This window comes from Paramisgurnus dabryanus, chromosome 7, assembly GCF_030506205.2.
Source record: "Paramisgurnus dabryanus chromosome 7, PD_genome_1.1, whole genome shotgun sequence".
NCBI lineage: Eukaryota > Metazoa > Chordata > Actinopteri > Cypriniformes > Cobitidae > Paramisgurnus > Paramisgurnus dabryanus.
The window spans coordinates 14,580,396-14,652,484 of record NC_133343.1 but is presented as its reverse complement, the minus strand read 5'-3'; the positions used below and the strand labels follow the sequence as shown (position 1 = coordinate 14,652,484).

Here is a 72,089-nt window from a genome sequence, read left to right as displayed (position 1 = left end):
GCTTGCAGCTATATTTATAATTATTATTATTAGTTATTCTTCTTCCGCCATTGCGGTCTATGGCAGCCCATAGAACCGTACGTAGGAAAGTTATGAAATTTGGCACACTGATAAAGGACAGTCCAATGTGTCCCCACAGCAAATTTGGAGTCTCTATCTCTAACCCGCTAGCGCCACCAACAGTCCAAAGTTGAACTTATGTTTTTGCTTATAACTTCTGATCCGTAAGTCCTAGAAACGAAATTCTTGTTTCCTCTGATTCCTTGGCTCAAGGCGATTCGATTGGACCCTATGACGTCATTTTCCGTCATGAAAATTTTTCCGCCATTTTGAATTATTCGTAAAACCTACTTTTGTGATCTCGTCCTAGAGTTTTTACCCGATTGCCGCGAAATTTGGTATGTAGCATCTAGAAACCCTCACGGCAAAATGTTATTAAAAGAATTTTGATAAACCAATCCGTTGTCATATAGTACGTCAACAAATTTTACGTAGAGCGCAAAAAAACAGATTTTAGGCTGTAACTTCGTCAAACTTAGGCCTATTGACACGACACTTGGTACTTGTGATGTCAGTCAGGAACTGAGTGTGCATGCACAGTTTCGTCGCAGCACCACCTAGTGGCCAGACAGATGTTTTATACACCTATAACTTTGGCTGCGATCAACGTATTTTGACGGGACTTGATTTTTAGGAGTCCTGAGTAGACGCCGAGTCCAACGATACCAAACATGCCAGATTTCGCCTTACGGTTAGCCCTGCGCAGCAAAACAGCACTTAAAAAACATGCGCGAATATCTCCGCGAGCGTTATTCCGATCGACTCGAAAACACCATAGGAAGAACATTGCATTACCTTCTGAACAAAAAGTTCTATTGGCGTTATATTAAAATTTTCATCAGAAATGGCCGAAAATTGCAAAAAACGAAAAATTACCTTTAAATTTTGTGTTTTTTACACATAAATGGTTATAACTTCGCAACGAAAAGAGATTTTTTCACCAGATTTGATACGCTGATGTATGAGCAGAGTCTGAGGCCACACAAATAAATTGGTATGCCTGAACCACTAGGTGGCCCTATAATTGAACAAAATCTTTCATATCAAGCAAGCCCTATGGTCATACAACTACTTCTTTGCTGAACTAAAGTGTATAGTCATGAAACTAGCTAGATGTAATGCAGTCATGCTCTGAGGATGCATGCACGATTCTGTCATAGCGCCACCTAGTGGCTTGGAGATAGAAAATAACAATTTTTGCCTAAAACTACTGCAACAACACATCTAAAATCATAAGTCATCATGGATTCTTCATTTCATGGCTTGGACTATTATCACTGGTGGATGTGAATTTACTCTCTAGCAACCAATTAGAATACCTAATCAACTGTTTTTGAAAGAGCTTTTTCTCTGCATCAGAACATCGTAGAGACATGGGGATGGTCTCTTTTGACTGATTTAACTTGTTGTAACATGTTGTGACCCATGTTATGCCACTGCATACATCACTCACATGTCCGTCAGTGCTCTAATGTTCCATGATTGTCAATAACAGAAGGACGATTGCATTAGACAAGAACATAGATTATTTTTGTTGATTACTTTTGAGTTTTTTTCATTTGAAATCATGAGTTTTACCTAGGTTCTTCAGTATTCTTATCCAAACTCAACTTTACACCCTTCTGTGCCCTTTTCGGCTTGACCCCGGTATTGCTGCTTGCAGCTATATTTATTAGTTATTCTTCTTCCGCCATTGCGGTCTATGGCAGCCCATAGAACCGTACGTAATAAAGTTATGAAATTTGGCACACTGATAAAGGACAGTCAAATGTGTCCCCACAGCAAATTTGGAGTCTCTATCTCTAACCCCCTAGCACCACCAACAGTCCAAAGTTGCACTTACGTTTTTGCTTATAACTTCTGATCCGTAAGTCCTAGAAATGAAATTCTTATTTCCTCTGATTCCTTGGCTCAAGCCGATTCGATTATACCCTATGACGTCATTTTCCGTCATGAAATTTTTTCCGCCATTTTGAATTATTCGTAAAACCTACTTTTGCGAACTCGTCCTAGAGTTTTTACCCGATTGCCGCGAAAATTGGTATGTAGCATCTAGAGACCCTTACGGCAAAAAGTTATCAAAAGAATTTCGATAAACCAATCCGTTGTCGTATAGCGCGTCAACAAAATTTTCGTAGAGCGCAAAAAAACAGATTTTAGGCTGTATCTTCGTCAAACTTAGGCCTATTGACACGACACTTGGTACTTGTGATGCCAGTCAGGAACTGAGTGTGCATGCACAGTTTCGTCGCAGCGCCACCTAGTGGCCAGACAGATGTTTTTTACACCTATAACTTTGGCTGTGATCAACGTATTTTGACGGGACTTGATTTTTAGGAGTCCTGAATAGTCGCCGAGTCCAACGATACCAAACATGCCAGATTTCGCCTTACGGTTAGCTCTGCGCAGCAAAACAGCACTTAAAAAACACGCGCGAATATCTCCGCGAGCGTAATTCTGATCGACTCGAAAACATCATAGGAAGAATATTGCATTACCTTCTGAACAAAAAGTTCTATTGGCACTATATTAAAATTTTCATCAGAAATGGCCGAAAATTGCAAAAAACGAAAAATTACCTTTACATTTTGTGTTTTTACACATAAATGGTTATAACTTCGTAACGCAAAGAGATTTTTTCACCATATTTGATACGCTGATGTACGACCACAGTCTGAGGCTACACAAAAAAAATTGTATGCTTGCACCACTAGTTGGCCTTATAATTGAACAAAACCTTTGAAATCAAGCCACCCTATGGTCATACAACTGTTTCTTCACTAAACTAAAGTGTATAGTCATAAAACTAGCTAGATGTAACACATTTATGACCTGAGGTTGCATGCACGAATTTTGTCATTGCGCCACCTACTGGTTTTGAGATAGAATATGGCATTTTTTGCCTAAAACTACTGCAACAACACATCTAAAACCATGAGTCATCATGGATTATTCCTTTCATGGCTTTGACTATAATCACTAGAGGATGTCCATTTACTCTCTAGCAACCAATGAGAATACGTTATCAACTGTTTTTGCAAGAGCTTTTTCTCTGTATCAGAACATCACAGAGACATGGGGATGGTCTCTTTTGACTCTTTTAACTTGTTGTAACATGTTGTGACCCATGTTTGCCCACTGTAAGCATCACATACATGTCCTTCAGTGCTCTAATGTTCCATGATTGTCAATAACCGAAGGACAGTTGCAGTAGACAAGAATATAGATTATTTTTGTTGATTACCTTTGCATTTTTTCATCTGAAATCATTAGGTTTACCTAGGTTCTTCAGTCTGCTTATCCAAACGCAACTTTACATCCTTCTGTGCCCTTTTCGGCTTGACCCCGGTATTGCTGCTTGCAGCTATAGTTAGGGGTCAAGCCCAGAATGGGCGAAGACCCCTATTGTATCTGTTAGTTTTCTTTTTAGGGGTCAAGCCCCGAAGGGGCGAAGACCCCTATTGTATCCGTTAGTTTTCTTTTTTAGGGGTCAAGCCACGAAGTGGCGTAGACACCTATTGTTATTGTTAGTTTTCTTATTATTATTCATCCTAGTTCTTCCGCCATTGAAGTCAATGGCAGCCCATAGAACCGTACGTAGGAAAGTTATGTAATTTGGCACACATGTAGAGGACAGTCTTAGAAGTTACTATAGCAACATTGGTGTGTCTAACTCAAACCCTCTAGCGCCACCAACAGTCCAAAAATCCACTTATGTTCATGCTCATAACTTCTGACCCGTGAGTCCTAGACAATAAATTCTTGTTTCCTCTGAATCCTTGGCTCATGATGATTCAATTGCACACATTGATGTCATTTGTGTCATGCACATCTTTCCGCCATTTTGAATTTTCCGTAAAACCTACTTTTTCGAACTCCTCCTAGAGCGTTTGTCCGATTTGCATGTCATTTGGTATGTAGCATCTAGAGACACCCCAGACAAAAAGTTATCAAAAGCTTTTTGATAGACCAATGCGTTCTCGTATACAGTGACAACATATAAGGCGGCGAGCACGCCAAAACGGACGTGAGGCCGTATCTTCGCAAAACTTTTGTGTATCGACACGAAACTTGGTATATGTCATTACAGTCATGACCTGAGGGTGCGTGCAACGTTTCGTCTCAGCGCCACCTAGTGGTCACGAGATTCGAAAAATGCTTATTTTTGCTTATAACTACTTCAAACTTGAGTCTAAAATCATGAAGGTGGTTTTGTTAGATTCCTTGAGGCATGCCGAGTCAAACGATAACAAACGGTTTTCGGTCGGCCATTTTGGGTGTCGGCCATTTTGAATTTTCTCATTAAGTTCAGTATTTCACAAACAAAATGGCGTATCGCTACGAAATTTGGCATGGTTCATCAGTGACATGTTCTGAGCGCACCTATAAATCTATAGGACGGCGCCACCTAGTGGTCAGGATATGTAAAAAATTTTTTTGAAATCTTTATATCATTTGATTAAATTGCCACTATGACATAAGACTTCAATCTATTGATTTCTTGGCTCATGCTGAGTCCGACTGTACCAAATATGTCTGAGTCAAACCTACTTCCTGTCGGCCATTTTGAATTATATTGAACACCTACTTTTTCGAACTCCTCCTAGAGCGCTCGTGTGATTGGCTTGATTTTTGGTATGGATAATCTAGAGACACTCTAGACAAAAAGTTATCAAAAGATTTTCGGTAGACCTATCCGTTGTCGTATAACGCATCAAAGAATGCGAGGGCGAGCACGCCAAAATGTGTTTGAGCCTGTATCTTCGCAAAACTTTTGTGTATTAATATGATACTTGGTATATGTCATAACAGTGATGACCTGAGGGTGCATGCACCATTTCGTCACACTGCCCCCTACTGGTCACGAGATATAAAAAATGTCTATTTTCGCTTATAACTACTGCAAATTTGAATGTAAAATTATGAGACTGGTCTTGTTAGATTTCATGAGGCATGCCGAGTCAAACGATACCAAATGGTTTTTGGTCGGCCATTTTGTGTGTCGGCCATTTTGAATTTTTCTTTAAGTTCAAGTATTTCAGAAACGCAATTGCGTATTGTTATGAAACTTGGTGTGGTTCTTCAGCAACATGTTCTGGGAGAACTTGTAAACTTTTCGGTGCCCCCTAGTGGTCAAGAGATTTGAAGCTATATCTCTGCATCTCTTTATCGTATTTACACCAAATTTGGTGGGTGTCATCACAATCAAGACCTGAGTCACAATTTATTTTTTGGTCAGTGCCCCCTAGTGGTCAAGTCATTTAAGGCTATATCTCTGCATCTCTTTATTGTATTCACACCAAATTTGGTGGGTGTCATCACAATCAAGACCTGAGTCACAATTTATTTTTTGGTCAGTGCCCCCTAGTGGGCAAGTCATTTAAGGCTATATCTCCGTATCGCTTTATTGTATTTACACTAAATTTGGTATGTGTCATCACAGTCATGACCTGAGGCACCATCTATTCTTTCGGCACAGTGCCACCTAGTGGTCTCAAGATACGAATAAATTGCTTTTTTTCATAAAACTAATGCAAACTTAGATGTTAAATCATGGCAGTCATCACGTATGAATCATTTTTTGCCATGTTTGGCTTGACCCCGGTATCGCTGCTGGCAGCTATATTTATAATAATTATTATTATTATTAGTTATTCTTCTTCCGCCATTGCGGTCTATGGCAGCCCATAGAACCGTACGTAGGAAAGTTATGAAATTTGGCACACTGATAAAGGACACTCCAATGTGTCCCCACAGCAAATTTGGAGTCTCTATGTCAAACCCGCTAGCGCCACCAACAGTCCAAAATTGCACTTATGTTTTTGCTTATAACTTCTGATCCGTAAGTCCTAGAAACAAAATTCTTGCTTCCTCTGATTCCTTGGCTCAAGACGATTCGATTACACTCTATGAAGTCATTTTCCGTCATAAAAATTTTCCCGCCATTTTGAATTATTCGAAAAACCTACTTTTGCGAACTCGTCCTAGAGCTTTTGTCCGATTGCCACGAAAATTGGTATGTATCATCTTGAGACACTCACGGCAAAAAGTTATCAAAAGAATTTCGATACAGCAATCCGTTGTCAAATACCACCTTAACGAATTTTACGTAGAGCGCAAAAAAACTGATTTTAGACTGTATCTTCGTCAAACTTAGGCCTATTGACACGACACTTGGTTCTTGAGATGCCAGTCAGGAACTGAGGGTGCATGCACAGTTTCGTCGCAGCGCCACCTACTGGCCAGACGAATGTTTTATACGCCTATAACTTTGGCTGTGATAAACGTATTTTGACGGGACTTGATTTTTAGGAGTCCTGGGTAGTCTCCGAGTCCAAGGATACCAAACATGCCAGATTTCGCCTTACGGTTAGCCCTGCGCAGCAAAACAGCACTTAAAAAACAAGCGCGAATATCTTCGCAAGCGTTATTCTGATCGACTCGAAAACACCATAGGAAGAATACTGCATTACCTTCTGAACAAAAAGTTCTATTGGCGTTATATTAAAATTTTCATCAGAAATGGCCGAAAATTGCAAAAAACGAAAAATTACCTTTGAATTTTGTGTTTTTTACATATAAATGGTTATAACTTCGCAACGAAAAGAGATTTTTTCACCAGGTTTGATACGCTGATGTACGAGCAGAGTCTGAGGCCACACAAAAAAATTGGTATGCCTGAACCACTAGGTGGCCCTATAATTGAACAAAATCTTTCATATCAAGCAAGCCCTATGGTCATACAACTATTTCTTTGCTGAACTAAAGTGTATAGTCATAAAACTAGCTAGATGTAAGGCAGATATGACCCGAGGTTGCATGCACAATTCTGTCATAGCGCGACCTAGTGGTTTAGAGATAGAAAATAGCTATATTTGCCTAAAACTACTGCAACAACACATCTAAAACCATGAGTCATCATGGATTCTTCATTTCATATGGCTTGGTCTATAATTACTGGTGGATGTGAATTTACTCTCTAGCAACCAATGAGAATACCTTATCAACCGTTTTTGAAAGAGCTTTTTCTCTGCATCAGAACATCGTAGAGACATGGGGATGGTCTCTTTTGACTGATTTAACTTGTTGTAACATGTTGTGACCCATGTTATGCCACTGCAAACATCACTCACATATCCTTCTGTGCTCTAATGTTCCATGACTGTCAATAACAGAAGGACGATTGCAGTGGATTAGAACAAGTTATGAAATTTGGCACACTGATAAAGGACAGTCCAATGTGTCCCCACAGCAAATTTGGAGTCTCTATATCTAACCCTCTAGCGCCACCAACAGTCCAAAGTTGAACTTATGTTTTTGCTTATAACTTCTTATCCGTAAGTCCTAGAAACTAAATTCTTGTTTCCTCTGATTCCTTGGCTCAAGACGATTCGACTGGACCCTATGACGTCATTTTCCGTCATGAAAATTTTTCCGCCATTTTGAATTATTCGTAAAACCTACTTTTTCGAACTCGTCCTAGAGCTTTTGCCCGATTGCCGCGAAAATTGGTATGTAGCATCTAGAGACCCTCACGGCAAAAAGTTATCAAAAGAATTTCGATAAACCAATCCGTTGTCGTATAGCGCGTCAACAAATGTTACGTAGAGCACAAAAAACAGATTTTAGGCTGTATCTTCGTCAAACTTAGGCCTATTGACACGACACTTGGTACTTGTGATGTCAGTCAGGAACTGAGTGTGCATGCACAGATTCGTCGCAGCGCCACCTAGTGGCCAGACAGATGATTTTTACACCTATAACTTTGGCTGTGATCAACGTATTTTGACGGGACTTGATTTTTAGGAGTCCTGAATAGTCGCCGAGTCCAACGATACCAAACATGCCAGATTTCGCCTTACGGTTAGCCCTGCGCAGCAAAACAGCACTTAAAAAACATGCGCGAATATCTCCGCGAGCGTTATTCCGATCGACTCGAAAACACCATAGGAAGAACATTGCATTACCTTCTGAACAAAAAGTTCTATTGGCGTTATATTAAAATTTTCATCAGAAATGGCTGAAAATTGCAAAAAACGAAAAATTACCTTTTACAATTCGTGTTTTTATACATAAATGGTTATAACTTCGCAACGAAAAGTAATTTTTTCACCAGATTTGATACGCTGATGTATGAGCAGAGTCTGAGGCCACAAAAAAAAATTGGTATGCCTGAACCACTAGGTGGCCCTATAATTGAACAAAATATTTCATATCAAGCAAGCCCTATGGTCATACAGCTATTTCTTTGCCGAACTAAAGTGTATAGTCATGAAACTAGCTAGATGTAACGCAGTCATGAGGTTGCATGCACGATTCTGTCATAGCGCCCCCTAGTGGTTTGGAGATAGAAAATAGCTTTTTTTGCCTAAATCTACTGCAACAGCACATCTAAAACCATGAGTCATCATGGATTATTCCTTTCATGGCTTTGACTATAATCACTGGTGGTTGCCAATTCACTCCCTAGCAACCAATGAGAATACCTTATCAACCGTTTTGCAAGAGCTATAACTCTGCGTCAGAACATCGTAGAGACACGGGGGTGGGCTCTTTTGACTCATTAACAACACTGTAACATTTTGAGAGCGGAGTATTGCCACTGCAAGCACCACTCATTTTTACGTCAGTGTTCTAGTTATCAATGCTCGTCGAAAGAGAGGGAGAGATTTCACTAAATGAGAACACAGCTTTTTTGCTGATAACTGTTATATTGTTTTGTCTGAAATCAAGAGATTTTCCTAGGTACTTAAAACTGCTCATCCGAAGTCAACTTTACTTTCTGCTGTGCCCTTTTTGGCTTGACCCCGGTGATTGCTGCTTGCAGCTATATTTAGGGGTCAAGCCCCGAAGGGGCGAAGACCCCTATTGTATTTGTTAGTTTTCTTATTATTATTATTATTATAATAATTATTCTGCTTCTTCTTCTTCTTCTTCTTCCGCCATTGCGGTCTATGGCAGCCCATAGAACCGTACGTAGGAAAGTTATGAAATTTGGCACACTGATAAAGGACAGTCCAATGTGTCCCCACAGCAAATTTGGAGTCTCTATCTCAAACCCGCTAGCGCCACCAACAGTCCAAAGTTGCACTTATGTTTTTGCTTATAACTTCTGATCCGTAAGTCCTAGAAACAAAATTCTTGTTTCCTCTGATTCCTTGGCTCACGACAATTCGATTAGACCCTATGACGTCATTTTCCGTCATGAAAATTTTTCCGCCATTTTGAATTATTTGTAAAACCTACTTTTGCGAACTCGTCCTAGAGTTTTTACCCGATTGCCGCGAAAATTGGTATGTAGCATCTAGAGACCCTCACGGCAAAAAGTTATTAAAAGAATTTTGATAAACCAATCCGTTGTCGTATAGCGCGTCAACAAATGTTACGTAGAGCACAAAAAAACTGATTTTAGGCTGTATCTTCGTCAAACTTAGGCCTATTGACACGACACTTGGTACTTGTGATGCCAGTCAGGAACTGAGTGTGCATGCACAGTTTCGTCGCAGCGCCACCTAGTGGCCAGACAGATGTTTTATACACCTATAACTTTGGCTGCGATCAACGTATTTTTACGGGACTTGATTTTTAGGAGTCCTGAGTAGACGCCGAGTCCAACGATACCAAACATGCCAGATTTCGCCTTACGATTAGCCCTGCGCAGCAAAACAGCACTTAAAAAACATGCGCGAATAACTCCGCGAGCGTTATTCCGATCGACTCGAAAACACCATAGGAAGAACATCGCATTACCTTCTGAACAAAAAGTTCTATTGGCGTTATATTAAAATTTTCATCAGAAATGGCCGAAAATTGCAAAAAACGAAAAATTACCTTTTACAATTTGTGTTTTTATACATAAATTGTTATAACTTCGCAACGAAAAGAAATTTTTTCACCAGATTTGATACGCTGATATATGAGCAGAGTCTGAGGCCACACAAAAAAATTGGTATGCCTGAACCACTAGGTGGCCCTATAATTGAACAAAATCTTTCATATCAAGCAAGCCCTATACAACTATTTCTTCATTAAACTAAAGTGTATAGTCATAAAACTAGCTAGATGTAACACAGTTATGAACTAAGGTTGCATGCACAACTTTGTCATTGCGCCACCTAGTGGTTTTGAGATAGAAATATGGTATTTTTGCCTAAAACTACTCCAACAGTACATCTAAAATCTTGGGTCATCGTGTATTATTCCTTTCATGGCTTGGAGATCATTGGTGCATGCCAATTAACTCCTTAGCAACCAATTAGGATACCTTATCAATCCTTTTTACAAGAGCTATATCTCTGCATCAGAACATCGTAGAGACATGGGGGTGATCTCTTTTGACTCATTAACACCACTGTAACATTTTGTGAGCTGAGAATTGCCACTGCAAGCACCACTCACATTTTCTTCAGTGTTCTAGTTGTCAATGCTCCTCGAGAAGAGAGGGAGAGATGACACTGAATGAAAACACAGCTTTTTTGCTGATAACTGTTATATTATTTAGTCTGAAATCAAGAGATTTTCCCAGGTTCTTTAAACTGCTCATCCGAATTCAACTTTACTTTCTTATGTGCCCTTTTTGGCTTGACCCCGGCATTGCTGCTTGCAGCTATATTTAGGGGTCAAGCCCCGAAGGGGCGAAGACCCCTATTGTATTTGTTAGTTTTCTTATTAGGGGTCAAGCCCCGAAGGGGCGAAGACCCCTATTGTATCCGTTAGTTTTCTTTTTATTATTATTATTCTTCTTCCGCCATTGCGGTCTATGGCAGCCCATAGAACCGTACGTAGGAAAGTTATGAAATTTGGCACACTGATAAAGGACAGTCCAATGTGTCCCCACAGCAAATTTGGAGTCTCTATCTCTAACCCGCTAGCGCCACCAACAGTCCAAAGTTGAACTTATGTTTTTGCTTATAACTTCTGATCCGTAAGTCCTAGAAACGAAATTCTTGTTTCCTCTGATTCCTTGGCTCAAGACGATTCGATTTGACCCTATGACGTCATTTTCCGTCATGGAAATTTTTCCGCCATTTTGAATTATTTGTAAAACCTACTTTTGCGAACTCGTCCTAGAGCTTTTGCCCAATTTTAACGAAAATCGGTATGTAGCATCTACAGACCCTCACGGCAAAAAGTTATCAAAAGAATTTCGATAAACCAATCCGTTGTCGTATAGCGCATCAACAAATTTTACGTAGAGCGCAAAAAAACAGATTTTAGGCTGTATCTTCGTCAAACTTTGGCCTATTGACACGACACTTGGTACTTGTGATGCCAGTCAGGAACTGAGTGTGCATGCACAGTTTCGTCGCAGCGCCACCTAGTGGCCAGACAGATGTTTTTTACACCTATAACTTTGGCTGTGATCAACGTATTTTGACGGGACTTGATTTTTAGGAGTCCTGATTAGTCGCCGAGTCCAACGATACCAAACATGCCAGATTTCGCCTTACGGTTAGCCCTGCGCAGCAAAACAGCACTTAAAAAACATGCGCGAATATCTCCGCGAGCGTTATTCCGATCGACTCGAAAACACCATAGGAAGAACATTGCATTACCTTCTGAACAAAAAGTTCTATTGGCGTTATATTAAAATTTTCATCAGAAATGGCCGAAAATTGCAAAAAACGAAAAATTACCTTTAGATTTTGTGTTTTTTACACATAAATGGTTATAACTTCGCAACGAAAAGAGATTTTTTCACCAGATTTGATACGCTGATGTATGAGCAGAGTCTGAGGCCACACAAAAAAATTGGTATGCCTGAACCACTAGTTGGCCCTATAATTGAACAAAATCTTTCATATCAAGCAAGCCCTATGGTCATACAACTATTTCTTCACTAAACTAAAGTGTATAGTCATAAAACTAGCTAGATGTAACACAGTTATGAACTGAGGTTGCATGCACAACTTTGTCATTGCGCCACCTAGTGGTTTTGAGATAGAAATATGGTATTTTTGCCTAAAACTACTCCAACAGTACATCTAAAATCTTGGGTCATCATGTATTATTCCTTTCATGGCTTGGAGATCATTGGTGCATGCCAATTCACTCCTTAGCAACCAATAAGGATACCTTATCAATCCTTTTTACAAGAGCTATATCTCTGCATCAGAACATCGTAGACATGGGGGTGGTCTTTTTTGACTCATTAACACCACTGTAACATTTTGTGAGCTGAGAATTGCCACTGCAAGCACCACTCACATTTTCTTCAGTGTTCTAGTTGTCAATGCTCCTCGAGAAGAGAGGGAGAGATGACACTGAATGAAAACACAGCTTTTTTGCTGATAACTGTTATATTATTTAGTCTGAAATCAAGAGATTTTCCCAGGTTCTTTAACCTGTTCATCCGAATTCAACTTTACTTTCTTATGTGCCCTTTTTGGCTTGACCCCGGCATTGCTGCTTGCAGCTATATTTAGGGGTCAAGCCCAGAATGGGCGAAGACCCCTATTGTTTCTGTTAGTTTTCTTTTTCTTTTTCTTTTTCTTTTTCTTTTTCTTCCTCCGCCATTGCGGTCTATGGCAGCCTATAGAACCGTACGTAGGAAAGTTATGAAATTTGGCACACTGATAGAGGACTGTCCAAAAAGTCTCCACAGCAAATTTGAAGTCTGTATCTCTAACCCGCTAGCGCCACCAACAGTCCAAATTTGCACTTATGTATTTGCCTATAACTTCTGACCCGTAAGTCCTAGACACTAAATTCTTGTATCCTCTGATTCCTTGGCTCAAGACGATTCGATTGGACCCTATGACGTCATTTTCCGTCATGAAAAATTTTCCGCCATTTTGATTTATTCATAAAACCTACTTTTGCGAACTTGTCCTAGAGCTTTTGCCCAATTGCCACGAAAAATGGTATGTAGCATCTAGAGACACTCAGGGCAAAAAGTTATTAAAAGAATTTTGATAAACCATTCCGTTTTCGTATAGCGCGTCAACAAATTTTACGTAGAGCCCAAAAAACAGGTTTTAGTGTGTATCTTCGCCAATCTTATGTCTATTGACGCCACACTTGGTAGTTGTGATGCCAGTGAGGATCTGAGGGGGCATGCAGAGTTTCGTCACAGCACCACCTAGTGGTCATACGAATGTTGTGCATGCTTATAACTTTGGCTCTGATCTGTGTTTTTTCACGGGACTTGTTTCGCTGAAGTCCAGAATAGTTGCCGAGTCCAACCTTACCAAACATGCCAGATTTCGCCTTACGGTTAGCCCTGCGCAGCAAAACAGCACTTAAAAAACACGCGCGAATATCTCCGCTAGCGTAATTCTGATTGACTCGAAAACATCATAGGAAGAATATTGCATTACCTTCTGAACAAAAAGTTCTATTGGCGTTGTATTAAAATTTTCATCAGAAATGGCCGAAAATTGCAAAAAACGAAAAATTATCTTTAAATTTTCTGTTTTTACACATAAATGGTTATAACTTCGTAACGCAAAGAGATTTTTTCACCATATTTGATACGCTGATGTACGACCACAGTCTGAGGCTACACAAAAAAAATTGTATGCTTGCACCAGTAGTTGGCCTTATAATTGAATAAAACCTTTGAAATCAAGCCACCCTATGGTCATACAACTGTTTCTTCACTAAACTAAAGTGTATAGTCATAAAACTAGCAAGATGTAACACAGTTATGACCTGAGGTTGCATGCACGAATTTTGTCATTGCGCCACCTACTGGTTTTGAGACAGAATATGGCATTTTTTTGGCCTAAAACTACTGCAACAACACATCTAAAACCATGAGTCATCATGGATTATTCCTTTCATGGCTTTGACTATAATCACTAGTGGATGTCCATTTACTCTCTAGCAACCAATGAGAATACCTTATCAACTGTTCTTGCAAGAGTTTTTTCTCTGCATCAGAACATCGCAGAGACATGGGGATGGTCTCTTTTGACTCTTTTAACTTGTTGTAACATGTTGTGACCCATGTTTGCCCACTGTAAGCATCACATACATGTCCTTCAGTGCTCTAATGTCCCATGATTGTCAATAACCGAAGGACAGTTGCAGTAGACAAGAACATAGATTATTTTTGTTGATTACTTTGCATTTTTTCATCTGAAATCATTAGGTTTACCTAAGTTCTTCAGTCTGCTTATCCAAACGCAACTTTACATCCTTCTGTGCCCTTTTCGGCTTGACCCCGGTGATTGCTGCTTGCAGCTATATTTATTATTATTATTCTGCTTCTTCTTCTTCTTCTTCTTCCGCCATTGCGGTCTATGGCAGCCCATAGAACCGTACGTAGGAAAGTTATGAAATTTGGCACACTGATAAAGGACAGTCCAATGTGTCCCCATAGCAAATTTGGAGTCTCTATCTCAAACCTGCTAGCGCCACCAACAGTCCAAAGTTTCACTTACGTTTTTGCTTATAACTTCTGATCCGTAAGTCCTAGAAACGAAATTCTTGTATCCTCTGATTCCTTGGCTCAGGACGATTCGATTAGACCCTAGGACGTCATTTTCCGTCATGAAAATTTTTCCGCCATTTTGAATTATTCGTGAAACCTACTTTTGCGAACTCGTCCTAGAGTTTTTACCCGATTGCCGCGAAAATTGGTATGTAGCATCTAGAGACCCTCCCGGCAAAAAGTTATTAAAAGAATTTCGATAAACCAATCCGTTCTCGTATAGCGCGTCAACGAATTTTACATAGAGCGCAAAAAAACTGATTTTAGGCTGTATCTTCGCCAAACTTAGGCCTATTGACACGACACTTGGTACTCGAGATGCCAGTCAGGAACTGAGGGTGCATGCACAGTTTCGTTGCAGCGCCACCTAGTGGTCAGACGAATGTTCTATACGCCTATAACTTTGGCTGCGATAAAAGTATTTTCACGGGACTTGATTTTTTGGAGTCCTGACTAGTCGCCGAGTCCAACGATACCAAACATGCCAGGATTCGCCTTACGGTTAGCCCTGTGCATCAAAATAGCACTTAAAAAACACGCGCGAATAACTCCGCGAGCGTTATTCCGATCGACACGAAAACACCATAGGAAGAATACTGCATTACCTTCTGAACAAAAAGTTCTATTGGCGTTATATTAAAATTTTCATCAGAAATGGCCGAAAAATGCAAAAAACGAAAAATTACCTTTAAATTTTGCATTTTTTACACATAAATGGTTATAACTTCGCAACGAAAAGAGATTTTTTCACCAGATTTGATACGCTGTTGTACGACCACAGTCTGAGGCTACACAAATTTTTTTTTATGTTTGCACCACTAGTTGGCCTTATAATTGAACAAAACCTTTGAAATCAAGCCACCCTATGGTCATACAACTGTTTCTTCTCTAAACTAAAGTGTATAGTCATGGAACTAGCTAGATGTAACACAGTTATGACCTGAGGTTGCATGCACAATTTTGTCATTGCGCCACCTACTGGTTTTGAGATAGAAATATGGCATTTTTTGCCTAAAACGACTGCAACAACACATCTAAAACCATGAGTCATCATGGATTATTCCTTTCATGGCTTTGACTATAATCACTGGTGGTTGCCAATTCACTCCCTAGCAACCAATGAGAATACCTTATCAACCGTTTTTTGCAAGAGATATATCTCTGCGTCAGAACATCGTAGAGACACGGGGGTGGGCTCTTTTGACTCATTAACACCACTGTAACATTTTGTGAGCTGAGTATTGCCACTGCAAGCACCACTCATTTTTACTTCAGTGTTCTAGCTCTCAATGCTCGTCGAAAGAAAGGGAGAGATTTCACTAAATGAGAATACAGCTTTTTTGCTGATAACTGTTATATTGTTTTGTCTGAAATCAAGAGATTTTCCTAGGTTCTTTAAACTGCTCATCCGAAGTCAACTTTACTTTCTGCTGTGCCCTTTTTGGCTTGACCCCGGTGATTGCTGCTTGCAGCTATATTTAGGGGTCAAGCCCAGAATGGGCGAAGACCCCTATTGTTTCTGTTAGTTTTCTTTTTCTTTTTCTTTTTCTTTTTCTTCCTCCGCCATTGCGGTCTATGGCAGCCTATAGAACCGTACGTAGGAAAGTTATGAAATTTGGCACACTGATAGAAGACTGTCCAAAAAGTCTCCACAGCAAATTTGAAGTCTGTATCTCTAACCCGCTAGCGCCACCAACAGTCCAAATTTGCACTTATGTATTTGCCTATAACTTCTGACCTGTAAGTCCTAGACACTAAATTCTTGTATCCTCTGATTCCTTGGCTCAAGACGATTCGATTGGACCCTATGACGTCATTTTCCGTCATGAAAAATTTTCCGCCATTTTGATTTATTCATAAAACCTACTTTTGCGAACTTGTCCTAGAGCTTTTGCCCAATTGCCACGAAAAATGGTATGTAGCATCTAGAGACACTCAGGGCAAAAAGTTATTAAAAGAATTTTGATAAACCATTCCGTTTTTGTATAGCGCATCAACAAATTTTACGTAGAGCCCAAAAAACAGGTTTTAGTGTGTATCTTCGCCAATCTTATGTCTATTGACGCCACACTTGGTAGTTGTGATGCCAGTGAGGATCTGAGGGGGCATGCAGAGTTTCGTCACAGCACCACCTAGTGGTCATACGAATGTTGTGCATGCTTATAACTTTGGCTCTGATCTGTGTTTTTTCACGGGACTTGTTTCGCTGAAGTCCAGAATAGTTGCCGAGTCCAACCTTACCAAACATGCCAGATTTCGCCTTACGGTTAGCCCTGCGCAGCAAAACAGCACTTAAAAAACACGCGCGAATATCTCCGCGAGCGTAATTCTGATCGACTCGAAAACATCATAGGAAGAATATTGCATTACCTTCTGAACAAAAAGTTCTATTGGCGTTGTATTAAAATTTTCATCAGAAATGGCCGAAAATTGCAAAAAACGAAAAATTACCTTTAAATTTTCTGTTTTTACACATAAATGGTTATAACTTCGTAACGCAAAGAGATTTTTTCACCATATTTGATACGCTGATGTACGACCACAGTCTGAGGCTACACAAAAAAAATTGTATGCTTGCACCACTAGTTGGCCTTATAATTGAATAAAACCTTTGAAATCAAGCCACCCTATGGTCATACAACTGTTTCTTCACTAAACTAAAGTGTATAGTCATAAAACTAGCAAGATGTAACACAGTTATGACCTGCGGTTGCATGCACGAATTTTGTCATTGCGCCACCTACTGGTTTTGAGACAGAATATGGCATTTTTTTGGCCTAAAACTACTGCAACAACACATCTAAAACCATGAGTCATCATGGATTATTCCTTTCATGGCTTTGACTATAATCACTAGTGGATGTCCATTTACTCTCTAGCAACCAATGAGAATACCTTATCAACTGTTTTTGCAAGAGTTTTTTCTCTGCATCAGAACATCGCAGAGACATGGGGATGGTCTCTTTTGACTCTTTTAACTTGTTGTTACATGTTGTGACCCATGTTTGCCCACTGTAAGCATCACATACATGTCCTTCAGTGCTCTAATGTCCCATGATTGTCAATAACCGAAGGACAGTTGCAGTAGACAAGAACATAGATTATTTTTGTTGATTACTTTGCATTTTTTCATCTGAAATCATTAGGTTTACCTAAGTTCTTCAGTCTGCTTATCCAAACGCAACTTTACATCCTTCTGTGCCCTTTTCGGCTTGACCCCGGTGATTGCTGCTTGCAGCTATATTGGCAATTGTTTCTGTTAGTAAATTTTTCTTCTTCCGCCATTGCGGTCTATGGCAGCCCATAGAACCGTACGTAGGAAAGTTATGAAATTTGGCACACTGATAGAGGACAGTCCAAATAATATCCACAGCAAATTTGGAGTCTCTATCTCAAGCCCACTAGCGCCACCAACAGTCCAAAGCTGCACTTACGTTTTGTCTTATAACTTCTGAACCGTAAGTCCCAGAAATGAAATTCTTGTTTCCTCTGATTCCTTGGCTCAAGACGATTCGATAGGACCCTATGACGTCATTTTCCGTCATGAAAATTTTTCCACCATTTTGAATTATTCGTTAAACCTACTTTTGCGAACTCGTCCTAGAGTTTTTGCCCGTTTGCCTCAAAAATCGGTATGCAGCATCTAGAGACACTCAAGGCAAAAAGTTATTAAAAGAATTTCGATAAACCAATCCGTTGTCGTATAGCGCGTCAACGAATTTTAGGTAGAGCGCACAATAACAGATTTTTGGCTGTATCATCGCCAAACTTAGGCCTATTGACACGACACTTGGTACTTGAGATACCAGTTAGGAACTGAGGGAGCATGCACAGTTTCGTTGCAGCGCCACCTAGTGGCCAGACGAATGTTCTTTACGCCTATAACTTTGGCTGCGATAAAAGTATTTTCACGGGACTTGATTTTTTGGAGTCCTGAGTAGTCGTCGAGTCCAACGATACCAAACATGCCAGGTTTCGTCATACGGTTAGCCCTGTGCAGCAAAATAGCACTTAAAAAACACGCGCAAATATCTCTGCGAGCGGTATTCCGATCGACTCGAAAACACCATAGGAAGAACATTGCATTACCTTCTGAACAAAAAGTTCTATTGGCGTTATATTAAAATTTTCATCAGAAATGGCCGAAAATTGCAAAAAACGAAAAATTACCTTTTACATTTTGTGTTTTTTACACATAAATGGTTATAACTTCGCAACGATAGATTAATTTTGTAGATTACTTTTGCGGTCTTTTCATCTAAAAACATGAGGTTTACCTAGGTTCTTTAGTATTCTTATCCAAACTCAACTTTATACCCTTCTGTGCCCTTTTCGGCTTGACCCCGGTATTGCTGCTTGCAGCTATATTGGTAATTGTTTCTGTTAGTACATTTTTCTTCTTCCGCCATTGCGGTCTATGGCAGCCCATAGAACCGTACGTAGGAAAGTTATGAAATTTGGCACACTGATAGAGGACAGTCCAATGTGTTCCCACAGCAAATTTGGAGTCTCTATCTCTAACCCGCTAGCGCCACCAACAGTCCAAAGTTGCACTTATGTTTTTGCTTATAACTTCTGATACATAAGTCCTAGAAACAAAAATCTTGTTTCCTCTGATTCCTTGGCTCAAGACGATTCGATTGGACCCTATGAAGTCATTTTCCGTCATGAAAATTTTTTCACAATTTTGAATTATTCGTAAAACCTACTTTTTCAAAATCCTCCTAGAGCTTTTGTCCGATTGCCACGAAAATTGGTATGTATCATCTAGAGACAGTCATGGCAAAAAGTTATTAAAAGAATTTCGATACAGCAATCCGTTGTAGTATACCGCCTTAACGAATTTTACGTATAGCGCATAAAAACAGATTTTAGGCTGTATCTTCGTCAAACTTAGGCCTATTGACACGACACTTGGTACTTGTGATGCCAGTCAGGAACTGAGGGTGCATGCACAGTTTCGTCGCAGCGCTACCTAGTGTCCAGACAATTGATTTATACACCTATAATTTTGGCTGCGATCAACATATTTTGACGGGACTTGATTTTTAGGAGTCCTGAATAGTCGCCGAGTACAACGATACCAAACATGCCAGATTTTGCCTTACGGTTAGCCCTGCGCAGTAAAACAGCACTTAAAAAACACACGCAAATATCTCCGCGAGCGTTATTCCGATCGACTCGAAAACACCATAGGAAGAACATTGCATTACCTTCTGAACAAAAAGTTCTATTGGTATTATATTAAAAATTTCATCAGAAATGGCCGAAAATTGCAAAAAAATAAAAATTACCTTTAAATTTGGTGTTTTTTATACATAAATGGTTATAACTTCGTAACGCAAAGAGATTTTTTCACCATATTTGATACGCTGATGTACGGCCACACAGGCTACACAAAAAATTGTATGCTTGCACCACTAGTTGGCCTTATAATTGAACACAACCTTTGAAATCAAGCCACCCTATGGTCATACAACTGTTTCTTCAATAAACTAAAGTTTATAGTCATAAAACTAGCTAGATGTAACACAGTTATGTCCTGAGGTTGCATGCACAACTTTGTCATTGCGCCACCTAGTGGTTTTGAGATAGAAATATGGTATTTTTGCCTAAAACTACTCCAACAGTACATCTAAAATCTTGGGTCATCATGTATTATTCCTTTCATGGCTTGGAGATCATTGGTGCATGTCAATTAACTCCTTAGCAACCAATTAGGATACCTTATCAACCGTTTTTGCAAGAGCTATATCTCTGCGTCAGAACATCGTAGAGACATGGGGGTGGTCTCTTTTGACTCATTAACACCACTGTAACATTTTGTGAGCTGAGTATTGCCACTGCAAGCACCACTCACATTTTCTTCAGTGTTTTAGTTGTCAATGCTCCTCGAGAAGAGAGGGAGAGATTACACTGAATGAAAACACAGCTTTTTTGCTGATAACTGTTATATTGTTTTGTCTGAAATCAAGAGATTTTCCTAGGTTTTTTAAACTGCTCATCCGAATTCAACTTTACTTTCTTCTGTGCCCTTTTTGGCTTGACCCCGGCATTGCTGCTTGCAGCTATATTTATTATTATTATTATTATATATTATTAGGGGTCAAGCCACGAAGTGGCGTAGACACCTATTGTTATTGTTAGTTTTCTTATTATTATTCATCCTAGTTCTTCCGCCATTGAAGTCAATGGCAGCCCATAGAACCGTACGTAGGAAAGTTATGTAATTTGGCACACATGTAGAGGACAGTCTTAGAAGTTACTATAGCAACATTGGTGTGTCTAACTCAAACCCTCTAGCGCCACCAACAGTCCAAAAATCCACTTATGTTCATGCTCATAACTTCTGACCCGTGAGTCCTAGACAATAAATTCTTGTTTCCTCTGAATCCTTGGCTCATGATGATTCAATTGCACACATTGATGTCATTTGTGTCATGCACATCTTTCCGCCATTTTGAATTTTCCGTAAAACCTACTTTTTCGAACTCCTCCTAGAGCGTTTGTCCGATTTGCATGTCATTTGGTATGTAGCATCTAGAGACACCCCAGACAAAAAGTTATCAAAAGCTTTTTGATAGACCAATGCGTTCTCGTATACAGTGACAACATATAAGGCGGCGAGCACGCCAAAACGGACGTGAGGCCGTATCTTCGCAAAACTTTTGTGTATCGACACGAAACTTGGTATATGTCATTACAGTCATGACCTGAGGGTGCCTGCAACGTTTCGTCTCAGCGCCACCTAGTGGTCACGAGATTCGAAAAATGCTTATTTTTGCTTATAACTACTTCAAACTTGAGTCTAAAATCATGAAGGTGGTTTTGTTAGATTCCTTGAGGCATGCCGAGTCTAACGATAACAAACGGTTTTCGGTCGGCCATTTTGGGTGTCGGCCATTTTGAATTTTCTCATTAAGTTCAGTATTTCACAAACAAAATTGCGTATCGCTACGAAATTTGGCATGGTTCATCAGTGACATGTTCTGAGCGCACCTATAAATCTTTAGGACAGCGCCACCTAGTGGTCAGGATATGTAAAGAAATTGTTTAAAATCTTTATAGCATTTGATTCATTTGCCACACTGACATGAGACTTCACTCTATTGATTCCTTGGCTCTTGCTAAGTCCGACGGTACCAAATATGTCTGAGTCAAACCTACTTCCTGTCGGCCATTTTGAATTATATTGAACACCTACTTTTTCGAACTCCTCCTAGAGCGCTTGTTTGATTGGCTTGATTTTTGGTACACATCATCTAGAGACACTCTAGACAAAAAGTTATCAAAAGCTTTTCGGTAGACCTATCCGTTGTCGTATTACACATCAAAGAATGCGAGGGCGAGCACGCCAAAATGTGTTTGAGCCTGTATCTTCGCAAAACTTTTGCGTATTGATATGAGACCTGGTATATGTCATAACAGTGATGACGTAAGGGTGCATGCACCGTTTCGTCACAGCGCCCCCTAGTGGTCACGAGATATAAAAATTTCTATTTTTGCTTATAACTACTGCAAACTTAAATGTAAAATTATGAGAGTAGTCTTGTTAGATTTCGTGAGGCATGCCGAGTCAAACGATACCAAATGGTTTTTGGTCGGCCATTTTGTGTGTCGGCCATTTTGAGTTTTTTTTAAGTTCAAGCATTTCAGAAACGCAATTGCGTATTGTTATGAAACTTGGTATGGTTCATCAGCAACATGTTCTGAGAGGGCTTGTAAACTTTTTGGCGCCCCCTAGTGGTCAAGAGATTTGAAGCTATATCTCTGCATCTCTTTATCGTATTTACACCAAATTTGGTGGGTGTCATCACAATCATGACCTGAGTCACCATCTATTGTTTTGGTCAGTGCCCCCTAGTGGTCAAGTCATTTAAGGCTATATCTCCGTATCGCTTTATCGTATTTACACTCAATTTGGTATGTGTCATCACAGTCATGGCCTGAGGCACCATCTATTGTTTCGGCACAGTGCCACCTAGTGGTCTCAAGATACAAAAAATTGCAATTTTTTCCCTAAAACTAATGCAAACTTAGATCTTGAATCATGACCGTCATCACGTATGAATCATTTTTGCCATGTTTGGCTTGACCCCGGTATCGCTGCTTGCAGCTATATTTCTTCTTCTTGTTCTTCCGCCATTGAAGTCAATGGCAGCCCATAGAACCGTACATAGGAAAGTTTTGAAATTTGGCACACATGTAGAGGACGGTCTTAGAAGTTACTATAGCAACATTGGTGTGTCTGACTCAAACTCTCTAGCGCCACCAACAGTCCAAAAATCCACTTATGTTCATGCTCATAACTTCTGACCCGTGAGTCCTAGAAACTAAATTCTTGTTTCCTTTGAATCCTTGGCTCATGATGATTCAAATGCACACATTGATGTCATTTGTGTCATGCACATCTTTCCGCCATTTTGAATTTTTCATAAAACCTACTTTTTCGAACTCCTCCTAGACCGTTTGTCCGATTTGCATGTCCTTTGGTATGTAGCATCTAGAGACACCCAAGACAAAAAGTTATCAAAAGCTTTTTGATAGACCAATGCGTTCTCATATAAATTGACAACATATATGGCGGCGAGCACGCCAAAACGGACGTGAGGCTTTATTTTCGCAAAACTTTATTGTATCGACACGAAACTTGGTATATGTCATTACAGTCATGACCTGAGGATGCCTGCAACGTTTCATCACAGCGCCACCTAGTGGTCACGAGACTCGAAAAATGCCTATTTTCGCTTATAACTACTTCAAACTTGAGTCTAAAATCATGAAGGTGGTCTTGTTAGATTCCTTGAGGTATGCCGAGTCAAACGATACCAAACGGTTTTCGGTCGGCCATTTTGGGTGTCGGCCATTTTGAATTTTCTCATTAAGTTCAGTATTTCACAAACAGAATGGCGTATCGCTACGAAATTTGGCATGGTTCATCAGTGACATATTCTGAGCGCACCTATAAATCTTTAGACATTTTTTTTTAAAAATCTTTATGTAATTTGATTAAATTGCCACTATGACATAAGACTTCACTCTATTGATTCCTTGGCTCATGCTGAGTCCGACTGTACCAAATATGTCTGAGTCAAACCTACTTCCTGTCGGCCATTTTGAATTATATTGAACACCTACTTTTTCGAACTCCTACTAGAGCGCTTGTGTGATTGGCTTGATTTTTGGTATGCATCATCTAGAGACACTCCAGACAAAAAGTTATCAAAAGATTTTCGTTAGACCTATCAGTTCTCGTATAACGCATCAAAGAATGCAAGGGCGAGCACGCCAAAATGTGTTTGAGCCTGTATCTTCGCAAAACTTTTGCGTATTGATATGAGACTTGATGTATGTCATAACAGTGATGACCTTAGGGTGCATGCACCGTTTCATCACACTGCCCCCTACTGGTCATGAGATATAAAAAATGTCTATTTTTGCTTATAACTACTTCAAACTTGAATGTAAAATTATGAGATTAGTCTTGTTAGATTACGTTAGGCATGCCGAGTCAAATGATACCAAATGGTTTTCGGTCGGCCATTTTGTGTGTCGGCCATTTTGAATTTTTTTTTAAGTTCAAGTATTTCAAAAACGCAACTGCGTATTGTTATGAAACTTGGTATGGTTCATCAGCAACATGTTCTGGGAGGACTTGTAAACTTTTTGGCACCCCCTAGTGGTCAAGAGATTTGAAGCTATATCTCTGCATCTCTTTATCGCATTTACACCAAATTTGGTGGGTGTCATCACAATCATGACCTGAGTCACCATTTATTGTTTTGGTCAGTGCCCCCTAGTGGTCAAGTCATTTAAGGCTATATCTCCGTATCGCTTTATCGTATTTACACTAAATTTGGTATGTGTCATCACAATCATGACCTGAGTCACCATCTATTGTTTTGGTCAGTGCCCCCTAGTGGTTAAGTCATTTAAGGCTATATCTCCGTATCGCTTTATCGTATTTACACTAAATTTGGTATGTGTCATCACAGTCATGGCCTGAGGCACCATCTCTTGTTTCAGCACAGTGCCTCCTAGTGGTCACAAGATACAAAAAATTGCAATTTTTTCCTAAAACTAATGCAAACTTAGATCTTAAATCATGACAGTCATCACGTATGAATCATTTTTTGCCATGTTCGGCTTGACCCCGGTATCGCTGCTTGCAGCTATATTTTGGGGTCAAGCCCCGAAGGGGCGAAGACCCCTATTGTATTTGTTAGTTTTCTTATTATTATTATTAGGGGTCAAGCCCCGAAGGGGCGAAGACCCCTATTGTATTTGTTAGTTTTCTTATTATTATTAGTTATTCTTCTTCCGTTTCTTCTTCCGCCATTGCGGTCTATGGCAGCCCATAGAACCGTACGTAGGAAAGTTATGAAATTTGGCACACTGATAGATAACAGTCCAATGTGTCTCCATAGCAAATTTGGAGTCTCTATCTCTAACCCGCTAGCGCCACCAACAGTCCAAAGTTGCACTTATGTTTTTGCTTATAACTTCTGATTCGTAAGTCCTAGAAACAAAATTCTTGCTTCCTATGATTCCTTGGCTCAAGACGATTCGATTGGACCATATGACGTCATTTTCCGTCATAAAAATTTTTCCGCCATTTAGATTTATTCGTAAAACCTACTTTTGCGAACTCGTCCTAGAGCTTTTGCCCGATTTCCACGAAAATCGGTATGTAGCATCTACAGACCCTCACGGCAAAAAGTTATGGAATTCATGTCAATTCGTCAATTTGTTTTCGTAAACCGCGTCAACAATATTTACGTAGAGCGCAAAAAAACGGATTTGAGGCTGTATCTTCGGCAAACTTAAGCCTATTGACACAATACTTGGTACTTGTGATTCCAGTCAGGAACTACGAGTGCATGCAGAGTTTCGTCACAGTGCCACCTAGTGGTCAGACTTATGCTTTACACCCCTATAACTTTGGCTCCGATTGACATATTTTCACGGTACTTGTTTCTTTGGAGTTCTGAATAGTTGCCGAGTCCAACGATACCAAACATGCCAGAATTGGCCTTACGGTTAACCCTGCGCGGCAAAATAGCACTTAAAAAACATGCGCGAATATCTCCGCGAGCGTTATTCCGATCGACTCGAAAATGCCATAGGAAGAACATTGCATTACCTTCTGAACAAAAAACTCTATTGGCGTTATATTAAAATTTTCATCAGAAATGGCCGAAAATTGCAAAAAACGAAAAATTACCTTTACATTTTGTGTTTTTTACACATAAATGGTTATAACTTCGTAACGAAAAGAGATTTTTTCACCAGATTAGATACGCTGATGTATGAGCAGAGTCTGAGGCCACACAAAAAAATTGGTATGCCTGAACCACTAGGTGGCCCTATAATTGAACAAAATCTTTCATATCAAGCAAGCCCTATGGTCATACAACTATTTCTTTGCTGAACTAAAGTGTATAGTCATGAAACTAGCTAGATGTAAGGCAGATATGACCCGAGGTTGCATGCACGATTCTGTCATAGCGCGACCTAGTGGTTTGGAGATAGAAAATAGCTATGTTTGCCTAAAACTACTGCAACAACACATCTAAAACCATGAGTCATCATGGATTCTTCATTTCATATGGCTTGGTCTATAATTACTGGTGGATGTGAATTTACTCTCTAGCAACCAATGAGAATACCTTATCAACCGTTTTTGAAAGAGCTTTTTCTCTGCATCAGAACATCGTAGAGACATGGGGATGGTCTCTTTTGACTGATTTAACTTGTTGTAACATGTTGTGACCCATGTTATGCCACTGCAAACATCACTCACATATCCTTCTGTGCTCTAATGTTCCATGACTGTCAATAACAGAAGGACGATTGCAGTGGATTAGAACATAGATTATTTTTGTTGATTACTTTTGCGTTTTTTCATCTGAAATCATTAGGTTTACCTAGGTTCTTTGGTCTGCTTATCCAAACTCAACTTTACACCCTTCTGTGCCCTTTTCGGCTAACTCCTTAGCAACCAATTAGGATACCTTATCAACCGTTTTTGCAAGAGCTATATCTCTGCGTCAGAACATTGTAGAGACATGGGGGTGGTCTCTTTTGACTCATTAACACCACTGTAACATTTTGTGAGCTGAGTATTGCCACTGCAAGCACCACTCACATTTTCTTCAGTGTTCTAGATGTCAATGCTCCTCGAGAAGAGATGGAGAGATTACACTGAATGAAAACACAGCTTTTTTGCTGATAACTGTTATATTATTTAGTCTGATATCAAGAGATTTTCTCAGGTTCTTTAAACTGCTCATCCGAATTCAACTTTACTTTCTTATGTGCCCTTTTTGGCTTGACCCCGGCATTGCTGCTTGCAGCTATATTTATTATTCTGCTTCTTCTTCTTCTTCCGCCATTGCGGTCTATGGCAGCCCATAGAACCGTACGTAGGAAAGTTATGAAATTTGGCACACTGATAAAGGACAGTCCAATGTGTCCCCACAGCAAATTTGGAGTCTCTATCTCTAACCCTCTAGCGCCACCAACAGTCCAAAGTTGCACTTATGTTTTTGCTTATAACTTTTGATCCGTAAGTCCTAGAAACGAAATTCTTGTTTCCTCTGATTCCTTGGCTCAAGACGATTCGATTGGACCCTATGACGTCATTTTCCGTCATGAAAATTTTTCCGCCATTTTGAATTATTCGTAAAACCTACTTTTGCAAACTCGTCCTAGAGTTTTTACCCGATTGCCGCAAAAATTGGTATGTAGCATCTACAGACCCTCACGGCAAAAAGTTATGGAATTCATGTCGATTCGCCAATCTGTTTGCGTAAACCGCGTCAACAAATTTTACGTAGAGTGCAAAAAAACGGATTTGAGGCTGTATCTTCGCCAAACTTAAGCCTATTGAAACGACACTTGGTACTTGTGATGCCAGTCAGGAACTGAGAGTGCATGCCCAGTTTCGTCGCAGCGCCACCTAGTGGTAAGACGAATGTTTTACACACCTATAACTTTGGCTGTGATCGACGTATTTTCATGGGACTTGTTTCCTTGGAGTCCTGAATAGTTGCCGAGTCCAACGATACCAAACATGCCAGAATTGGCCTTACGGTTAACCCTGCGCGGCAAAATAGCACTTAAAAAACACGCGCGAATATCTCCGCGAGCGTAATTCTGATCGACTCGAAAACATCATAGGAAGAATATTGCATTACCTTCTGAACAAAAAGTTATATTGGCATTGTATTAAAATTTTCATCAGAAATGGCTGAAAATTGCAAAAAACGAAAAATTACCTTTAAATTTTGTGTTTTTACACATAAATGGCTATAACTTCGTAACGCAAAGAGATTTTTTCACCATATTTGATACGCTGATGTACGACCACAGTCTGAGGCTACACAAAAAAAATTGTATGGTTGCACCACTAGTTGGCCTTATAATTTAACAAAACCTTTGAAATCAAGCCACCCTATGGTCATACAACTGTTTCTTCACTAATCTAAAGTGTATAGTCATAAAACTAGCTAGATGTAACACAGTTATGACCTGAGGTTGCATGCACAATTTTGTCATTGCGCCACCTACTGGTTTTGAGATATAATAACGCATTTTTTGCCTAAAACTACTGCAACAACACATCTAAAACCATGAGTCATCATGGATTATTCCTTTCATGGCTTTGACTATAATCACTAGTGGATGTCCATTTACTCTCTAGCAACCAATGAGAATACGTTATCAACTGTTTTTGCAAGAGCTTTTTCTCTGCATCAGAACATCGCAGAGACATGGGGGTGGGCTCTTTTGACTCATTAACACCACTGTAACATTTTGTGAGCTGAGTATTGCCACTAGAAGCACCACTCATTTTTACGTCAGTGTTCTAGTTATCAATGCTCGACGAAAGAGAGGGAGAGATGACACTGAATGAAAACACAGCTTTTTAGCTGATAACTGTTATATTATTTAGTCTGAAATCAAGAGATTTTCCCAGGTTCTTTAAACTGCTCATCCGAATTCAACTTTACTTTCTTATGTGCCCTTTTTGGCTTGACCCCGGCATTGCTGCTTGCAGCTATATTGGTAATTGTTTCTGTTAATAATTTTTTTTTCTTCCGCCATTGCGGTCTATGGCAGCCCATAGAACCGTACGTAGGAAAGTTATGAAATTTTGCACACTGATAGAGGACAAAAAGTCTCCACAACAAATTTGAAGTCTTAGTCTCTAACCCGCTAGCGCCACCAACAGTCCAAAGTTGCACTTACGTTTTTGCTTATAACTTCTGATCCGTATGTCCTAGAAACGAAATTCTTGGATCCTCTGATTCCTTGGCTCATGACGATTCGAATAGACCTTATTACGTCATTTTCCGTCATGAAAATTTTTCCGCCATTTTGAATAATTCGTAAAACCTACTTTTGCGAACTCGTCCTAGAGTTTTTACCCGATTGCCACGAAAATCGGTGTGCAGCATCTAGAGACACTCACGGCAAAAAGTTATTAAAAGAATTTCGATTAACCAATCCGTTGTCGTATAGCGTGTCAACGAATTTTACGTAGAGCGCAAAAAACAGATTTTAGGCTGTATCTTCGCCAAACTTAGGCCTATTGACACGACACTTGGTAATTGAGATGCCAGTCAGGATATGAGGGTGCATGCACAGTTTCGTTGTAGCGCCACCTAGTGGTCAGACATATGCTTTACATGCCTATAACTTTGGCTGTGATCGACGTATTTTTACGAGTCTTGTTTCTTTGAAGTCCTGAATAGTTGCCGAGTCCAACGATACCAAACATGCCAAATTTCGTCTTACGGTTAGCCCTGCGCAGCAAAACAGCACTTAAAAAACACGTGCAAATATCTCCACGAGCGTTATTCCGATCGACTCGAAAACACCATAGGAAGAACATTGCATTACCTTCTGAACAAAAAGTTCTATTGGCGTTATATTAAAATTTTCATCAGAAATGGCCGAAAATTGCAATAAACGAAAAATTACCTTTACATTTTGTGTTTTTTACACATAAATGGTTATAACTTCGTAAAGCAAAGAGATTTTTTCACCATATTTAATACGCTGATGTACGACCACAGTCTGAGGCTACACAAAAAAAAATTGTATGCTTGCACCACTAGTTGGCCTTATAATTGAACAAAACCTTTGAAATCAAGCCACCCTATGGTCATACAACTGTTTCTCCACTAATCTAAAGTGTATAGTCATAAAACTAGCTAGATGTAACATAGTTATGACCTGAGGTTGCATGCACAAATTTTTTCATTGCGCCACCTACTGGTTTTGACATAGAACATGGCATTTTTTGCCTAAAACTATTGCAACAACACATCTAAAACCATGAGTCATCATGGATTATTCCTTTCATGGCTTTGACTATAATCACTGATGGTTGCCAATTCACTCCCTAGCAACCAATGAGAATACCTTATCAACCGTTTTTGCAAGAGCTATATCTCTGCGTCAGAACATCGTAGAGACACGCTGGTGGGCTCTTTTGACTCATTAACACCACTGTAACATTTTGTGAGCTGAGTATTGCCACTGCAAGCACCACTCATTTTTACTTCAGTGTTCTAGTTATCAATGCTCATCGAAAGAGAGGGAGAGATTTCACTTAATGGGAACACAGCTTTTTTTGCTGATAACTATTATATTGTTTTGTCTGAAATCAAGAGATTTTCCTAGGTTCTTTAAACTGAGATTTGATACCAAATGGTTTTCGGTCGGCCATTTTGTGTGTCGGCCATTTTGAATTTTTTTTTTAAGTTCAAGTATTTAAAAAACGCAACTGTGTATTGTTATGAAACTTGGTATGGTTCATCAGCAACATGTTCTGAGAGGGCTTGTAAACTTTTTGGTGCCCCCTAGTGGTCAAGAGATTTGAAGCTATATCTCTGCATCTCTTTATCGCATTTACACCAAATTTGGTGGGTGTCATCACAATCATGACCTGAGTCACCATCTATTGTTTTGGTCAGTGCCCCTAGTGGTCAAGTCATTTAAGGCTATATCTCCGTATCGCTTTATCGTATTTACACTAAATTTGGTATGTGTCATCACAGTCATGGCCTGAGGCACCATCTCTTGTTTCGGCACAGTGCCTCCTAGTGATCACAAGATACAAAAAATTGCTATTTTTTCCTAAAACTAATGCAAACTTAGATCTTAAATCATGACAGTCATCACGTATGAATCATTTTTTGCCATGTTCAGCTTGACCCCGGTATCGCTGCTTGCAGCTATATTTATATTTATGTTCCTTTTGTAAAATGTAATTAAATGTTGTGATGTATACTTTTGGTAACTATGCAACACAGCAGTTGATATGGGTACTGCTGGCTGTGGGTCACATGTGTCTGCAGTAAATGATGAAACCACTTAAAGGGTGATTTTTGTTTAATATTACAGTAAAGAAGATTTTCATCGACTGACAGTTGCTTGCCGTGTATTTATTGACGTGTCAAAGACCATCGTGTAGAGAGTGTGGGGTTCGAGTGGATTCCAGTAAATTCATGATAAAGCACAACGCAGGGTTAAAGAGAAATCTTACACTTTTTGCATGGGAACGGTAATCTGTCACTTTGATCTTCTGACACCCGTCACAAAGGAAACCCCGATTCAAATGGACCTGGCATCACAGTTTGAGAGACCTTCAAAAGACGATGTGATTGCATGCCATCTTACGTCCTTCAGTGTAGGGGTCGTCGGAAGCCAACATACTGACCAGTCTGGGGTGCGTTTCCCGAACAACGACGTAACTCGCTGCTGAAATAGCACCCTTAACTTGTGGAGTTCCTCAAGGATCCATTCTGGCTCCCATTTTATTTTCACTTTACATGCTTCCATTAGGTTCCATCTTTAGGAAGCATGGAGTATCCTTTCATTTATATGCAGATGACACCCAAATTTATTTACCTTTAAAACATAATGACAAGCAAGGTCTAAAAACCTTGCTTGCATGCCTAGCTGATGTACGTTCTTGGATGTCTATGAATTTCTTGCATTTAAATGAGAGTAAGACTGAAGCAATTGTTTTTGGGCCTTCAGTGGGAAAAGGAAATCTGAATCTAAATTATGGTCCCTTAAATTCACAATATCAAGCCTACTGTGAAAAATCTGGGAGTTAGTTTTGATTCTTGTCTTAAGTTTGATCAACAAATAAATTCAGTTGTCAAGTCATGTTTTTTTCATCTTAAACTTTTATCAAAAGTGAAAACTTTCTTGTCTTATAGTGACCTTGAGAGAGTAACACGGGCGTTTGTTTTATCTCGATTGGACTATTGTAACTCATTGTATGTTGGGTTACCTCAATCCTCCATGTTACGGCTTCAGATGGCTCAAAATGCCACAGCTAGGTTCTTAACTGGGGTTCGTAAACGAGAACATATTACTCCAATTTTAGTGTCTCTTAATTGGTTGCCAGTGCGTTATAGAATTGATTTTAAGATCTTGCTCTTTGTTTTTAAGTCTTTAAATGGTGTGGCCCCCTCCTATTTATCAGACCTTTTAAAAGAAAACACATCAGATCGAAGCTTGAGTACCTTGCGTTCCTCAGACAGTATCACGCTGTCTTACCCTAGAACACGATTGAAGTTGAGAGGTGACCGTGCGTTTGCAGTGGCCGGTCCTAAATTATGGAACAGTCTTCCTTTATCTGTAAGGTCTGCATCGTCTGTTTATGATTTTAAATCAAAGTTACAGTCTTATCTTTTTAGTCTGGCATTTTCTTAATTTTTGTGATGTCTCTTATGTCAATTCTGTTCTGATTTCTATTTTATTTTAGTCTATTTTATTATTTGTACTGTACAGCACAGTGGTCAACTTTTGTTGTGTTTATTTGTGCTTAATAAATAAATGAAATGAATGAAAATGAATGAATGAATGAACCAACATAGTACGATGCATAGTTGGAGAAATTAACTACCTTGTCACGACTGTTTCCCAAAAGCATAGTAACTTTGTCGCACATTCGTTGTTTGAACCATGAACCTGTTAGCCAGCACTTCTATTTTTGAGCATTTTCTGAAAAACGACAACTCCAAACTAAAAGGTCTGCAGCTCTTAAACCCTATGGTCTATGTTCATAGTTCTGGTCTTGTTTGAAACTAGACACTTGACAAATTGTTGCCTAATAGTCATAACAACTCAGAGTAGTAAAGAAACAGAGTAAAACAAGGTAAAATATACATTAAATGACTTCCGTTTTTCTTTAAATAACATTCACTTAGCAAAAAAGGTATGAAATGGTCATGTAAGACACCTGGGGACACCATATAGGTAAACTGAATGTCTGACCATGCTGTGATTCAAATTTGAGAATGATACTCCAAAAAATGTTGTTTCTGTGAGCTTTTATTTAAAAAATAAATACATTTCCTTTCAGAAAAAATGCACTTGGAAACTCCAAATAGACACATGATAACAAAATGACATGATTATCAAAAGAGAATGAGTCAGGACTACACACTACATGATATCAAATCAGAACGTTTCTGTCCACCACAGCACATAGAAAAACTATTTCAGAAAAAACATTTGCACATTATAAGAAAATACTTGTTATTTTGAATGTGGTCGCTCATGAATGCACTCCAGATTCCAGTCCTCATCTGAGTCAGCTGAAGACCTATTACATCACAACACAACAAAGACACACACAAAGCAAGAGAGAATTTTAGTTTGAGTCAAACGTTAGAGACATACAACTATTTGTATGAGAAACTATGAACTACATGAACATAATACATACATACACACACACACACACACACACACACACACACACACACACACACACACACACACACACACACACACACAAACACACACACACATTACATGAATATATTTATAATTACAAATGTCTTATGTTTGCCAAACAACCTATATTTCTCAGTTGGTAATACTCATATTTTCCACCACATATCTTATTTACTTGTGTTCAGTTTGCATATTGTATGCATTGGATTCATATAGCTATAAATATGATGCATTTATATAACATGTCATAGAAAAATGAAACCATGCAAAACTCGTATCTTAGTAATTTCCAATGTTACTTTTATAATCAAAACAGCTTACAAGAAACAAGAAATGTAACGTAAAATAAATAATGAACAGAACAATCTATTGTTTACTGATGTAAGTTGAATCCTTGTAATCGTTTCATGATTGGTTACTATCCCTGCCCATCAAAACTTTGCTGGCTAAGCATTGGCTGGCTTTGTTTTGGTGTAATCCAGTCAAAAGCCTATGGTGAGCTGAAGGACATCTGGCTTGGCAAATCGGTGTTTCCCGGGACATTTTGAGTTGTCAAACCTTATCTGATTGAACAAAACAGAAAAATAGGGCGGGATATTTATCGGAACAGTCTAACGAAGCAGGAAGAGATGGATTTTCACTGATAAAACTCGATATTTGATAGAAAATAAACAGGATTGATCATACTTAGCGGACGCGCGGATGTAAACAAAGGAGGATATTGCTGGATTTTTCACTATTTTTTGTTGTTTTGGATTAAAACGTGGGATGCTTTTTGAATAGTGGACCCTTACGTTGCAATGTACGTTGAAGTTTTTGGGAATTGTCAGTAATTATCAGAACCATATGGCAAGATATGTGAGTACCCACACCCATTTTTATATGCGTTCCGTCTGCATTTCATTTAACCCTTTCCACACCAGTGTATTGATGTCAAAAATAAACTCAGAACATGAATTTTGAGTGTTAAAACTTTCAAATAATGCAAAGTTTATGATTGTTGATTGAATATTTGATGTTAAACAAAGTACAAAAACACGTAAAACGCCCCCTAGGGCCCGCCACCGGGCCGGTGTGTGTTAAGAATTAACAATATAGTTGATGGTGTCACGTGGGAGGTGAAGTACTAATTAATCTGTGCAAATCGATTTAATGTCTGATTATTGCTGTAAATAACATATATTGCATCAGAAGACTGATTTTGTTATCGTGATTTAGTAATCTGTTGTTTATTTTAGATATTTAAGATATTTCATTCATGCGCAAGTTCCCTCTTACGTCACTCCTCCCAGTGATTCCCCAGGGTCTTAAAGCTCGTATGACTGTGCACATGCGCAGTTTTCAAATGCAGCGCTTTAATTCTGTTTACAAATTTGAAGACGTAAAATAAAATTTACTACATGGTTTTTGCTTATTTTGTTCAAAAGCATGATCAACTTAAGTCTACATATTATAATAACAAGGAACGATGCTTCTAACGACAGGTGAAGAGCTGTCGTTCAAACCACACAAGTTTACGATGCAGCTTGTGAATGTTCGTTTGAACTATGGTTTTGGGAAACACCAAATCGTTGAACTTTGTCAGTAACGACGAAACTTGCGACAGTAGTTTGCTAACGATGCTTTCGGAGAATAACACACAATTTTGTTCCTTTGGGTACTTTGTTACTATAATGCTACTTTAATGTTATTAGTTTAAAAATGTAATAAAACTTATAAACACTTACTCTAGTGTTCTGCACCTCAAAGGCCCATAGTCAGGACCATAAATGTTCTGTGTGTAGGGATTCAGACTATTTGTGCAAAACCTGGATGATGAATCATGCAGGTAAGAGGCCCTGGAACCTGTTGCATTCTCCTTAAAACCTAATAAGTAATAACATAGCACGTATAAGTAAGCAGTCTTTCATAATAAAGTTTACCATAGTGAAATAATGTTGAACTAACAAATGATACAGTTTTATCATCATTTCAATGAATACTTTCCATGTGCTACATTTGGTAGTTTAATATAGTTTGCACAGAAATGTAGTACGTTATAATTACCTTTTGGATGTCTTTGCAACACATTTTCGTCTTCGTTTAGCATTCTGGCAAGACACCTAAAGAAGTTAAATCCAATCGCGTTCATTGACGGACATCGTTTATACCGTAACTGCCATCTGAACTCTCTGGATCGAGCTCGAAGTGGTAAGGCAGTACAGATACCATCGTATATAGAGAAATATAACTGCCTGTTTACTTTCATGCCTGTGAATCTCAGGACCAAAAAACCCATGCGTAGTCAGGGGCGTAAACTTTCAAACACACGCTGAACCCAGTTGACCAACAACAGTTGAGTAGGTCATCTGACCAATCGAGTACACTAGACATTTTGGGAGGTGGAGACAGGAACTAAATCCAAGCGTTTCACAGACAGGAAAAAATCTGTGAGGTATGTAAGCAATTTATAAGAATCATAATGCATTAGTTCTAGTATTAATAACATGTATGTGCTATGAGATACCAATATATTACAGTAACATGCTAATTATTAGCATAATAGAGTGTAGTGGGAGATTTTTTATTTTTATTTTAATTATAGTTTATGAACTTATAATTGTTAAATGCAAAATCCTGTTCTTCTGTTCTAGTGAAAGATTTCTGTTCTTTCCATCTGTTCAGTAGTATAATGTCCAAAGACTAGGACTTTATACAAAGTCCTACCAGATAAGATAAAGGGGTGCTTGTTAGTAAACGGTAGAGTTCACTGAGAACAAAACGATTTCTTTGATTTTAATGCTTCAACTGATATGTTTTCTTAAACATTGTTAAATTAAAGGTCATTTTCTATGTGATGCTGGAAGTAAAATGAGATCTTTGGTTCATGGGCGGAGATGGGATGACTATGTGTTTTTCAGTATCTTGCTATAAATATGCGAACAACTTTGTGAACGGGGCTCTCATTTTAACTTCTGACACCAGAGGGTGGGGTCTATTCTGCAGAATATAATAAATTCAGACAAAGAAAATTCTGTTAACAGTGTGTCTGTGTGATCCTTGACTTTCACTTTTTAATGGTATTATTTGATGCAGCTAAAATTCCACAACAGAAAATTCCATGACAAGGTGCATTTTAATATAACTGCATGACAGGTAACATCTGATCACATAGTATAGATTTATTTATATAACTATGGACTAAGAAACAGCAAACTTTTTAGCAAGATCAGCCTGCAATAAATTAAGATGCAGCTTCCGCAGAGTCATCAGGAGCTTATACCAAGCGTATATCTGGAAGCTGTTGGTGTATGTACTGGGAAAGTGCTCCGCAACTGAATGCAATGCATCCAATGTCAACCCTCTGTAAAGCTGATGAAAGTGGTTGTTTTTCAGCAGAGTTATTTATATTGGTGACGGCTCAACACATTGGGGCAGTTTCCTGGACAGGGTTTACAAGACTAGGTGTTAGTTATATTAGGACAATTTACAAGACTGGTGTGTGTCTTGAGACAAAACAATGGCACTTATATATGTTGAGGTATGTCAGTACAAGGGGTTTTTAAATGATAGTAGCTCAAATATGCATTTAAGCCTGGGACCAGGATAAGCCCTGTCTGTGAAACTGCCCCATTGTTTTCCCATATCAGATGTAGGTGGCTTCAGGTTGAGTTGTGATTTTGGGCCCTATTTTAACGATCTAAGCGCATTGTCTAAAGCGCACAGCGCAACTTCTAAATGGGCGTGTCCGAATCCACTTTTGCTAATTTAACGACGGGAAAAATGGTTTTTGCGCCGAGCGCATGGTTGAAAAGGGTAGGTCCTATTGTAATGGGAGTATTTTGGGCGTAACGTGCAGTAAACCAATGAGAGTCACAGCTCTCATCCCCTTTAAAAGCAAGTTGCGCTGGCGCTATGTCTAATCCCTATTTAGATGACGGACTTTGTAAACTGAAAAACTAACCGGAGGAAGAAGATCCCCAGTTTAAGATTAATGTTAAATAATTGTGTTGTTTTTCACTTGTATTGAAATTGTTATTTTTTTTATTAAAACCTTTAAAACCCGTTTTCTTTTAGCCATGGAAGTAAAAAGCAGGCTTGTAATTGCTTTAATGTATGGCTATCCAATATCATCAAAAAATAATTTACAAGTATGTAAGATAAAGTTTGTACTCTAAAAATACTTTATTTGTAACAAACAGGAGATAAAGAATTTACAAACGGCTCTCCTCACGTTTCAGCACTTTGGACAGCGTTTTTTTTTAGCAAAGAGTTTTTTTAGCATTACTTAAAAATGTTTCTCATCTCACCATATCCACAGGTACAGAGTAATCATATACAATAAATCCGTGAGGTAGCATTAAAAAAAACATTTAAAAACAGACGCATTTGTTCAAAGCAAAGCATTTATTTACTTACCAGGCTGCAGGTGAAGCAACTCTTTGCGCCTTCTAACGTCTCATAATTAGTCCTCATTTATGTCCAAGAGACTCAATAATAATCTTTTACATTCAATCCTTTAATCTTTCATATTTAAAAGCATTTGTGTGCTGCTGCGCATTCATGTACCTTGTGATAAGCAAACCCGGGTTGTCCTCCCGTGTATAGGCGCATTTTACTAATGCGCTCTTTAAATAACATAAAACACATTGCGCCATTGACTTTAGACTTTAGACCAGGTTTTTGTTGGTCAATGGCGTAGTCTATTTTAGTTGCCTCAAAATAGCAACGCGCCAACAATGCGCCTGAACACACCTCGTTTTCAGACCAGAACGCCCATGGGCGCAAAAGGGGGCGCAAATGCATTTGCTATTTAAACAACGCGGCGCTAAACGTGAAAATTAGGGTGGAAACTAGCGAAAGACACTTGCGTCGCGCATTGCGCTGCATTGCGCCGGGTGTAAGATAGAGCCCTTTAAGTTTCAAGTTTATTTATAAAGCACATTGAAAAACAACCTTGGTTGACCAAAGTGCTGTACAAAATATCTCCAAAATAAAAATCAACATTTACAAAACATGAAACCCACAAGAATATAAATAGGTTTTTAAAAGGCTTCTAAACTCTGACACTGTGGACGCTGTAATAATATATAATGGCAATTTGTTCCATAGTCTGGGGCCTGCTACCGCAGCTACCGCTGGATTTGGGTACTCGTAACATGATTAGTCTGTGATCTGAGCAGTCGGACTGGTTTATGTTCAATAACCAACTCAGTAAGATATTGAGGGGTGAGATTGTGTAATGCTTCATACACAAACAACAAGACTTTAAATTCGATACGATACTGGATAGGCAACCATTGCAATGAACGTAGTACAGGCATGATGTGATCCCGTTTGAGAGTGACTGTAAGCAGACGGGCTGCTGCGTTTTGAACCAGTTGAAGCCGATGGATTGATGAAGCCGGTAGCCCTTGATATAGCGCATTACAGTAATCAAGCCGTGATTAAATAAATGCATGGATTACAATCTCAAAACTATTCCTGCCTAAGAATGGTTTAACTTTCGCTAATCTCCGTAGATAATAAACGCTAGCACTAACAACTGCGCTGATTTGTTTGTTCAATTTGAGGTCATTATCTAATATAAAACCCAAACTCTTTGTAGCAGCTGAACAATATAAAGCGAGAGAACCCAAGTCCACATTGCTCAGATCACTTTTCTCAGTAGGGCCAAAAAGGACTAATTGAGTTTTGGTCTTATTCAAATGAAGAAAGTTATAATTAAGCCATGCTTTCAATTCTTGAAGGCAGTCCATCTGTTGACTTATGGCAGACTTGTCATTGTGCTTAAAAGGTATATAAAGCTGCGTGTCGTCTGCAATTTTAAAGTGTAGATGGATCCTCCCATTGTGTTTCTGCATCACAGTTCAGGGGCATAATGGTATCATCCTCACAGTACATCGATGTATCTGTGAAAACAATAACCATAAACATATTTTTATATTAGTACTTAAAATGAGAATTAATATATTCAGTCACCTATACTTAAACAAAACAGTGTGTGAGAGAGGTGTATTATAAAAGAGACACACAACCTCTAACTTCAGTGTTAAAGTTTTTTTCAATTGTTTACATGCAATTTTGAAAACCAGGTTCTTTTTTTCAAAATATAATCACAGTTATCCAAATACCACACTCAATTTGCATAATTCCTAGATTGTTTGCAAAATGACACGTTTCAGTCAAAACATACACACTTCAGTCAAAACAATATAGTAAAAATGCTATTAGTTTTCATTTAACCAACACAGTCCTCAATGATCAGACACTATTGCAGCCAGTTTCACACTGCTGTGATAAATAAAAAACACATTTGTAAAAAAATAATTTTAGGAAATAGCATGTGCTAGATTTTTGTCCAGACATTGTTATGTAAGGGATTATTTAGATTTTAAAAAAAATTTGTGACATACCGAAAACAATCTTCATGATTAGTTTGAGATATGGGGAGAAAGTACCAAATATGCCTACTATAAACTTACCAAGCACTGCACAACACTGATGCTACAGACTGATTATTTCAAGTAATTATTTAAATACTTACAGTATTTCTTACCATAATCAGTAGGCTAATCAACCAACAGTAATCATTGAAACAAATAACTTCTAGGCCTACAGTATAGAGAAATAAAAAATAATGCATGAAGTACATACACTTTGACTATGAAGAAAAACTACTGTAAAAGCAACAAGTATACTGTAACTACTCATCATCTCTCAGTCTGGCTGCATCAGGCCATAAGATTTCATCCACATCACAGGCTATATCTTTATTGGGAAGGCACCTTTGGAAGAATCGCCTCATGTGACGAATCCACCCCAAAGGGTGATGTTACCCCCTCGCTGCCCTGGCACATTGGTGATTGCCCTGTGTCCAATTACATTTCTTTTTCTTCTTCTTTCCATTTTAATTAAAGTTTCCTTTTATAGCACAACTGAGTGCTGTGTTTTACAGTTTTTCTGAATTGCTAAAACACTAAACCCCAATCTCTGAACCAAATTCATAGTGGCCTAAACCCTTTTGTCAAATCATGCACTCTTTTTGCAAAATTCTAAACACAAACTTCTCACTAAAACACACATTTCACACTGCAATGCACTTGTTTTATAAATGTTAAACACAGCCAGGCAAAAGTTGAACACAACTACAACACCGTTATCATCGAGTAAACACAACAACTCAAAATTCTACACACTTTTATCTAATGGTATTTTTTACCAATTGTGTGGAATGGAAACAGTCTGAGAGGCAGATGAAGAGTATGAGGAAGAAAAGGACACCAGAGACGATGCAATTGACAAAATTTGCAGTTGGATTGCTGACTTTTTACAAAATACAAGTGCTGCTTACAGTAATATTGAAAACTTACTATTACTTGCAGTACTTACAGTAAAGTATTCACTATATTCACTAAACTAAACTTGTGATTACAGTAATAGATTTTTAACAGTATTTGTCAAGTGTGTTGTTATGTACAATAAACATGTATTTTTCTGTAAGCAGATGTCCTGGATGTTGTGTTTTCCATTTTTTAAGGTAGTGTCTAAAGGATGCTTTGTAGTGTTTTATATTATAGACTTATGTGCACTGTAAAAAACTATTTGTTGAGTTAACTAAAAAAACTTTGTTACCCCGCTGCCTTAAAATTTTTTGTTAAGTTAACAATATGTTTTTGTTGAAATAACTTGCCCTCAAAGTGGAGTCAACCTTTAAAAATAAGTCAATTTGATGAACTTTCCCAAGTTGCCTTAAGTATTATTTTCTAGTCCAATCAACATTTTTTTTGTTGTTGTAACAAATGAAAATGTGTTATTTTAACTAAACAATATGAATTGATTAAACTGAAAATATTTGTGGAGTCAACCTTTAAAAATAAGTCAATTTGATGGACTTTCCCAAGTTGCCTTAAGTATTATTTTCTAGTCCAGTCAACAAATGTTTTGTTGTTGTAACAAATGAAAATGTGTGTTATTTTAACCAAACAATGTGTGTTGATTAAACTAAAAATACATTTGTAACCCCACTGCCTTACAATTTCTGGTTAAGATAAACTTTTTTGTGTTGTGTTAACTTGATTAAGATGTTTTCTTCAAATTAGCTTTTATAGATAACAGTTTACAACAGATACCAAAACTAGTTTATTGTACCATTTAATATAAATTAAACAAAGTGTTTCAATATCATGAAGCACATAAATTCATTTTTTAAATATCACAACTTGACACAGAGAATTTGCACAAAAAGCAACTTATTGCAGAGACCATAAATACTGAAAAGCTGCTTCCACCAATTTCTTTAGAAGTTTTTGTAAATCCTTAAAGGTTTACTACTATTTAAAAGAAACAGATTAAACTACATCCATTACTGTGCATTCAGACCGCCACCGGCGAGAGCGTCAATAAAAGCTCTGGCTGCCCTGACAACGACGCTAAAGAAAAGTTGTAGTGGACGCTCTGACGCTCAAATGCATTCTCTGAACTCCTCTCAGGCGAGGTTTCCGCCTTCCGATTGGTTGCCGGTGAACATTTCCGCCTTCCGATTGGTTGCCGCCGAACCGCGTCATATCTCATTACCATAAAGTTGAGCTGATTTCAACTCTCCTCGACGCTCACGCTGTACATGACGCGCCGCTGCTCGCCGGAGCTCGCCGCCGGCTCTCATTGAAAATGAATGACTTCCGGCCATTTTGACGCTCTCGCCGGTGGCGGTCTGAATGCACAGTTAGGAGTCCAAATTCCTTGGGTACATTTAACATTGTTCATATTCATGTCTGGTATTTACTGACTCAAAGTGTATGAAGTGCGTAAAGAGAATAAAATATTTTAAAGTCACAACTTTACACAAACATTACAAAATTTGCAAAAAGGCACACGAGAGCCTAGAGGTACTCCAAAAAAGCTACTTTTTACATAGCAAATTGTTGCAAAAACAATAAACACAAGATGAACATTAAAGGACAAGTTCGGTATTTTACCCTTAAAGCCCTGTTTTCAGATTGTTTATGATGAAATAGAACGGTTTTGACTGAAAGTTGTACATATAATGTTGGCCCGAGAACTTTCGGGTGTTTTTTGTATCACCTCCCACCTTTATAATGGCTCTATAGGTGCACAGGAACAATCCTTCCTAAAATGCATTAAACTTTCATTTACAAAGATGTGAAACTCACCGAGTGGTCAGGGGTGTTCATTGATATGCTCACACAAAAATCGCTGCAAAATACGCTTTCCAACAGGTTTTATCGTAGTTTCGTCCAACTCCATTTACTTGTAATAGATGTGCTGTGAGGTACGGTATTACTCCGCACTGGGAACTTTGTTTGTATTCTTGCCATTGGCAAAGGTGGATTATCGACCCACCAACTGGGCTGTAGTGTCTATTATTCAAGCTCTCAACGGAAGACTGTACGGGTGTGAGGCGTTTGAAAAAATAGGTCCACAAGTTTACAATGAATGGTAAAACACTTGTTGGAAAGCATCTTTTGCAGCGATTTTTGTGTGAGCATATCATTGAACACCCCTGACCACTCGGTGAGTTTCACGTCTTTGTAAACGAAAGTTTAATGCATTTTAGGAAGGATTATTCCAGTGCACCTATACACACATTGTAGAGGTGGGAGGTGAAACAACAAACACCCGAAAATTCTCAGGCCAGCATCATATGTCCAAATTTCAGTCAAAACCGTTCTATTTCATCATTAAAAATCTGAAAACAGGGCTTTAAGTGTAAAATACCAAACTTGTCCTTTAAGTGCATAAAGAGAATAAAAGGTTTCAAAATGTCAGAACTTAACACAAACATTACAAAATGAGGTAAAGGCACATAAAAGCTTATAGGTGCTTCAAAAAAGCTACTTTTTGCGTAGCAACTTGTTGCGAAGACCATGAACACGTGAAGAACAGCGGCGTCCACCAATGTGTATTAGAAGTTTTTGTAGGGCCTCAAAGGTATACTTCATCTGTTTGGGGTAGTCAATATTAACGGCGTAAAGCAAAACCATTAGCAGTCCATATGCCTTGGGGACATCCGAGATTTCAGTAACCACCAGACTTTCTTCTAGAATGAGCGATGTCAATTATTTCCTTTGGAAGCACGTCTCCACAAGTTCCTCACTTACGATTAAAATGTCCATATGATGTCTTCAATTTCATCTGATGGCTAAAAATACAAAGATAAAAATAACAAATTAGTAAATTCAGTAAGGTTCCAGTATGTTTTCAGAAAAGCATTAAAGAATTTAATCACTGACTACAATTCAGTTTGTAATTATTAAATACTGGTTACATTTCTCATATCGCTACAAGATGGAGTAAATAAAATTTTTGAAAACACTTTCCATGACGCATCCATTTGTACTGTATTATAAGGGCATTTGCATAATGTTGGAGTATTACCTTATAGAAAGTTTATATGTCATTTCATTATTAATATAATGTCTAACATGATTAATAATAGGTGTGATTGGCAAAGGACAGAAAAGCAGGAAAATATACGGCACACCTACCATGACGTGGCCACACACACACACACACACACACACACACACACACACACACACACACACACACAAAATGAAATACAGTTGAAATATAATTTGAGCTCAAAATTGATAGATCTGAGTGGCCAATCGTCAATCTGCGTGGGCAAGTGCCACCCTGACCATTATGTAGCCTTGCCACTGCATCAGACTGAACAAAATCATTTTGTGCATTTAAAGGTAAATACATCAGCGTGGTGCATTTTGATATAATGATGATAATAATAATAATAATAATAAGGCACACAAGCCACATACAGAACTTGATAAATAAGATTCGCCATTGGTCCAAACATGTTTAATGTTTATAGAATAATTAGTGGGGGCATTTTATACAGATTAATTACTGATTACAACATTTGAATGCTGAATTTAAAGTGGTTACTGTTACATTTAAGTTACTTAATTCATATGCTGTGACTTTCTGGAAAGGCAGTCAAGTGCATTTGTCTTTTGCATAGTTCTTTAGGCAAAGCATCTAACAGTCGAGCTACGCATTTTACACACACACGCACGCACGCCACATACGCACACACACACAGGCAAACCAGATCCATAAATGTGTGTGTTTGTCATTATATTATTCTGTAATCACAAGCATTACTGGATTAGCCGCACCTCAAAGACCCCTCCCTATTCTACTTCTGATTGGCTAGTTTGTTAGTTTGGTTGAGAGTGAAAGATGTGTTTCTCTCATACTATTTGTAGGCGAACGCATGATTTTTTTTTAATTCGCAGCCAACACCACACGCCGGAAATCCCACTGCAAGCTCTTTGGTGAGCTCTGCTTTGAATAAAATTAGATCGTGACAAATAAATAGACTACTTGCGGAGTAATATGTGGTCATTTATAACGGTGCCTTGCAACCCCGCCCCCACACTTTATAAACATACTTTATAAAAAAAATGGATTTGCATGATTCACGAAAGCCTCATTTTCAGGTCGGAAAAGCCCGAATTCCGGATTTATCCGGAAGAATCACACCCGATTAATTTTATACAACAGTTCTTTCTGGTTCTCGATTGGCAGAGAACCTTTTCCAGACGTTCCACCAGTGTTATTGTGATTTGTGGGAACCGCTTTACCGTTTGTACCATTCTGCCACTGGTTGTTTTAGAATTATTACGAGGCTAATCACACCAAACGCATTTTAAACGCTTGGAAACACACTGCTTTTTATATCGCTAGGCAACCACCGGGTCAGCTGTCTTGTCAATCAAATATAGAAGTGTGAGCGCTCTTTTGCTGTTAACTGTCATATTAGCAGAAACTTTAAAAAGAGGGTGCTTGCTCTGACCTTGTTTGAGGGTGAGAGGTGCACAAACACGCAGTCGAGAGTGAGTGAGTGGAGTCCGGTTGATCCAAACAACTGTAAACCTCCATCACCACAATGAAAGGCCCACCTCTCCCCTCATCTGATTGGACAATGCAAAGACGCGAATGACATTGGGGGCTTTCCCGCTCTCAGCGTTCCTTCAAAAGTGCGCGCTGCAGCTGGCGGCAAAAATCGCAAGGCGATCGGCGCGAATAAAAAGCACGCATACACTCCCTGCACATAGAATATCATTCAAAAAGGTATTCCGTGTAAATTCATGTAACACTTAAAACAATACTCCAGAGAAATTTTTAATTACACCATGATTTACTCACCCTCAAGCTAGCCGAGTTACGTTTGACATACATCTTTTAGACAAACATAATCGAAGTTATAATAAAAAAAAGTCATTGCTCTTATCATGAAGCCAAAAATGTGCATCCATTCTTCACAGGCATAGTCCACATGGCTACAGTGGGTTATTAACAGAAAAATATCCATATTTTAGATGGATATTTGAGATGACAATAGCTCCCTGGTTCCCTTTCAGTCGGTCACTACGACGTCACGTCGTGACCGACGAATTGGGAACTCACTTAGAGAGACCAATCTGCTTCGTACTCTACTAAAACGCCAATGAACTTGGCATTGAGATATTTGCATAATGCTGGTGCCGCCCCGCCAGGTGCGTATATAAGCCACAGGTGCAAATATGGAAATTAGCTTTTTCGCTTCGAAAGCCGGCATTATCTGCTACTGAGAAGCTACTCTCTGCTCTTCTGGGAACGGTTGCTGAAGTTGATTGACAAGCAGTACTGACACAGCGGACGCTCGCAGTATTCCACTGCTCTGCATCTTTTTTGTTTTGAGTTTAGTGTGTGCGTTGCCTCTCCCTGTGCGCATCATCAGCTGAGCACCTAAGAGTGATTTCCCTAAAGAGTGATACGTGAGAGCTCTGTGTCTTTTTAAAGACAGCCACTCTCTCGTATATTGGAGATCAGCGTCCTTTTCAGGATAGCTTTTCCTCCGTGCGATCTTGGATGCGAGAAGTACAGGGATTCCAGTGACGGTCACGAGCGCTGTCTTCGTGCTTGGGCATCGAGCAATCCGAGGCTGCGTTCGTGGAGAGCTTTTGCTCTCTCTGTGAGAGCATAACCCTCTTGGATTGCGGAGACGACTGTCGTTTCTACGGGAACGGCGTCCGCTCCTTCTAAGTGCTGAACGCCGCCATGGTGCGGCTGTCAAGCGCTCGCAGGACGCTTTTCGGATCACTACGCTGAGTAGGATGGAGGATGCGTCCTTCACCTACCGGCCTTCTCATCCTCAGCCGGTTGAGGCTCCGGTGGAGACTGCAGAGTCGTGTTCTGCGATTTCTGCCGAATCCATTGGACCTCCTTCTGATCCCGTCACTTCTGCAGCATCAGAGGGGTGCCCATTTTTTCCCTCCGAGGGGGAGTCGTCCCGGAGGTGGCGGCCGTGCCCGCTCGAGCGGCGAAGACGGTAGAGTTGGAGGGGTTAATCCCTCTCCGCCCGAACCGTCCCGCCCACATGATTGGTACTTCGGTGCTGCCCGGGCCTCTACGGTCCTCACCTCCTGTGCCTGCCTTTCCCGACGGCACGAAGAGCTGACGTGATTTGCGGCCGTCTCGGCCGTTCAGCTTTCACCCCTCACCTCCCTCACCAACGGAGCCGCTATAAGGACGGGGATCCACCCAACCCTTCCCTCTCGTGTTTGTATAGACAGTCGTCCGGTTACGGGCGCTGCCCATCAGGCATGCGGAGACGCGGCTTCAGCCCTGCGCGCAATAACGTTGCTGCAGTGATTTTAGAGATTTACAAGGGAGGCCGCGACCTTCAGTCGTGCGATGTCCACCACAGTGGTTCAAGATCGCCACTTTTGGCTGTGTCTGGCTTACATGACGGACGCAGACGAGAACAACTTCCTGAATGCTCCTGTCTCACAGACCGGCCTCTTCGGCGAGCCCGGGGAGTCGTACAGCTCCGCTGCGCAGACTGAGGCGATCTCCTAGGTCGTGCCCCGACGGAAGAGAGCTGCCCTGGTCCACCAACGCCGGCTCCTCAGTCTGCCTCTTGCCGTCGGCGTCCTGCGGCGGCCACCTCCGTTCCCCTCCTCGGACCCCATCTCGGCAGCGCAGGGGAATCGGTCATCAGCAGCTCGCCCCGCCCGCTTAGCCGCTTCCCGTGAAAATCGGGAGTTTTAGTGGCCAGAGACGGGCGACCCGGAGTGGCAGAGGATCACTCTTCAGGAGACAGTGATTCGCTCCTTCCCCCGGTAGAGGGTCGGGTGGAAAATCCTTGGTTTGCATATGTTCCACCGGCTGTCCAGCCGGTACCCACTTAACTCTTTCCCCGCCATTGACGAGATATCTCGTCAATTAAGAGAAAACGCTTCCCCGCCAATGACGAGATTTTCCGTCTTTCCGAAATACCGCTATTATCCACCAGGTGGCGCCCTTCCGCAACTTTTTAAAACCGGAAGTATTGCCCTATGGCAAGCTGCTGCATGTCCGTGTCTGTTTTACAGATCGCTCTGAATCGGATCTCTATGAAAAGTCTGTCATAAAAATGGAATTATCTCTGCTTTTTGCTCAAAATATGGTGTTTTTGCAAAAACCTACCCCTATTCAAAAGCTGATTGCAAAAGAACCACTAAAGGTAGGATGAAACGTTTTTTTTGTTTGAAAGCAGAGGGTCTGTTCTTTCATTTGGAATATTGTATGTTTATATATTTAAAGAAGAACATTTTCTGGAAGGCATTAAACTTTGGTGAAAATCATGAAAAACGCTGGCGCTGGCTGACAACTTTTTTTAAAAACGCTGGCGGTGAAAGAGTTAACCACGCATAAGAGTGCATTCCTCTTTCCTCTCCAGGTCTCCGGAGGATCGAGAGAGCCGTGAGCATACACCTGCTCACCCTACCTCTCCTCTATCGCCAGCGGGTGTCCTGAGGAGTCCGAGCTCTCCACTGAGGAGACCGGACCACCAGCACCCTCATCGGAGTCTGCGCTCTCCGCAGAGGAGACCAGACGACCGTCACCCTCAGCGGGCTTAGGTCAGTGTCTCACACACACACATACTGTAGATGTTAATGCTGTCACAGCAGACGCACCGGCAGTCCTACCTGTCTCGCTTCGCTGCCCCACCGCGGGTACTTCGGTAGTGTCGTTAATTCTCCTCGTACGGTCCCTGGATGCTTCGCTTCAGTTCCCAGCCCGTCTCGTTGGGTTTTACGCACTATCCGCCTCGGTTACGAAATACAATTACCGGCATTCCCCCAAATTCTCGGACATTCGTTTCACTATAGTGAAAGCGTCCGATGCACATGTACTGCGTGCAAAAGTCGATGTCCTGCTGGCGAAGGACGTTTCGAGCCGGTCCCTCTTACCGAGTATGATGATAGGGTTTTTCCAGCCTTTATCTCATAGTACCCAAAATACGCGGTGGGTTACGACCAATTTATTTACGCGCCGGCTCTACTAATGTGATCCTTTAGGATGATACGCCGAGGCTCGTATTTCCCTGGCGAATTCCCCTAGGAAGGACTTTCTTTCTTTAGGAAGGGGCACATTATGGCACCCGCGCCCCGACCTGTGGGATCTCCATGGTCGTTGAGTGCGCACAATGTTTAGGTGATTTATCGCAAGCGGTATCTAACACCATCGACGCGGTACGAGCACCGCCCACAAGACGGGCTTACGCGCTTAAATGAAACCCTTTTCGTCACCTGGTGCTCTTCGCAACGCGAGGACCCCAGAGAATGCTTAACATTGTGCTTTTATATATCTTCAACATAGGTTAGATGGTAGGCTGTCACCCTCCACCATTAAAGTTGATATCGCCGCTATTTCTGCTCATCACTCGCTTATTAACGGCAGATCAGTTGGCAGCATGATTTGGTTATTAGATTTTAAGCAGGCTAAACCCCTCGCGCCCTCCCTCTATTCCTCCTGAGACCTGTCCATGGTGCTGAAGCCCTACCACAGGTTCCGCATTCGAGCCTTTGCAGTCTGCGAGTCTGAAGTTTTTGTCAATGAAAACTCTGACCCTGCTAGCATTGGTCTCCGTGAAGAGAGTAAGGAATTTACATGCATTCTCTGTTGACGATTCGTGCCTTCAGTTTGGTCCTGCTGTCTCACTGAGACCCAGACCAGGCTACGTGCCCAAAGTTCCCACCACTCCCTTCAGAGATAAGGTGGTGAGCTTGCAAGCGCTGCCCCCCGGAGGAGGGCAGACCCAACCATGGCTTTATTATGCCCCGTACGAGCGTTACGCATCTACGTGGATCGCACACAAAGCCTTAGGACCTCAGATCAGCTCTTTGTTTGTTATGATGGTCAGCAGAGAGGGAAGCTGTCACTAAGCAGAGGATGTCTCATTGGATAGTTGATACTATCGCCCTTGCTTATAATCTGCAGGGCATTCCTTGTCCATTTAAGTTGAGAGCTCACTCTACTAGAAGTGTTGCCTCATTTTGGGCATTCGCTCGTGGTTCCTCGCTAACAGACATCTGCAGAGCTGCTGGTTGGGCGACACCTAATACGTTCATTAGATTTTAGTGTTCGTGTCGAGCCTGTCTCCTCTCGTGCCCTTCCTGAGCTCAGTATGGAAGGCCATCAAGGCAAAAACGCGTAATAATTTGTTTTGCCTTCCTCCGCTGCCTTGGCAGCCTGATGTTGCGGAGCATCCGCTGCCAGCCTCTCACTAGCTGCATCCTCGCGAACCTGTGTTTGGCTCGGGCATCCACATTGCGTCCCACCGGGTTCCTTTGTGAGTATTTTTCCGTGGGTTTAATCCTACTAGCCCACGTTTCCCTCAGCAGAGCACTGCTTTGCTTACACAGCCACGGCTGTCATTTATACCTCAACTACGGTTGACTTTCGCCCACCAATAGCCCTTAACGGGGCGGTGGCTTCCGCAGCGTCCCTATACCGCTCAGATAGGGCGCTTCCCAGTCGCTGGCACTACTGTGGGTTTAAAGGAACATCTAGTGCCTGGCCTTCTGCCTCAAAACCTAATTCTCCTTATCCTTAAGTGGAACCGGAGGGCTTTACGCAGACACTGGAAGAGGTCAGCCCTCAGTGGCGTTTTGGTAGGGATTCCCAATTCGTCGGTCACGACGTGACGTCGTAGTGACCGACTGAAAGGGAACGTCTCGGTTACGTATGTAACCCTCGTTCCCTGAAGGAAGGGAACGGAGACGTCACGTCCCGTCGCCACAGGGCTGCTCCCTGCTGTTTATCGGCCGGTCACACTTTCCGGCTTTCTTAGCGAAATGAAGCTAATTTCCATATTTGCACCTGTGGCTTATATACGCACCTGGCGGGGCGGCGCCAGCATTATGCAAATATCTCAATGCCAAGTTCATTGGCGTTTTAGTAGAGTACGAAGCAGATTGGTCTCTCTAAGCGAGTTCCCAATTCGTCGGTCACGACGTGACGTCTCCGTTCCAGGGTTACATACGTAACCGAGACGTTCCCATTTTCTACCGTTAAAAGGCTCGGAGGAGCAAGCTTTAGGTTACTTCTGTTTGTCTAAAAGAAGATTGTCATAAGTATATCACGGGTGGCTTGAGGGTGAGAAAACCATTGGTTAATTTTCATTATACACTGGAGTATTCATTTAAAGAATCAGCAACTTCCTATGTGGAATTAGGATTATAACTTTTCTTTATCCATAAATTCTTGCAAACTTAATAAAATGTCACTCAAATTAGTTTTTTTTCTTCAAATTTTGTTGTATATAATCTCTTCAGAAGCTTGTTAAGTTATTAAACACACCTCACAAAGCTTTAAAAAACCAGAAGAATCCTCATGAAGTAAGTGGGGCACGCCAAGCAGAACAGCAGCTCGTTTGTTCTGGTTAGAGTCCTAAAATGGCAATGAACACACAATACAAGAACATTGCAAAACCAAAATATTTTAAATGTATTATTCCATGTTTGCTGATGAAACATTTTTACAAAATAAAGCAGCAATATTGGTTTATAAGCAATACTTACATTAGCATGAAGCCACAGTAGGATTTCCTTAAGTTTTGCATAATGATTAATGTTTTTGAAAAGCTCCAAAAACCTAGGCTGATGTTCATCTAGGCCACTATAAAATGACCTCATGAGGTCTGTGGACATTAGCCGACTGAATTCAGCAACAATCTAAAACAAAATAAATTACACATTTAAAAACATTAGTACATCATTATAGTGAAGGTTATGGAGAATGTGTTCATATAAATTTATGAGATAAACCATTCAAAATAGAATAGAAACAGTGTCATCCATCTTATGTGGTCTCAAATTCACATGATTCTTCTGTAAAATTCCCACAGATCTGAAATATACTTGTGGTGGTAGCGTGTGAAAAGGCTAACAACCCATCACATTTATTTTGATTTCACACTATATTTCACAAATTCTAGAAATCAGCGCTGGAGTGGGAATAATTTTAAGCCCTGAAGTATCATATGCCTTAGACCGGCCTACTTTAGTTCACGACTGACTATGTTAAAATAATAATGAAATCCTTAAGAACCTATATAAGTCTGCAAAAGTGCACTGTTCTATATAGCCTTGCACCTTATTGTATTTTTAAATATATAATTTCCAGTTCAGTGCATATACAGTAGCCTAAACAACCATGATTTTTGCTAGTGCAGCCCATAAGGTATTTAATTTTAATGAATTATTATTTTAAGGTATATGCAGTGTGTAACACATTTTCATTTTACTGTAAGATGGACAATTACACATTTACCTGAACATGAACTTTCACTTTATAAAAATGAGTGATCATGAAGGTCACAAAGACTGTCTATTCTAGTGGGGATTGAGGTTGTGCAGAAGACAGTGCAGACTAGGGGTGTAACGGTTTGAATTACTCACGGTTCGGTGCGTGTAACAGTTTTAGTGTCACGGTTTCAGTACGTTTCGGTGTGTGTATGTATATGAGGATAAAAAGCTACTGTCAAATTCAAAGAAAATAAATTATTTTTGGTCACAACAGGCTTCTTTACAAAAATAAAAACCTAAACAGTTTTTAACCTCTGCCAAAATCAACATTTTCACTTTAGAGCACTTGCATTATTATACTTCATGTACCAACTTTACTGTGCACTTCAAAATGAACATAAAATAGCTTAGAACACTGGGTTACTTTTAATATTCTATGCCACCATCTTTACATTTTTACGCAAGAAGATCAGTTTGTTAACATTTAAACACAGAAGTCAATGTGTGCTGTTTCTGTCTCACCTGCAATCACGTGCTATCAACAACACCCTGGTGATGACGGCGCAATTAGTGACTCGCCATATTAGGTGTATTGCTTTAAGCATACGGCACTCACAAATTTTACAGTTTTTTTCACATTTTCTTGAGCATCGCTGCTGCAGTAGACTTATGGCGCTTTTCCTTTGCATAGTACCCCCGCGGTTTGGTTTAGTTTGGGTAAGGTCAGCTTACTTTTGGGAGCTTTTCCATTGGGTGCAGTACGTAGTACCTGATACTTTTTTCGTACCACCTCGGTTGGGGTTCCAAGCGACCCGAGCTGATACCAAATGTGATGCGAAAACACTGTAGGTCACTGATTGGTCTGAGAGAAACGTCATCACTATAATGTATAATATTAGCTTAAGCTTACTGCTAGCTTGCGCTGTCTCGAGCAAACATGTTGTTATCTGTGTTCTGCTATAAGTTTCCAAACACCCTTGTAGCGATGATAAACATCCACAGGTTGAGAATCAGGGACACCATAACAGTTTTTTCCAGACTTGCAGTTTGTGGCGGCACATTCGCGACATGCACGTCCGCATTATATATGCTTAAATGCAACTTGAATGAGGCTCAGCAGAGCGCCGTCGACTGACGCCACGGGTCGGGTGTTTGAACAGAAACTGTCATGTGAGACGGAGGTAGTAATAAACGTGATATGCAAACATCTATTTGTGGTGGCCAATTTTAATTTTGTGGCGGACTGAGAAATAAATTAATGTATGGGAATTTACAACAACGCTCTCACTTGTATGATGTCACAGCAGTAGGCAGCGTAAATATAACGACACGCCTATAATCCCTCCCACTGCGAAGTGATACTAAACTCAATGGAAAAGCTTACCACGCCAAAGTGAGGTGAGCTGACCCGACCCAAACTAAACTAAACCGCGGGGTACTATGCAATGGAAAAGCGCCACTAAATAAAGCTGGGGTGCCTCTATTAGCGGCTTTCCGCTTGCCGCGCTAAATGGTCCGCAACACACACACACACACATCAACACGTGAGGAGGAACTGTGAGGTTGGCAACATATCTGTATACTACGAGTTGATTGGACAGGTACTGTCACGTAAACACACGTAGAGCTTATTCAGAACCACACATTAGCGGTTTTATGCGTTGTTTTTTCATCAAACTATATTAGTAATGTGTTGTCGAATCAAACACTGTGCACCACAGTGCACGTGCATGCCGAACCGTGGGCTGATAATGAGATGATTAGATTCTTTACCGAGAACCGTTACACCCCTAGTGCAGACATACAGTAATAGATTCTGTTGTAAAAGCAGGTCATTTTATCAAGTTGAGAACTTTGAAAACGCATCTTTTTGCTTCTCTGTGTTTTGCTGCGGTGAAGAACACACACATGCTACTTTATAATTGTAAGGTACTTTGCCTTTCACGTGGATCATTATTTTCACGAGTTTGAGTTACACAAGTTTATTTTCTGCAGGAGAACAACATGCAATGAGTCTGCAGCCTCTTAAGGGCAACAAGCGCTTTTAGTCCGGATTATAATCTGACTATGAATCTTGCGCCATCAATATTACAGGGCGCGTTTTGTTGATTTGAAATTGGATCTGATTCGCGGAACTTATATGCGTGCGTTAACGTAAGTGATTACAGAATAATAATGCAAGCAAACGTTTTGACACAAACGCAACTTTATATTGATATTGTGAGACAGCATTTCACCTCGACGAGAAATCTGATATTTACATTACTGGCATAGCCTGATTTGAAACGGACAGTTTTGTCAAAGCAGCAAACACCTGGCAGGTTCTCTTAATTTTCTTACTACTAAAATGCTGCCTATTCCTTCTATCCATGCCCAGTGCCACTGATTTAGGTTCTTTATCAATTAGGTTGTCTTACCTAGGCTTCATAAACTTACTCTTCATCCTGCTGACAACGTTAACTTGTTACGACTTCACCGCGGCCGCGCGGCATCTGTAGCTGGACCTCAGCCGCACCTCAAAGACCCCTCCCCATTCTACTTCTGATTGGCTAGTTTGGTTGAGAGTGAAAGATGTATTTTTCTCATACTATTTGTTGGCGAACGCATGATTTTTTTTTATTCGCAGCCAACACCACACGCTGGAGATCTGACTGCAAGCTCTTTGGTGAGCTCTGCTTTGCATGAAGTTCCATGGTGACAAATAAATAGACTAAATGCGGAGTGATATGCGGTTATTTATAACGGTGCCTTGCAACCCCCCCCCCCCACACACACACACGCACGCACACACAAAAAATTGGATTTGCATGATTCATGAAAGCCTCATTTTCAGGTCGGAAAAGCCGGAATTCCGGATTTATCCGGAAGAATCACACCCCTGCAATTTGCTTTTTAAATGTACAAACACAGGATATAAACAGGGTAAAGGGCACAACCTGCTGTAGTGACTGTGGCTTAGCGTATAATGCCTTGTTATTATGCGCTGATTTGATGAACTATATGAGCAGAGCTTGCATGTCCACTTCATTAAACTGCCAGAATCCTGGGAAATGAGTCCTTTTTCTGTAACAAAAAAAAACCAACAACAATAAGATTATTTAAATGGCTATTTTATGCAAGTCTAAAATCTGATGCATTTGATCAGTGCCATATAAGTTACTACGGAGCGTTTCTGAATTACAGAGGTCCCACAAACAAATCTGCTTAAGGATTAATACATGGCTAATAGTTAATTCATAGTTATATGAACATAAATGAACTAGACTATTCATAATAAATAGAATTGGTTAAATGACAAGTAAAACTGTCATTTTAACTGTACTCTCTTGACGCTTTATAAAAAAGCTGAGGTAAAAGTTTGTTAACAAACACTGATCGTTTGTTAGGGAAAGAGGGAGAGAAAGAGAGAGAACACGCGCGTGCATTACAGAAATATCTGCCCGACGGCGTTGCAAACATGACCGCGGAGTGCCACAACTTCCATTGGTTCGTCAACACCATTACAAACGTTTAAAATGTTGCACGTCGCCTCGTTTCTGATGTGGACATTGTGTAATGGCATGGCTCTGTTATTGTTTTATGTCTCATCACACTGATACCTCCAAACGCGACTCACAGCATCCAAAACGTAGCATCAATAACGTATCGTCGTTGTGGACAAAAACTCCAAATAACACGGAAAATACATTTTCTTATATCTTGCGACGTCACGTCGTATCTGGTCTGGAAAATTTACTTACAAAGTACATTACATTAACCGCGTCAATAAACTCTATTCAAAACAGCGTTTTGTAAGTTAGTTTCCATCGCGAGATAACACTGTATGTTATTTAAGATTTCTGACAAAAAACAGTCAATTATTAAAATGTTTAACGTTAGCTACTTACATCGTGTGTTGCACTCTTTCACAAGGGAATTTACCTCAGCTTCTGTAAACCGTAACTCCCGCCTTCTTTGATATGATTGGCCAGTAACACCCGCGTTCTTTGATTCGATTGGCCACCAACCGGTTTTCCTTAATAAATCCTTAATTTCCTAAATATTTGGTGGTCGGCGCAATTATACTCATATAGAGGGTTTTCACCGACGTCACGTTCTGGGCGGTAACCCGGATGCGCGGCCATTGTGGAGGCACTCGGTGTAAAGAACTGAACAGAGTACAATGGAATATTATGCGCTTTGGATACTTTAAGTAAGTGTAGACATGTCTAAACAACAGAAAACGCATCCAAGATGCAAAGGCATATAGGGAAGGACTTGGACCACAAGAAAAGGCACGATATTTCGAGAAATTACAATTTATAGGCGGTGCAGATCCCTACGAGCTCCCTCTTCTAGGATCCGTGACGACCCGGCGATTCTTCCTTCAGTTGCATATCCCGATATAAGTTAGTGAACTACCTAGTTTTCATGCAGAGCCCATATGTCAATGTCAGCTTTATTTATATAGCAAATTTTAAATAGCCAGTGTCCTACCAAAGTGCTTTACTGTAAAATAAGCACAGTAAAAAAATAAAAGCAATAATTGTTTTTACCATTTACTATTAAAAATATTATTATCATTACAATAGAAAATTTGTTATGAGCAATTAAGCACACTGGCATTAAGGCATTGCAGCGCAAATTTTATTTGTGTTTTAGTACATTTTGTGCATACACTAAAGTACATATTAAATACTCTTTAAATAAAGCACAACAAGTAGAAGCATAATTGTTTTATACTTTATGTACTTCAATCATATTTCTAATACAATACTACTCTTTTTCCTGAGCTTTACCAACCACAAGCGCCGCTCCTCTGATAATTTCTTGCATTCCTTTCCCTGGTTTTTAATAACTTTTGGAAGTCGATAATAATCCAAATTTATTTCTCAATATGTACTGTTGGTACCATCTCAAACACGGCAATAATTAACTATTTTCCTTGACGACGTTCGGCATATACATCAGTGTCTGCTCTGTTGTAATGCGGAGTGCCTCCAATATGGTGTCTTCCGCTCTGATGACGCGCCGTGAAAACCCTCTATATAGATTCGGTTTGCGTACAAAAGCTGCAAACACTTCATTAATTTGGATATTTATTCGGCCAGATCAGTATACAACTATAGTTTAAACCAATATGAAACAATATAACTTAAAAAAACTTACCTTACATGTCGCCTGCAGAACGTCCGTCAGTCACCAAGGCGGGAAGAGATGTGGTGGAGGAAGTCCGTGGTCGGCTTCAGTCTCGCGATTTTTTAAGTAAAGCCCGCGAAAATGTGAATCAGTTGTTTTAACAAACATTTTTTGTTTAAATAACAATTATACTAGTTTATTCAACTTTTCCCAAGTTAAGAACAAAAAAACTTAAAATTTCTTGTTGTTTCAACAATTTATAAAAGTGTAGTTATGTCTACAAAAAAGTAAGTTGAAATAACTAATTCACACAATTATTTTTTACAGTGTGTGTGTGATTTACTTACTTACTTACTTATTCATTTAGCTGACGCTTTGGATAAAAGCGACTTACAATTGCTATACATGTCAGAGGTCACACACCTCTGGAGCAACTAGGGGTTAAGTGTCTTGATCAGGGACACAATGGTGTGTCACAGTGGATTCGAACCCGGGTCTCTCACACCAAAGGCGAGTGTCTTATCCACTGCGCTATCACCACCCCAATGAAAGCTTAGTTTAATTTTGAGTGCAAGTGAAATGGTTTTGAAGGAATTGTTTGATTTTGCTGGAAGAGTCAGGGGTTTTGTGAATTTTGCTTAAAATTGGAATTTGTGTTTAAGGTTTTGAGAAAATGAGCAATGGTTTCAAAAAATGTGTTTTAGCAATTCAGAAAAACTGTAAAATTTGCACATATGTGCTTCCACACTTGGTGGATGTGACTATCCAATTCATTCATTGGTGTTGTAATTGGCAATCCAGGGCTTTGTAATGACAAGGAAGTAACCTTACAATCCTTATCTGTGTATAAGGTGTGAAAATGTGTGTGGAGTTTTACAAATCACTGTGTGCAATGTTTTGCAAAAAGGGTGAAGCAAACATTGTGTGTAATGTTGTGCAAATCTGTGGAGGTGTTTTGCTCATTGGAGTAGAATTTTGCAAACTTTTTTTTGTGAAATCGATGTTGATGAAGGTGTTTTTCTGTTGTGCAGCCATACTTTACCTTTACCTGTACTGCCCAAGACAAATTTCCCTTAACAGGGACAAATAAAGTAATAAGTAAGTAAGTAAGTAAGTAAGTAAGTAACTGTATGGAAATTTACATTTTAGTGTGTAAACAATCGTAAAAAACTGTAATATGTTGTTTAATAGGTCATTATGAATATCTGAATGAGAAATTAACTGACCCGCCAGCATTTGAAATCTCAGTAACTTGCAGGAATCACGTGAGCTACTGTAACAATGTACCATAATAATATCTCATCGTACGTACTATCGTAAGTATGGAAGTATAGATTTGTTGTATTTTGTTAGCTAACGTTACTGATCTTAAGTGTATTAGTAGAACGGACTTCACAAATCTAACGTTAGGTTAAGTCATAGTCAGCAAAGTTTGCCTACCTGAAACTGCCCACCTTTTCAACACCTGGCATGGCTTCAGTTTACCGGAACATCATAGGCGAACCATTTCTCGAGATAAGGGTGTTCGTCAGTCGGCTTCCCGTCCGTTAAAATTGTTACGAACAAACTTAAGGGCGCTAGAGTGGGCTTTTTAAGTTTAACGCCTTCCGCCACTACCTTGGGTGCTCCTCAAGTAAGATGATCCTCACATAAATAAAAAATCATACAGTCTCAAACTCCATGTCAGTATACTGATCTCTCAAGTGTTGTATATTAGAGGCAACGCTTCGCAGTAGCATTTATTATGTTCAGAAATATATTTCTGCATCAAATATCATGGGGAGTTATCAGTGAGCTCTGCTTCACGTTGCAAACCTGTGGGACTCTTATTCTGCCTGACACAAAAAGCCAAGGAGCAGTTTGGCCAATCAGATAAAGGGGGCGTTTAAGCGCCGACCAGAGGCGTAAATGAAATATAGAACTCATTAACTGATTTGTAAACCACAAATGAAAAATAAAAAATCGTGTTGTAATATTATTTCTCTTCACTTGATTTCAGATAGGATATCAAATGAGGAAAATGTACCAAAATGTTGTCCAATTTTCTAATACTATTATTTAATGACAACAATACATTTGGAAAAAAATACAACCATTTTTGCTTTTTCTCTTTTAAACAAAAAACCAAGCTGCACCCTTTTTAAAATTTCATCTTTCATTCCGAAATAGAATAATGAATGAACGAAAAAGTACACAGACCAAGATCCTTCAGTGAATTTTGTATTTGTTTATTACCTTTTCTAAACTCCATTTTCTAAATAGAAGTGTTTGAAAAAAGTGTCAGACATCCAATTAATGTTTTCCTTCTCCTTTTTCACACGGGTCATACTGAATTAAGGGAGAAACATTTTTTCCTCTAATTTAAAAGTTGGTGAGGAGATTATATTGAGCACATCACAGAAAGCAATTATTTCCTAAATTTTAATCTGGTCCTGGTCTTCAGGGAAAGTAGACCCATGCTGACTTCCTCTTTAAGTGTCGGTGCTGCTGACCAGTATGAAGATTTCTCCTCTCCCAGGGTGGTTCTCAAGTAGAAGTGGAGAAAATTGGCAGAACATAAATTGGTGGCATTTTGTGGTCTTTAAAAGAAGGGGTCTCATTAAAAATTGCCATGAATGGCCTTCAAGTTTCTGCTTCTGGCAATTTTGTAGCATAACTGTGAATAAGAAGAACTATAATTATGGATGCGGGTAAGTCTTGTTGTCAATTTGTGGCTGATGAGGTAACACCCTTGGCTTTGGCTCCTAAGCTAAATCTGCCCTCTCTGGGATTTTCAGACTCTAATCACTGGCATTGCATATACGTTTCACATATATTTCAATAAGTAAAAAAGTGGGGTGAACATGATTGATCTATATACAGTATGTCAACAAATAATGATTAATTATCTGGTTTTCTGTCATATTATATCACAAAACAAAACTAAATCGAAAACTCTTCAACACATTATTATTTTGACTATATTTTAAAAAGACTAACTAATCAAAAAATCTGTGCACTTTGGACTGCCCTTATTGATAATAATAAAAAACAGGAAAAAATATGCTTTCGCAAAACCAGAACTTTTTCCTAGTTCCAGAACCATTTTCGCAGAAGTTCCTGCTTTTTGTCATGTTTGGACCGCAAGAATTGGGAACAATTTTAGTTCAGGAACACATTTTTAAGGGTCTATATTAACTCCTTTGAAGTAGGTTCTAACAATATAAACTATTTGTGACGTAAGTGTACGTTTATTGATCAAAAACAAAGTATACTTACTCTATCGACCAAATGTTACAAGACATAAAACATGCACAAACATACATAAACGTGTTCTTTTTTCAGCATTGATTATATATAACTGCTATATAAAGTTGCTTTAAAGGGGCCATGACATGAAAATCTGACTTTTTCCATGTTTAAGTGCTATGATTGGGTCCCTAGTGATGTTATCAACCTAGAAAATTTGAAAAAGATCAACCCAGTAACTTAGTTTTGGTAAACCATTCTCTACAAGCACATGAAAAAATAGGTTGTTGAAATTTGGCTCTCCTTATGATGTCATAAGGAGCTCTTATTATATTAAAACAACCCCTTAATCCAACCACAGCACTGCCATTTAGTGCAGAGAGAAAATAATTCACAGAACAATTGAGTTTCAATTTCAACAAACCACCATCATTGTGATCAGTGTTTGCACTTGATCTGCACATGTGAATTTTAGAGGACACACCCAAAACGGCACATTTTTGCACACACCTACAAAGTGGCAATTTTAACATGCTATAATAAATTATTTATATGGTATTTTGAGCTAAAACTTCACACATGTGCTCTGGGGACACCAAAGATGTATTTGACATCTTAAAAAAGTCCTGTGACATGGGCCCTTTAAGATATTTACTTTCTTAGCCCTACCCTTTGGTCTTTAATTCGCATAACGTATACAAAAAGCTTGTCAGGATCATAGGTATTAATACATAGGTATTAAGCCACGCCCCTAGCAACCACTTTTTAGCACCCTAGCAACATAAGATTCAAACAGTTATACCTCGGCATCCAAACATCGTAGAGACACGGGGGTTGGACCGTTTGACTCGTGACTCAGAGTGTAATCACTATGGGATGCCAATTTTTTCCCTAGCAACCAAATACAGTACCCTAGCAACAGAGTAAACAAAGCCTTATATCTCAGAATCAGAACATCGTAGAGACACGGGGGTTGGACTGTTTGACTCGTGACTCAGAGTGTAATCACTATGGGATGCCAATTTTTTCCCTAGCAACCAAATACAGTACCCTAGCAACCGAAAAAACAAAGCCTTATATCTCCACATCAGAACATCGTAGAGACACGGGCGTTGGACCATTTTACTTGTGACTTGGCATGTAATCACTAGTGGGTGCCAATTTTTTCCCTAGCAACCAAATACAGCACCCTAGCAACAGAGTAAACAAAGCCTTATATCTCTGCATCAGAACATCGTACAGACACGGGGGTTGGACCATTTGACTCTTGATTCGGAGGGTAATCACTAGTGGATGCCAAGAGGTGTTAAGCCCCGCCCCTAGCAACCAAATATGAACACCCTAGCAACGGAATAAACAAAGCCTTATATCTCTGCATCAGAACATCGTAGAGACATGGGGGTTGGACCGTTTTACTCGTGACTCAAAGGGTAATCACTAGTGGATGCCAAGAGGTCTTAAGCCACGCCCCTAGCAACCAAATATGAACACCTAGCAACGGAATAAACAAAGCCTTATATCTCCACATCAGAACATCGTAGAGACACTGGGGTTGGACCGTTTGACTCGTGACTCGTAGTGTAATCACTAGTGCTGCCATTTTTTCCCTAGCAACCAAATACAGTACCCTAGCAACAGAGTAAACAAAGCCTTATATCTCCGCATCAGAACATCGTGGAGACACGGGGTTTGGACCGTTTGACTCGTGATTTGGAGGGTAATCACTAGTGGATGCCATTTTTTCCCTAGCAACCAAATACAGTACCCTAGCAACAGAGTAAACAAAGCCTTATATCTCTGCTTCAGAACATCGTAGAGACACGGGCGTTGGACCATTTTACTTGTGACTTGGCATGTAATCACTAGTGGGTGCCAATTTTTTCCCTAGCAACCAAATACAGCACCCTAGCAACAGAGTAAACAAAGCCTTATATCTCTGCATCAGAACATCGTACAGACACGGGGGTTGGACCATTTGACTCTTGATTCGGAGGGTAGTCACTAGTGGATGCCATTTTTTCCCTAGCAACCAAATACAGTACCCTAGCAACAGAGTAAACAAAGCCTTATATCTCTACATCAGAACATCGTAAAGACACGGGGGTTGGACCGTTTTACTTTTGGCTTGGAGTATAATCATAAATTGTCCCCTGAAATTTGCCACGGCAAGCACCACTCACATTTTCTTCAGGAAATGTACCTATCTAGTTATTATTATTATTATTATTAGTGGTGCTTGCATTCATGCAAGGCATCACTATTATTATCTTGCATACTTATTATTATTAGTGGTGCTTGCATTTATGCAAGGCATCACTATTATTATTGCTCATACTTATTATTATTATATCTTATTATTCTTATGTCTGCACACTTTTTCGGCGCGTAACTCGTCCCACACGGTTTGTCGTAGACACACGAAAGAGGGCTCAAATTGACCGGATTATTGAGGAGAGGTGTGCTATGACTTTTATAAGAGATCGGGTGCAGGATTTCCGAAAGGGGGGCGAAAAACCACCCGAAAAATCCCATTGACTTAACATTGGGCCGAACTTTGACGGGTCATAGCTCCGCTCGAGGATTTGGTAGAAACATGTGGGTTATAACATTTGAAGAGGGTGGTAGGCTCTGTAAGAACATACATCACATTGGGGTGTTAGTTGTACCCCTGGGGTGTAAGAGGCACCCGAAATTTCCCATTGACTTATAATGGGGCAGGAAACATGCCCATATAAGGGAATAAAAAAGTTCCAGATGGAATATCTTCGCTTTACAATGTCGTAGAGACATGGGGGTGGGCTCATTTTACTCAGACATCCAATCAATTTATCAGGATAGTCCCAGAGCTATTAAGCCACGCCCCTAGCAACCACTTTTAAGCACCCTAGCAACATAAAATTCAAACAGTTTTATCTAGGCATCAGAACATCGTAGAATAACGGGGGTTGGATCGTTTTACTCGTGACTCGGAGGGTAATCACTGGCCACATCATTGGCCACTCCCAAGTCACGCCCCTAGCAACCAAATGTGAGCACCCTAGCAACAGAGTAAACAAAGCCTTATATCTTCGCATCAGAACATCGTAGAAAAACGGGGGTTGGACCGTTTTACTTATGACTCGGAGTGTAGCAACTGGTCACATCATTGGCCACTCCCAAGCCCCGCCCCTAGCAACCAAATACAGTACCCTAGCAACAGAGTAAACAAAGCCTTATATCTTCGCATCAGAACATTGTAGAAACACGGGGGTTGGACTGTTTTACTTGTGACTCGGAGTGTAGCAACTGGTCACATCATTGGCCACTCCCAAGCCCCGCCCCTAGCAACCAAATACAGTACCCTAGCAACAGAGTAAACAAAGCCTTATATCTCAGCATCAGAACATCGTAGAGACACGGGGGTTGGACCGTTTGACTCATGACTCAGAGTGTAATCACTATGGGATGCCAATTTTTTCCCTAGCAACCAAATACAGTACCCTAGCAACAGAGTAAACAAAGCCTTATATCTCCGCATCAGAACATTGTAGAGACACAGGGGTTTGACCGTTTGACTCGTGACTCAGTGTGTAATCACTATGGGATGCCAAATTTTTCCCTAGCAACCAAATACAGTACCCTAGCAACAGAGTAAACAAAGCCTTATATCTCCGCATCAGAACATCGTAGAGACACCGGGGTTGGACCGTTTGACTCGTGACTCAGAGTGTAATCACTATGGGATGCCAATTTTTTCCCTAGCAACCAAATACAGTACCCTAGCAACCGAATAAACAAAGCCTTATATCTCCGCATCAGACCATTGTAGAGACACGGGGGTTGGACCGTTTGACTCGTGATTCAGTGTGTAATCACTATGGGATGCCAATTTTTTCCCTAGCAACCAAATACAGTACCCTAGCAACAGAGTAAACAAAGCCTTATATCTCCGCATCAGAACATCGTAGAGACACCGGGGTTGGACCGTTTGACTCGTGACTCAGAGTGTAATCACTATGGGATGCCAATTTTTTCCCTAGCAACCAAATACAGTACCCTAGCAACCGAATAAACAAAGCCTTATATCTCCGCATCAGACCATTGTAGAGACACGGGGGTTGGACCGTTTGACTCGTGATTCAGTGTGTAATCACTATGGGATGCCAATTTTTTCCCTAGCAACCAAATACAGTACCCTAGCAACAGAGTAAACAAAGCCTTATATCTCAGCATCAGAACATCATAGAGACACCGGGGTTGGACCGTTTGACTCGTGACTCAGAGTGTAATCACTATGGGATACCAATTTTTTCCATAGCAACCAAATACAGTACCCTAGCAACCGAATAAACAAAGCCTTATATCTCCGCATCAGAACATCGTAGAGACACGGGGGTTGGACCGTTTGACTCGTGACTCAGAGTGTAATCATTATGGGATGCCAATTTTTCCCTAGCAACCAAATACAGTACCCTAGCAACAGAGTAAACAAAGCCTTATATCTCTGCATCAGAACATCGTAGAGACACAGGGGTTGGACCGTTTGACTCGTGACTCAGAGTGTAATCATTATGGGATGCCATTTTTTCCCCTAGCAACCAAATACAGTACCCTAGCAACAGAGTAAACAAAGCCTTATATCTCAGCATCAGAACATCATAGAGACACGGGGGTTGGACCGTTTGACTCGTGACTCAGAGTGTAATCACTATGGGATACCAATTTTTTCCATAGCAACCAAATACAGTACCCTAGCAACCGAATAAACAAAGCCTTATATCTCCGCATCAGAACATCGTAGAGACACGGGGGTTGGACCGTTTGACTCGCGACTTGAAGTGTAATCAGCAGTGGATGCCAATTTTCTCCCTAGCAACCAAATACAGTTCCCTAGCAACCGAATAAACAAACCCTTATATCTCCGCATCAGAACATCGTAGAGACACGGGGGCTGCACCGTTTGACTCGTGACTCGGAGTGTAATCACTAGTGGATGCCAATTTTTTCCCTAGCAACCAAATCCAGTACCCTAGCAACCGTATAAACAAAGCCTTATATCTCAGAATCAGAACATTGTGGAGACACGGGGGCTGCACCGTTTGACTCGTGACTCGGAGTGTAATCACTACTGGATGCCAATTTTTTCCCTAGCAACCAAATCCAGTACCCTAGCAAACGAATAAACAAAGCCTTATATCTCCGCATCAGAACATTGTAGAGACACGGGGGTTGGACCATTTTACTTTTGGGTTGGAGTATAATCATATATTGTCCCGAGAATTTTGCCACGGCAAGCACCACTTCACATTTTCTTCAGGAAATGTACCTATCTAGTTATTATTATAATTATTATTCTTATGTCTGCACAAAATTTCGGCGCGTAACTCGTCCCGCACGGTTTGCCGTAGTCCTATGAAAGAGGGCTCAAATCGACCGGTTTATTGAAGAGATGGTGGCTATGACTTTTATAAGCGATCGGGTGCAGGATTTCTGAAAGGGGGGCGAAAAACCACCCGAAAAATCCCATTGACTTAACATTGCGCCCAACTTTGACGAGTCATAGCTCCGCTTGAGGATTTTGTAGAAAGATGTGGGTTAAAACATTTAAAGACGGTGGTAGACTCTGTAAGAACATGGATCACAATGGGGTGTAAGTTGTACCCCTGGGGTGTAAGAGGTGCCCAAAAATGCCTAATGAAAAGTCAATGGGGCAAAATCCCATAGACTTACCATTGCAAAAACTTTGACGGGTCATAGGTCCGAGCGAGGATTTCATAGAAACATGTGGGTTACTAAATTTAAAAAGGGTGCTAGACTCTGTCAGGACCTACCCCACAATGGGGTGTAAGGTTACCCTAGCAACCATTTTGGGCAACCTAGCAACCTATCCCATAGACTGCCATTATAAAATGCCCAGATGGATATCTTTGCACCACATTGTCATAGAGACATGGGGGTGGGCTCATTTTACTCAGGCTTCCAATCAGTCTCTCAGGATCCTTACAGAGTTACTAAGCCACGCCCCTAGCAACCACTTTTGAGCACCCTAGCAACATAAAATTCAAACAGTTATATCTCGGCATCAGAACATCGTAGAGACACGGGGGTTGGACCATTTTACTTGTGACTAGGGGTGTAACAATTGAGCACATCATTGGCCACTCCCAAGCCACGCCCCTAGCAACCAAATTTGAGCACCCTAGCAACCGAATAAACAAAGCCTTATATCTCCGCATCAGAACATCGTAGAGACACAGGGTTTGGACCGTTTGACTCGTGACTCGGAGGGTAATCACTACTGGATGCCATTTTTTTCCCTAGCAACCAAATACAGTACCCTAGCAACAGAGTAAACAAAGCCTTATATCTCCGCATCAGAACATCACAGAGACACGGGGGTTGGACCATTTTACTTGTGACTCGGAGGGTAATCACTAGTGGGTGCCAATTTTTTCCCTAGCAAACAAATACAATACCCTAGCAACAGTGTAAACAAAGCCTTATATCTCTGCATCAGAACATCATACAGACATGAGGGTTGGACCATTTGACTCGTGACTCGGAGGGTTATCACTAGTGGATGCCATTTTTTTCCCTAGCAACCAAATACAGTACCCTAGCAACAGAGTAAACAAAGCTTTATATCTCTGCATCAGAACATCATACAGACACGGGGGTTGGACCGTTTGACTCGTGACTCGGAGGGTAATCACTAGTGGATGCCATTTTTTCCCTAGCAACCAAATACAGTACCCTAGCAACCGAATAAACAAAGCCTTATATCTTCACATCAGAATATCGTAGAGACATGTGGGTTGAATTATTTTACTTTTGGCTTGGAGTATAATCATATATTGTCCCCCGATATTTGCCACGGCAAGCACCACTTCACATTTTCTTCAGGAAATGTACCTATCTAGTTATTATTATTATTCTGGTCCACACTTTTTCTCACAGTAACTCCTCCTAGAGCTTTCAAGCTACACCCACAAAACTTTACAAAACGTTTAAGACTGGTACGTAGATTGGTGCTATGACTTTTCTAACTGATGGCACCTACCGAATTCCTAAACGGGGCGCTCAAACACCCCAAATTTTCCATTGACTTAACATTGCGACAAACTTTGACGGGTCATAGCTGCAAGCGAGAAATTTGTAGAACTTTGTGGGTTACCACATTTGAAGAGGCCGGCAGGCACTGTGAGAACATTGGGGTGTAAGTTTCACCCCTGGGGTGTAAGAGGCACCCAAATTTCCCCATTGACTTATAATAGAGCAGGAAACATGCCCATATAAGGGAATAAAAGCGTCCCAGATGGAATATTTTTACTTTAGAGTGTCGTAGAGACATGGGGGTGGGCTCATTTTACTCAGGCATCCAATCAGACTCTCAGGATCAGGATCGTCCTATAGCTATTAAGCCACGCCCCTAGCAACCATTTTTGGGCACCCTAGCAACATATCCCATAGACTGCCATTATAAAATGCCCAGATGGATATCTTTGCAGCACAGTGTCACAGAGACATGGGGGTGGGCTCATTTTACTCAGGCATCCAATCAGTCTCTGAGGATTCTTATTGAAGTATTAAGCCACGCCCCTAGCAACCAAATATGAGCACCCTAGCAACATAATAAACAAAGCCTTATATCTCCGCATCAGAACATCATAGGGTGTTTTCACACCTAGTTCGTTTGAGCCCTCCAAGAGCTCTCAGAGCATTTCAGGGTGTATATGTGAACAAACCAAGTGATCTCAGACCCCCCTAAAAGGACCCAAAAGTGAACCGAACTCAGACCACGTCTGAAGGTGGTCTGAGTACGGTTCGCTTTTGGGTTCTTTTGTGGTTCAATTTATTTTTGATATGTGAAATCAATGAGGTCCCGGTCCGCTTTGCGTGTCGTTTTGATACTGTATCAAAATCAACTGCTACACAGAAAGCTGGGGTCTGAGTTCTTATGAAGTTATGATGTGAACAAGAAAGGGTCTGAGATCACTTCAGTTCTGACGAGGACCAAAAAAAGAACTGGGTCCACTTTTGAGTCCACTATATTGTGAACACCAAAAGGACTGAGGTCACATTCGGCTAGTTCCTTTTCTGGTTCACTTTAAGTGAACTGGGTTTGGTTCTTTTAAAATGAACTATATGTGAAAACACCCATAGAGACATGGGGGTTGGGTCTTTTGGTCATGTTAGCTTCATGCTAGCTTCATGCTAAGTCATACTAGCTTCATGCTAGTTTCATGCTAGCTTTATGCTAATTTCATAATAAATCTTGCTAACTTCATGCTAATCATGTTAACATCATGTTAGCTTCATGCTAATTCATGTTAGCATCATGCTAGCTTAATGCTAATTCATGTTAACATCATGTTAGCTTCATGCTAATTCATGTTAGCATCATGCTAGCTTCATGTTAATTCATGATAGCATCATGCTAACTTCATGGTAATTCGTGTTAACATCATGCTAGCTTCATGTTAATTCATGTTAGCATCATTCTAGATTCATGCTAATTCATGTTAGCTTCATGCTATTTCATGTTAGCATCATGTTAGCTTCATATTAATTCATGTTAGCATAATGCTAGCTTCATGCTAATTCATGTTAGCATCATGCTAGCTTCATGCTAATTTATGTTAGCTTCATGCTAGCTTCATGCTAATTCATGTTAGCTTCATGCTAATTCATGTTAGCATCATGCTAGCTTCATGCTAATTCATGTTAGCATCGTGCTAGCTTCATGCTAATTCATGTTAGGATCATGCTAACTTCATGCTAATTCATGTTAGCTTCATGCTAGCTTCATGCTAATTCATGTAAGCTTCATGCTAGCTTCATGCTAATTCATGTTAACTTCATGCTAATTCATGTTACCATCATGCTAGCTTCATGCTAATTCATGTTAGAATCATGCTAGCTTCATGCTAATTCATGTTAGCATCATGGTAGCTTCATGCTAATTCATGTTAACATCATGCTAGCTTCATGCTAATTCATGTTAGCATCATGCTAACTTCATGCTAATTCATGTTAGCTTCATGCTAGCTTCATGCTAATTCATGTTAACATCATGTTAGCTGCTAGCTTCATGCTAATTCATGTTAGCATCATGTTAGCTTCATGCTAATTCATGTTAGCATCATGCTAGCTTCATGCTAATTCATGTTAGCATCATGCTAGCTTCATGCTAATTCATGTTAGCTTCATGCTAGCTTCATGCTAATTTATGTTAGCTTCATGCTAGCTTCATGCTAATTCATGTTAGCTTCATGCTAATTCATGTTAGCATCATGCTAGCTTCATGCTAATTCATGTTAGCATCGTGCTAGCTTCATGCTAATTCATGTTAGGATCATGCTAACTTCATGCTAATTCATGTTAGCTTCATGCTAGCTTCATGCTAATTCATGTAAGCTTCATGCTAGCTTCATGCTAATTCATGTTAACTTCATGCTAATTCATGTTACCATCATGCTAGCTTCATGCTAATTCATGTTAGCATCATGGTAGCTTCATGCTAATTCATGTTAACATCATGCTAGCTTCATGCTAATTCATGTTAGCATCATGCTAACTTCATGCTAATTCATGTTAGCTTCATGCTAGCTTCATGCTAATTCATGTTAACATCATGCTAGCTGCTAGCTTCATGCTAATTCATGTTAGCATCATGTTAGCTTCATGCTAATTCATGTTAGCATCATGCTAGCTTCATGCTAATTCATGTTAGCATCATGCTAGCTTTATGCTAATTCATGTTAGCTTCATGTTAATTCATGTTAGCATCATGCTGGCTTCATGTTAATTCATGTTAGCATCATGCTAGCTTCATTTTAGATCACATGTAAAGCAAACTTGTAAAAAAGTCAAATTTAACTTAGCAAATTTTCGTTTTATTCGAAATTCAATGTCTATTAAAGCGGCCAAAACATTTATGCATTCATCCCATTTTACCTATTGTTTAACGAGTTGGTCCCAGTCAAATTCTACTACCATGAAACCACTACAATCTTTATACAAACAAACACTCAAAGTATTAGATAAGAAACCAAAAGCCTTTCACCATTGCGGCATTTTATCAAAATATGATATTTTAAGTTGGGAAAATCTAATAAAGTTTTTTAATTGCTGCCAGGTCTACAAAATCTTACATGGTATGGCCCCGCCACCCCTTCGTGATCTAATTAATCTTAGAACAACTAATCACAGAATTACTAGAGGAACTTCTAGAGGTGACTGTATTATTCCACACAGGAAAAGTGCTTTTAGTCAATCTGCCTTTTCTGTCAGGGCTTCTCAGGAGTGGAACACCATTCCGTCAAGTATCAGAGATATAAATACATATGGTCTCTTTCGATTACATCTGAAACGTTGGCTTATTTGTAATCAGTCCTGTCAACACTAAAAGTTCTGCTGTTGCTCGTTTGTGTTTCTGTTGTGACTTGTGAAATGTTTTGTGTGATGTAAACTGCAATTACTGTAAGGATTTGTAAATGAGCTTACAACTTATTTTTAGACTAGCTTAATATTTAATGTTTTTTATCTCTTCATTTTAAGTTTGTTACATTAACAGTGCAAATATTTTTAAATATGTACTTTTTTTTAGGGTGCCAATGTACAACTGGCAATCAGGACTACAGATGAAAATTAGCCATTGGCTAAATCTGGGATTTGATTTTGTTTTACTAATCGTGCTGTTTATAATCTTAATTCATGTGTATTATTACAACAATGGTTCCTGTGCTGAGTACAAGAAAGCTGTCTGTGTGTAATGTTGAGAGGCTGTGGTTTCGGTTGGGGGAGAAATCAGCAAACGCTGATAACAAAGCCCTGAAGGGAAAACACACAGAACAGATGGTTTCAATAAACAAGTTGTTTGCTTTATCACTATGTTATATTTAGAGAAAGTGAAAATTAGTATGTTTAACTAATGAATGCATTTTACCAATTCATGAACAATGGAGTCTTGTTGTGTTGTTGAATAATTATGTTTTACATATTTACTGCCTACATTTCATGCTGATTGCCAAAAGTGTTAAAGTTACAAAGATGTCCAAATAAGGACTGTGGAAATTGATTTTGTTCCATTTTATATTTCTTTAATTAATCATTTTATTCTATAAACATTGTGTGTTTCATATATGCACTGAGCTATTATGTAAAAATGAGGTGTTTGTGTTTGAGAGTGGAAAGTTACCAGCTTTTGTGTGTGTGTAAAAAGCTGCAAGGAGGATTAGCTAGGAATTTACGCCTGGCATTGATCAAGATAAGAGCGAGGCCTGAGGGGGAAAAGTAAACAGGCAACCATGTTATTAACCAATGCTTTAATATTCACAGGATAAAATATGCAATGTATTTCTTACTTAATCAGTATTAATCATTGAATAATTGATGTAATAAATATAAGATGTTGTCTTTGATAAATTTGTATTAACCAATGAAATGAAGGTTGCATACAGAATAACCTAATGGGGGCATGGCAGCTCAACCTTGAAGAACAGAATCTCCTGTGCTTGTTCTGTGTGTGTGTGTGTGTGTGTGTGTGTGTTTTCTTCCCTAACTGATGGTTTTTTAATAATGATTAAAGTGTTTGCTTAGAAGTAGTATTGCAGTAAAAGATTTAATATGTGTTTATCTATCTAAAGAAGTTAATGTGTGCCTTATTCATATAACCAATTTTACGAATAATGAAATAATGTCATGATATTGAAATGTGTTTTACATAATAATCACTTTCATCTTACAGCTTATGTTTTTTATGAATAAATGAATGTTTTATTAATGATTTGTTTTTAAGAAAGCATTATAATATGCTATGTGAAGTCAATCATATGTGAAGTGGAGGAGTTCTAGGGAGGAAGTGACGGACTGCATGGCTCTCAGGGATGAGCGGAGAACAGTTTGTTTTTTCTTTG

At 39.8% G+C, this 72,089-nt stretch overlaps 1 long non-coding RNA gene across 1 annotated transcript; it reads right to left on the bottom strand.

The window, feature by feature from the left end:
• Positions 1-42,994: 42,994 nt before the first annotated feature.
• On the bottom strand, positions 42,995-54,911 carry LOC135734335 (uncharacterized). The gene is made up of 4 exons (XR_010527270.1): positions 54,783-54,911; positions 51,121-51,273; positions 50,900-50,989; positions 42,995-43,406 (listed from the first exon to the last, which is right to left on the bottom strand). It is a non-coding gene; the product is annotated as an uncharacterized lncRNA (long non-coding RNA).
• Between the last annotated feature and the right edge of the window lie 17,178 nt (positions 54,912-72,089).